The sequence below is a fragment of the Microcebus murinus genome, chromosome 23, assembly GCF_040939455.1.
Source record: "Microcebus murinus isolate Inina chromosome 23, M.murinus_Inina_mat1.0, whole genome shotgun sequence".
NCBI classification, from domain to species: domain Eukaryota; kingdom Metazoa; phylum Chordata; class Mammalia; order Primates; family Cheirogaleidae; genus Microcebus; species Microcebus murinus.
This window is the reverse complement of record NC_134126.1, coordinates 6,158,022-6,230,110: the sequence shown is the minus strand read 5'-3', so window position 1 is coordinate 6,230,110 and position 72,089 is coordinate 6,158,022. Positions and strand designations below refer to the sequence as shown.

The window sequence follows — 72,089 nt, the reverse complement described above, 5'->3', positions numbered from 1 at the left end:
CTGAGTTCAGTTCCTCACTTTCAGATTTAACCAGGAGCCTTTCCTGTATTCCACAACAGGTTTGAAATGCTGTGGTTCTTCTTTCTGTGCATCCTCATCCACTGGCTTCAACCTCACTTCATTTATTTCAGCAGAATGATGACATTTGTCTAATATTATTTCTAGGTTACCACTTCCAGGCTTTTGACCTTTATCTTCCAATCTAAAATGTCCTTTTCATAGGTCATCTCTTAATATAATACGAAATCTCTCTTCAACAGAATATTCTCTTCCCCATTGTTTCTCCATGTGGGCAGTGGAACTTGAAAGTTTCCTGTCAATTTACCAACTCACCTTATTCATTATCTTCTTCATTTTAATAAGAAAGCATTATATGACAAAAGAGATTATATGGTGTTAAGGAAAAAATATTCCGATAAATATTCTTGTTAAAAATATTCTTGTTAAAATACTAAGGAGACTTCACTACTACAATAGTGTCAAGACTCTTGAAATAGGGAACAGAGATTGGACTCAACTCCAAAAACAACAGGAACAAGTCAAGATTTATAGCTAAGAAGCAGACTGAGGGGGCAGTAGATGGAAAATTATTAAGAGAGGTCGTTAAAAGTGAAATGATCTGGGCTGAGTTGACTTACCAGGGTTCACGCTGAAAGCAGGCTAAGAGTGATCAGACATGGAGGGTGGGAGGATTCCCAGTAAACTGACTTAGAATTCTTGCTAACCCTGGAATGGGCTGGCTGCAGAGAGGCCCCAGGACAAGGCCCACCACAAAGAGGGCTTAGAACAGGCCCCACCGGAGTCTCGTCAAGGGGAGGCTTTGTCAGTTGTCTGTACTTAGTCTTTTGAAAATAGGAAATAAGAGTTACTTCAATTCATTATTTTTAAAATCCATAGGATAATCAAAAGGGCTATATTATCAATCTTTCTGTGGAAACTAAGCTTCAAATAATGCAAAATAAAATAAGAACCAGTAAATATGTGATATCCAGGTTTCTGGTGAAAACTTCCAGACTCAACCTTGAATGTTGTATTCATCTTTCAGCTTCTGTTTCACACTCTTAAAAACACATTCTTCCTTGCCAATATGTGTGTAAAAATTTTTTTTAATGATTTAAAGCACTATGTTTACTCCCTCAATGTCCTTGAACTTGAATTTTTTCCTTTTTAAGTGTTCTTTTCTTTAATGCTCTGTCCAGATTCTCTGACACATACATATATATCTGAGCTACTCAGATCTGTCTGAAACTCACTGATGATCCATTTTCAACTTCAACTAATACCATATACACAGTGATAAGGAGGTAGAAAACTGACAGGCCCTGTTCAATAAGGAATCATAAGACCTGAACCAAGGTCTCTGATAAAACAGCAGGCATTAGAGAAGGCGGACGAAACCAGCTAGAACCAGCATGGGACAAAGTGACCTCAGGTTACTCTCATCACTCATTATACCTGCCTGTAATGCATTAGCATAATAAAAGAAACTCCCACCAGTGCCAGGATAGTTTACAAATGCCATAGCAACCCTGGGAAATCACCCTATATGGTTTAAAAAGAGGGGGAAGCCTCAGTTCTGGGAATTCCCAACTCCTCTCCCAGAAAGCTTATGAATAATCCTCACTCTGCTTAACATAAAATTAAATAGAAGGTATAAAATAAAACCCCAGAAACTCACAAGGTGCCAACTCTCTCTCCCTGATAGCCACTGCCCTGTCTGTGGGGCAACCTCCCTTTTTTTCCTGTCTCACCTTAATAAACTTGCTTTGGATTTATTCTAGTGGCTCACTCTTGAATTCTTTCCTGCATAAAGCCAAGACCCCACTTGGCCTTCAGGCCGGATCCCAGTTTGGGCTGCTACTTTCCTGTACCAATATGTATCTGTCTGAAGAGGAGGTTTGGTCTCAAATGCAGACGAGTAAAAGAGTATGTTGTCAGCCCATGTTCATCCATCTTATTTTTTTTATGTTCTTTTCTTATTTTTCTCTCTAAACCTGTGAACGGTTTCTGAGCATAATGTATTTGTCTGTTTTCCAGCAGTTTCCTCCTAGAAAAGCCTATTTCTACATAATTAGAAAAGAAAAGCTTGCCTCTCTGACCAAAGTCACATATTATCTGTAAAAATCAGAAAAAGTATTCTAAACTTCCTTCATAATTTTATTTAATCCCTTCAAGTCCAACAAATAGTCTGTGATTTTCTGATTTTTCCTTCATGCTTAGTGAATCGACCTCGGATATTCTTGTCAACCTGTGTAATAGAACTTCTGTAAAAGTTTTCTAAATCAAAGTTGAATAATGTCAGAGGCCGCAGGTTGGATGGCCTCCTCTCTATCATAAATGCCACCGTTGACCTACCTTGTATCACCATGCTGGTCCTTTCATCTTCCTCCAATGCATCACTAAATAATAGGCAAATTTATTTTTCAAAACCCTTTAAGTCTTTGTTCATAAACAAGATCGGCAGATGAAGAAATATTTTTACTCTTTAAGAGCTTGAGTGTATTGCTCCATTCTTCTCTGTCTGCTAATCTAAGTTTCTTCATTCCTCATGCCTGACATCCACCTACATATGTTTTCCTTCAGCTGCTGTGATCCAGCCTTCCTTACACAGCCAAGCGTCATGAGTCGTTGTCTTCCACGAGTGCAGTGACTGCATGCTGGACCAGTCATCCCAATGAAAGCAACAACAACAACAACAACAACAACAACAAACACTAAATAAATAATTTTTTTTTAAAAATGTACAATTTGAAAGTGAGAAGATTACAGGGGCCAAAAACTATGTGGAATCAGGAACACCGAGAGTTAAGCAAAGTATTAAAATTAGTTTTCACTGTAAAAAGTTTCAGTGTGCAGGGACCCACCTGCCCACTGCGTAGTCTCTCTAGTGTGGCGTCCGCCCGTTGCTTTGTCGGGCTGGGTATTTGGTTGCGTTCCTAACACTGACAATCACAAGCCGCTCACTGTCCGTGGTGCTAAAGCTTCGTGTCGGCAGCTCCCTTGTCCCAGCTCCAGTCTCTCCCACCCATTAACTGTCTAGGCACTTCTGAGGATCACACGAAGACCCAGACATCCTCAGCTGCTCTCTTTATGCTCTCGAATAGGGTCCAGGGTTCCATGAAGTGGCCCTTGGGTCCAACCACCTTCCTCAGGATTGCTGCTCTGTTAGTCCTGTGCCAGTTTGAACTTGGTGCCGCACCAAACATGAGAATTTTCTAAGAAGCTTAGAAAGAAAGAAGGAGAGGAAGAAAGAAAGGGAGGAGAAGGGAGTGAAAATTGCTCACAGATAATTAATTTTAGATTCCCCCAAGTCTATTTGTATCCTTCTGGCTACCCTGTCCCTCAGGGTTTTGTTCTAAGGTACGAATGATAGAACCGTGCTGCAAAACTTCTCCTCTTGCTCTCCCTTGCCTTGGTGTTCTCCACTTTGCGCTTCTCCTCATTCTCTCTTTTAAACCCACCTCAGGCCAACATTGAGTTTCCTTTTTCCTGTGTGCTGTTCTCAATTTTGCCTGTTCTCCAATTCAATGCAGCCAATACTATAAGTCATCATACACTCATTTATCAAAGTTACATTGAGACCTGCCATCAGCCAGGACTATTCTAAACCTTAAGGACTGAGTGATAAAAAAAAAAAAAGACAGACAAGATTCCTGCTCTAATACAGCTTCCTTTCCAGAAAGTGGAGAAAAATAATATCCAATTTTAAAATTTTAAAGAAAATAACAGATTATTAAGGGTTATGCACAGGTTTAAACAAGGATAAATAAATATGGAATAATGTGAGTAGCTATATTGTATTTATGAATCAGGGAAGATTTTCTTTTCTTTTTCTTTCTTTTCATTTCTTTTTGTTTGTTTGTTTGTTTTGTTTAGAAAGTGTCTCGTTCTGTCACCCTGCCTAGAGTAGTGTGGTGTCATTATAGCTCCTGGCAGCCTCCAAATCCTAGGCTTAAGCGATCCTCCTGCTTTAGCCTCCTGAGTACCTGTGACTATTGGGATGCACCACCATGACTGGCTAATTTTTTTTTTGAAAGATGGAACCTATGGTTTTCAACCCCCCACTGCTAAATTTGACTGGCTGCAAAGGAAAAAAAAGACAGGATCTTGCTATTGCTCAGGCTGATCTCCAACTACTGGACTCAAGCAATCTTCCAGCCTTGACCTCATGAAGTGCTGGGATTACAGGCGTGAGCCACTGTGCCTGGTCATAGTTTCTAATGTTATTATTAATGTTAATAGTAATATTAATCTGAGCTAGTTAGTTAATAGTTTCTTAAAAGTTAGTTGCAATGTGGAGTTTGAAATCATTCATTACTTTTCATAACCTGTTATTATTTGATCACAAGAAGGAGCTAACCATGTGAGGATTATGGACAATATTTCAGGCAGTGAATACAATCTGCATGATGGCTTTCAAATGAAATAACTCAAAGTTGGAGAAACTAAAAGACCAGGTTTTTGAACTGCAATCAGTAAGGGAAAAAGTTTATAGTAAGTTTTGTAACAGTCCAAGTATATAATACGTTGTAAATTAGGAAAAGCGTTTAGATATTATTCTAAGTATGAGAAAGAACTGGATGTATGGACATTTCAAAATGTCAGTCTGGCTACTGCTTAGAGGAGTGGTTCTTAAGCATTTTTGTCTCAGTAACATTTCAGATTTTTAAAACATTTGGAGGACCTCAGAGAACTTGCTTATGTACTTTATATCTATTGATATTTATAGTATCAGAAGTCAAAACTAAAATATATGCTAATGTTATTTATTAATTCACTTAAAAGTAATTCCAGTGCATGCTAACAAAAATAATAGATTTTTATGGAGAGTAACTGTATTTTTCAAAATCAAAACCTGAGAATAATTGGTATTGTTTTCACATTATTAAAAAAATCTCTTTAATATCTGTTTTAATAGAAGAGAGCTATATTCTTATATCAGCTCCTACACTAAATCTTTATCAATATAGTTTTGGGCTGAAATATATATTAAAAAATGGCCTTCCTCACATATATAGTTGGAAGAGGCAGGAGTATTTTAATAGCCCATATGGATAACTGTGGATATTCCTCTCCACACCAACACTTTACATGTTATAGTTTCTTAAAAGTTAGTTGCAATGTGGAGTTCAAAATCATTCATTAATTTTCATAATCTGTTATTATAAAATATCTTGTATTTTGAATAGACATTTTACCCATGACAAAATCTGAGTTTTCAGGAGAAAAATCAGAAGTTTTGCAAATTTTAATCTATTCCTGTGAGGCCAACAAGTGTTTCAGTATAAGGAACTAACGTGGGAACTGGGAGGCATGATTTTATAACACATGTATTATTCATTGGAAAAATATCAGTTGTATGAGGTACGAATGTCTTCCTTATGTTGACACATTTTATTAAATATTTTTTTTAAAAATCACATTTGTTAGTATCATCACTGACCTCATCAGATGAGTGTTTCAATATTGGAACTTGTCGGCCTCACAGGAGTAAATTAAGGTCTTCAAAACTTCAAATTTTTCTCCTGAAAGTTCAAATTTTATCATTGCATAAAAATACTGTAAGTCTTGCTCTTTGAAGTGACAGTCTTGCTTCATTTATTATATAGAGAAATACCCACATCCAAATAGCTTTAATTTTTCTCCCTGCCATTCTTCCGTGTGAAAGCAGCGTGGTGTGAGAAAGTGGCAGCTAATTCATCTCATAGTGTGAACAACCGCACAAACGTGTTGCTCCCACACGGCCACCCTCCTTTGCATGCAGCAAGGGTCTACACAGTGCACAAGTCAAGGAGCACATCACAGTCATCGTGAACTAGTTCTGAACGTAAGGGCTCCCTGTGTCTGCAAGTCACAGCAGCCCCAGCCCCGTGAGGTCCACAGACTTGACTTAGGAACCACTGGCCTAACTAATAATTGAGGATGGGGCTGAGAACGGAAGATTCTCATAGTTTTAGAGGAAAGAAATATAGGGTTTTCCTTCAACATGGAACTGCAAAGAAATGAACAGTTCAGGATATGTTTTGGAAATAAAGTCAACAGAACTTGTTGGATGTGTTAAGAGGAATGAGGGAAAGAGAGAGAGGAACCGAAGATAAACCCAAATGCTGCTGTCAGCAGACAGCTTCCAGAGGCGCTTTCCACCCCGAAGAGCAGCCAGGGGCAGATTCAGTGAGCGAAGTGAAAAGTTTAACTATGAGAATGCCACAGAATTCCTTTCCATAATCTTGAGAATTGGGGTTTTATTCTCAAGATCTAAAAATTTTAGTGTCTAATTTAAAATCTGAAACTGAACAAAGCCTTCTTAGTTCTAGGCAATTTCTTCTATGCCCTTTATCTTTCCTGTTAGTTTGGTTGTAATGGTGAAATAACCAAATAAAGTAAACCTCCTCTAACTTCCTACCTTCCCCCTAAGCCCCCAAAAACCTTAATGAAAAAGTGTGACGTGAGGGAACAGTCCTTAAACAACCTCACTTCTGGTATCAACTGCAAGTTCAGAGATTCCCCAAATCATGCTCACTTCTGATACCATTTTCCAGTTTGGGAGTTCTCAAAATGACCCTCAGGTATGATAATCCACTAGAAGGCTCACATAAGTTCCTGAAATTACTCACTGTAACACTCACAGTTCTGGTTTACCGCAGTGAAAGGATGCAGATTAAAATTAACCAAAGGAAGAAAGAATGGGAGAGAGTCCGGGACACTCTAAGCATGGAGTTTCCAGTCATCGTGTCCCAGTGAAGTCACAGACATTACACACTTTTCCAGGAATGATATGTGACAGTATGCGTAGAGTATTGCCAACCAAGGAAGTTCACCTGAGCCTTGGTGTGCAGAGTCTTCACTGGCACTTGGTCACGTAGACATGGTCAAAGTTCACGTTGCTGACTGCAGTCTCTAGGCCTTGTGGAAGTTGAGCTGATCCTGCCTGACCCACTTCTCTCACCATATATCACATTTTTAGACTATTTGGTGTGACCCAAGATCCCAAGGTAAACAACACTTAGCAGATGGAACATTACAAAGGCTTAGGGCTCACCTCCTAGGATTCAAAGGCAAAGGTCAGATCTCTCATTGAATAAGGTTAAATTCTTTGCTACATTCACAAAGTCCTCTTTGTTCTAGGTAGCTCCTTCTATTTCCTTTACCTTTTCTCTTAGCTTAGCCTTAATGGTTAAATGGCCAAATAACTAAAACACTAACGCCTCCTTCCCCCAAAAAAATAACTTAGTGAGAAAGAAAAACACATGGGGTGACATTTCAAAGTATTCTTTACTAATTATATAGAGTTTTCTATTGTATTTGGCTAACATGTTGAGAATTTGCTGTGTTCTGGGTACTGTAATTTTAATTCTCACAACAATCTTATAAGTTAAGTGACTTTGTGTCCTAATTTTATAAGTGAGAAAACTGAGCCTCAGAGCAGTTAAGCAATTTGGCAAGAGTCATACCCAGAGAACACATGGCCGAGCCAAGGCACAGCTCTCAGCCCTGCGACTCCAGAGAGCCTTCTGGCTGCTCAGCGGCACATCGCACTGAATGGGAGGTGCTGTATTTACCTTATAAGCATTACTATTAAAATCATTCTCAGTCTCTTCTCTTAGACTAAATTTATTCTTCTCATTCATTTGGGTAAAATTTACTCAAAGATTTTTATTTCATCTAATTCTGACACTTGACTTTCTTAGCAGAGCCTAACTCTATTTTATGGCACTGTCTTTGACAATTTGCATATCTGTGAGAGCTTCCTTCCTGCAAAAATAAAAGGTTGTACATCATTACTCCTCCCTAAAGTATAAAAGCTACAGTAGTCTTAATTCTTACACTCCTTGGTTAGCATATTCTAAATCATATTATACTAAATGTGTGAAGACCTCCACCATATATCTTTGGTTATTTCCTATGTCAGCAATAGTTTCTCTCCCTAAATGAAAAGCATCTTTTTAGGTGGTTTTGCCATTTTTCCCTTGTCACAATATTTAATCCACCATATTTCCCTATCCAAATATGTCTGTAACTTTCACCGAAATCATGAAAATAATCACGGAATTCTTTGAAGTGATTCTATCACCCTCCCCCTTCCCTATAGTTCATGCTCAATGAGAATCAACATTTAGTATCAATCTTCAGAGACAAAACACTATGAAATAGTTTTAATAGTCATGTTTTCCTTCTCCTTTTTATTCATATACAGGGTGTCCCAAAAGTCACCATACATAGGGAAAATGGGAAATTGTACAATCTGTTTAACTAGTTTAACTGGTTATTCCTTTTCCCCTTAACAAATGCTCCTGATACACCTAAGTGAAAATGGTTTACAATTTATAACATTCCCATAAGTTATTATTCCTATTTAAAAAGCTTTAAAAGAAGGAAAAGAGGTTAAATTGCCTTTTTAAGGTCACAAGCCCAAGAATGACTGACAAGCTTAGCAAATAAGGTCCCTTGTTCAGAGAACCACACTGTTTCTAAGTTGCAATATAATATATGTTACAGTTTTAAAATGTACTTCACTTGTTAAAAAATGAGACTGCTAGAATAAGACCTTTATAAAGAATTAACTGAGTGAGATGCTATTCTTTCCAAAAATGCTTTATTTCAACTCTACTTGTCTTTCCTTTTATGTAAACTTTCTAAAAATTATTTTTGTCCTGAAACTTCTTGATGATACAAACACAGGTTTACTCTGATGACAAATAAAATGATACTATGTTGGTTCTTCATCACAATCACATAATCATAAAAGTGTTGACATAATTAAGGTTTTTAGTAGAAGTAAACTTGCAATGAATATTCATGTGATTTTTGATAAATTGCTGAAACATTTCCTATGAATAGTAGACTTAATTCATAGGTAAATTCATTCAAAACATGTAAATTTAACTTTCAGTACTTCTGCTTACATCACAGTTAAAATAGGATATTTAAGCTAATCTTTCTCAACAATATAAATAGAATCACTTACATCAACAAGCAGTTTCTATGTTAATTCTGGGAATATCAACTTCCCCTTCATTTAAAAGTAACAATATTTAAGAGCTATGTCATTGTAGAACTTTTAACAGCATGATAACAACAATTTCCTGTGAAAACAAATTTAAAAATAAATATCAGAATACCACTCTGAACATCAACTTTTGAAAAATTTTTAAATACCAGATTAGATTCCCTGATATCTTTCCAAGTAAGATGTGTTTGGGGGCAGTAATTGAGACTTCCTTTTTGCGTCCATCAGAATATGTGAAGTTATATTGTGGTAACAAGCAACTCACAAATCTCCGTGACTGAAGTCTGAAGTGGAACAGTTTTTAGCTTGCACTACATGTCCAGGGAGAAACGTGGCATGGGTCTCAGCTTGTCACGGTCAACCCAGGTCCCGTACAATACAGTCACCCCATCACAATTGTTCTTAGTATCTGGGAATATTCTCTCACCACTGCTTGCCTATCCTTTCTCTCTACTAAATGCATTCTATTACACTTTTAATTTTTGGGGCTTTTTTCTTCATTGTATCAATCTCTTTCTCTACCTCTAACCCCATAGTTCCACCATACCCGACTTAGAATTTGTTGAGTTATTTAGCATCTCACCTTTTGGAAGTTTCCAGTTGTTACTGATAACAGAAGTACACTTTCTTTCTATCCATATCTGGAAAGGTACAGTGAGCTCTGAAGTGTGTTACACTGTCAATTAAATGCTCAGCCCTAGAAGGGCAGGTCACTTCTGCCCACAGCTCCTTGGCCATAAATGGTCACAGGACTGCACCTAACAACAGTGACCTAGACAATACAGTCCTGCTGTAAGCCTGGAACACAGAGACAGACATACTCAGTGAACAACATCAATAGCTAGGAAGCTAGAACCATCTATTTGGTTCATTTTCCCTTCCAAGGCAAAAGACACCTACCTCCTCTCAAAGGGAGATGTCACAAAAGTCCATAAAGTTTCAGGCACAAATCTCAAATTCTGTGCCCTCTAATTAATGAGCAGTAGTCACTTCATTGGATCTAGATATGACTGCCCAAACGTTATCTAGAAATATATCATAAAACTCTATGTCCTTTCCCCAAATCTGTAATAATTGGACAAAAACAGGACAATCAAGCAATCCCATTCACAAATAGATAAAAAAGGAAAATACATAAATGTTGTTGGTCCACAGCAATTCTGAAATCTTAAGAACAAAAACTGCTACAAGACTCTATACCTATTGTCAATGTATCTCAATTAGGCTTTGGTCCCACTCATGGGAAGTTATGGTCTTTGGTCTTTTTGATCTTTGGCTCTTCCTTCAAACTTATCTTCTTTCTTCTTTCCCCCTCCTCCCCCTCCTCCCCCTCCTCCCCCTTCCCCTCCTCCTCCTCCTCCTCTTCCTCCCCCTCCTCCTCCCCCTCCTTCTCCTCCTCCCTCCTCCCCCTCCTCCCCCTCCTCCCTCTCCTCCCCCTCCTCCCCCTTCCCCTCCTCCTCCTCCTCCTCTTCCTCCCCCTCCCCACCTCCTTCTCCTCCTCCCCCCTCCCCCTCCTCCTCCTCCTCTTCTTCTTCTTCTTCTTCTTCTCCTCCTTCCCCCTCCCCCTCCTCCTCCTCCTCCTCTTCTTCTTCTTCTCCCCCTCCTCCTCCCCCTCCCCCTCCTCCTCCTCCTCTTCCTCCTCCTCCTCCTCCTCCTCCTCCTCTTCTTCTTCTTCTTCTTCTTCTTCTTCTTCTTCTTCTTCTTCTTCTTCTTCTTTTTTTATTTTACTGCATCAGAAATTGGTATTAAGGAATCCAACTTCCTTAGTGGCTAATCCGTTTTCTCAGCCTGCTTCATAGGAAGTTAGAGACCCAAGAGTTAAGTTTCAAATACTAGGTTTTAGCTTAATATCATAGTTTCTTTGGTAGGACAACACTATCAAAAAGTTAGCTTCAAATCTATTTGATTATAGCCAGTTCCATGTGCCATGAGCTATACCCAGAGTTAATTTTGAAATATGCCTCTCTTTTCATTTAACTATAGGTACTTTGAGCCACTCAGCCTTAGTGGGAAGTCATATCCTTAGTCTGTTTTGTTGTTGTTGTTGAGCTATTTTGTCCATTCAAATGGCTATACCTCCTCTCTTAATCTATGAAGAGGTTTCAATAATGGATGTCACAGCACAAACCTTGATTACATTCTTGCTGCATGGCTATTTTAATTAATCTTTTTTATTCAAAGAATTTCTCAATATTATTTTTTATAGGTCAGAGTTGAGAAGAAATGACTTTTGTTCAATTCTAAAATTTCTCACATTGTTGGACTCTCTCTAGATTTTTCATTTCTGCATATGAAATGGCCAATTATTTTCTGAATCCATTTCTTTCTTGTGCTACCTTCCCAAATGCAGCCAACAACAACCAAAACACATTACTAACGTGAGGGTGTTAGCTGGCCTGCATTCCTTACCGAGCTCATGGCCTCTTCTAAACTCACACAGCTGTTGGCAGAGTCTCATTCTCGTGCGTACAGGACTGAAGTTTTCTTTTGCTTGTTGACGTCTAGCCAGAGGTGCCTTCAGGTCCTAAGTGCCACTCACAATTGTTAATCACACGTCGCTCTCACGGACAACACTGCAGCTCACTGCATAAGGCCAGCAGGCTGATTTCTCTTGTAAGGGATCACTTGGTTAGATCGAGGTCATCTGGAATAATTTTGAGTAATCCAAAATTACAGGGGCTTTAATTACATCTACAAAATCATCCCACTGACATTGCCACATAACTTAACCTAATCTCAGGAATAATATCCCATTATCCACAGGATTGTCTGTCCCAAGGGGGAGAGGATAATACATGGGAGATGCACTAGAGGCAGGAATCCTGGGGGGCATCTTAGATGTCTACCACACTTTTATAAGAAGAAACATAAGAATTCTCAAGTTTCTTGTCCTGCCACTTAATGCCTAACCCCAAATTGACTTCTCAGAGCCCATTCTCTAGAACTAGTCTCATAGCTTCACCAAACCATAGGAAATCATAAACTGCAATCCTCCCATATTTCTGAGAATATTCAGTCATGTAATCAATGATTTTCAAGTAGCTTACAACTAGAAAGAATGTATAGAAATAGTTAACTATCTACTAACTTCAAGGAACCGCATCTTTTAAATATCTGTAACTTGGTTTCCACACCAGTGATGTGAGAAGCCAACATTTTAAGGTTTTTATTTCTATATTATATTGATCTAGCTATAGAACAGAGGTCTTGAATACAGAGGAGAGGGAAACTCAAGCTCTCTGAGGTGGGCTTACCTTTGATCACACTGGGCATTAGTAGCAGAGCTAGCATTTAATCTAGTTTGTGCCAGCTTTGTCCACTGCACGGAGCTATTTCTGGATATGCGGACTGTGCAGGAACACTGTCAGTGTGAAGTGTCAGAATATTGGAAATTTGAAGTAGAGATTTTTTTAAAGCTTGATAATTAATAGTCATCTAGCCCTTTGTTCATTGATTCATTTATTTATAAACAGGTATTGATCGCCTATGTTTTAGGTGTTAGCTTTGAAGTAGACATAAAACCATATCAGGACACAAACCAGTACTTTAACTTTTTTCATAGAATTTAATGATAAATGTAGAGAAGGCACTTCTGAAGTTTCATACTTAGTAGTAGACACAATGAGACAAGGACTTATCATTACCTCCCTAACATTTGTTATCCTCTTCCTTCTTAATCAGAGATGGATTTTGTTCTCTAAAGCAGGAACATGACTGTATTCTGCATGTGAGATGCAAGTAGAATTCTTGGGGTCTCTGGATTAGCAACCAAGCCCAATTCTGCTACATCTCTCCACCAATGTCCCTGTCATTATTCTTGGAAACATCAGTACTCACTAAGATGATTTTCCTCACATCCTGGTTTCTCAATGTCTTTGCCTCATCAACTCCAAAATCTGCATTTTATATTTGACCTTATCTAGTCATCCCTATCTTAATTCATAGCATGAGTTTGTTTCTCAAGCTTTCTCTTCACTGATTGTTAAAATGTCATCTTATTTCCTCCCAACTGATGACCCAATGTGCTCACTGGGTCTTTGCACTTGTTATTCTCTCTGTTTTTCTCCAGATATGCGTGTGGTTGGTTTCTTCTCAGCTCAAATATCACCTCCTAAGAAAAGCATTCCCTACCTCACTTTGCCCTAGGCAAAGTGACCCATTTCCCTGATGAAATTTATTAACAAAATTTTTATCATCTAAAATTAATTAGTTATGTTTATTTCCCTTTTGTCATCTATAAAGTAAGGGAGTTTTTTTCTGTCTTATTTTTTCCACTAATATATGCCAAAGGTAGAGAACAGTGCCTTATAAGTAGAAACTAAATAAATATTTATCAAACAAATGCATTATTATATAGTTTATTAATGTATATATAGAAAAACTGCCTGATAAAAAGTTGTTAAATGAATTAATAATAAAATTATTTAGACAGAAGAGGTGAAGAAGCAGGAGGCATTGGTTTTTGACACATTATATCAACATCCCATGAATATTTTATGATAAAACTCTTAATAATTTTATATTTTTTAAAAAATAAAATCATTACATGAAAGTATTTATTTAATGGAGAAAAAGCTTTATCAACATGGATATTTTGCTACTGTCACATAAAACTTCCCATTTGAATTTTCATACAATTTGATTGAATTTTAAAGATTATAATTTATATGGCATAGTCAAAAGTTATTTTGCACAGAACTGAGAAATACCTCTGTGTGATAGAAAATTGACAGGCAGCCACCTGACACAACAACACAACACTGAGGATGGATTTTTATCAAATGCGGATATGTTAGAATAGAATGGCATGAAACATAGGCCGTGCGTCAGACATGCAAGTCACTGTGTGGGTTGCTGAGGGCCCTATAGAGGATGAGGCAGACATCGTCTTGAGCAGCCGACACAGACCCACGAAGAGACTTTGTGACTCCTGATTGGGAAGGATGGGCTGCACGTGTTATTCTGAAGTTGTGGACAAAATATGCAAACAGTGGGTTCTAGTACAAGCTCCAAATCTAAAAGTACAGAAGTAGATTCTCCTAATTGCAGGTGCCAACATGTATTTAACATGTATCTACATTGGCAGCCTACGTAGTGCTCCGTGGGTGAGCAGCAGCAGGAGGTATGTGGCGGTGGCTGAGGATGGTACGGAGGATCAGAGGTCGCTAACACTAAATCTGAGAACATCAGAGTGTATTTAGAGTTGCATAAAAAGTACTAACATCACATGCAGCAATGTGACCTCTCCTAAGTAGCGGGTTCCTTTCATCAAGTCAGCGTACACTAGCTTGGGACCTCCCCATAGAGCCAGTGAAGGAGGACAGGCGTCCAGGCAGGACTGAGTCACAGTGGAGTGAAATGTGCCCCAGAGCCAAGAGGGAGAAATGGCATCATAAAAAAAATTTAAAAAATAAACTGAAGTTGAAAAACAATGCAATGGCTTTCTTAAAAATTAAGGGAGGTTTGAAAAGTCAAGGCTAGGGCTGAAAGATAAAACATAAGAGTACCTTGGTCAGAGACATTGCAGAAAAAAGGACTGGAAAAGGTAGGTGACCAAGGTCCTGAATCTCTCGCAACAGAAGGTGAGTTGTATAAATTAGACTACTGCTGCATAGTACAGTCCAGTAATCTGGACTGAAAAGCAAGCATTAAAAATTATATCAATTATATTGATATAGAAAGATGTCCTTGATGTATTGTTAATGGAAAAGTTGATACAAATATATACAGTATACTATCCGTCTCTTAAATATTGGAGAAAAAATAAAGGAGCATATCCCAATATTAAAACTTGATAATTCAGAGTGGCAAAAATATGGGCAATTTAGTTTTTCTTCATGCTTGACTTTTCTATTTTGCTTTAGGCTAAATATCCTAATTATGTAATAAGATGTAATCACAGACCCCAAGTCACTAGTTTAGAATACATCTTTCAAATGATTCTTATATATCCTGGAAAATATGCACTGAGACATACCTGATGAGAAGAACAACTCAAGATCAGGAGTCATAATCTTCATTGTGTATGTCAGGTGTACTCTGAGAGAAAATAACATCCAGGGGTCAGCCTGCAATATAAGAAAATGACATGTTCATTTTGTGGAGACTCCTAGAGAGATTCGGTAGTATAATGACAACAAAAAAAAAAGGCATTTTCCTGGAGGTATTCAGTTCCAGTCATCTTTTTAAGTATTAAAACTCAAAATAAGTTTGATAGATCATATATTTGTTTTGGTTCTTCATACTACCAAATCTAAAAGAAAAAAGTTTACTTACTATAAGGTATATTTCAGAGATGCCCTTGAAATCATATATACATATATATATAATACATTATAAAATATGTATATACACATGCAATAGACAGAATTAATATAGACATCTTTTTTATAGGATACCTGGAATAGTGAGTATTAGCAAGAAAGAGTGTGGCAACGAATCAAGAGCTGACACTGTGTGGCCAGGGCTGGGTCCTGGACATGGGGCTCATGTAGCTGCACAAAGCCCAGTGCACAAGTTACCAGCATTTGGTTTAATGCTCTGTTACCACCATCCTAAAATTCTTAATAATTTTTGAACAAGTAGTCTTGTATTTTCATTTTGCACTGGGATCCACAAATTATATAGCTGATTCTGCTTTTAATATGTTATCACTGTGATCTACATTGTTCTAGGATGAGATGAAAAAGGTCACATAATCAAACCCAAGAGATCAAGCAATTAAATGTCAAATATACAGGCTTTATAAATAGAGCCAAATACTTATCTGAGTATTTATTGACTAAGGTAGATATTACTTTGAAGATATTGAGAAATTTAGTTTTTAAAAAGTTACACATTTGGTAAAGTTAATATTATTCCTTAATATTTGTATGTAGCTGGGTATCAAACCTGTGCTTATATTTATTAACTTCCAAGGTGTTCTGAAGAATGCTTTGATAATTCCCTGATATAAAAGAAGTTAAAAGAAGCCTTTTGTGAAAGATTTAAGTTAGCAAAATCTGGAAGTAAAGTAGGATTTCTAAAACTGGATGAGTTATTTGAGTTTATTTTGTCTATGTCAGGATTTGTGACCATCAAAAACTGGCTATTAGAGGCAGCCTTTGGGTCTTATGAGAGTAGTAAGAAGAAATTGAACAATTTTACACTTATTCATCACATATAAGGTTTACCCAGGTATTGTTTCTGCTTCTTCAGCATTTTTTTACAAAGCCTTTGTAAAGGCAGGACTTGGGCTGGCAATGGTAGTCTTTAAGGAGAACTTTTTTTTCTCATGTAAGAAGGTAAGAGAGAAAAGATTTTGTTTTGCTAATATAATGAAGACACAGCCTAGCTTGTAAATATGATACCCTCTCACAAATCCATAAAGAACTAGAAGTTTATTGCAATTTTAAAATACCTCAGGAAATGTTCATGAATATCTTTTAATTCCAAGTCATTTAACTTGCATTTAAACATGCTAGCTTAGCAAAATCATATTGGTAATTTCATTGGTACAAATGAAATAGAACTGAATGGTGTGGGATTTGGGGAAAAGAAAGAAAATTAAAATTATTGCCTTTAGGAAAATATACTTTATAACATAAGAAACTATATAAGTTTATCTTCCAAAACATTGTTTTTGAAGAATTTGAATTCAAGCAATTAGTGGAGAGACCAGTGCCACAATCCTTACTTCTTTACTTATTAGCTGACTTAGGGCGGGTTCCATAACCTCTCTCAGCATCACGTTCCTCATCTGCAACTGGACCTTTTCTTTCCTTGTCACTTGAAGATTAAATGGAATATTGTATTGCATATATTAAATATGATATATGCAAAACGATTGGCTTGTTGTAGATGCACAACAGATGCTACTTCTCCTCCTTGACCTTTATTCTTATTTAATAAAATAATATACACGTATTATCACATGTGTAAATATTTGCCTATTAGTTTGTTATCTGTCTATTCAACTAGCATGATAGAGAACCTATGCATACTTCTCTCCCTCCTCTCTGCTCTCCTTAAGATACTTTAAATCTAACTTCTCCAAACTTCCCATAAGATCTGACTTGTTCTCTTTTTCTCAGCCTCTGGCCTAGGTCAGCTAAGGAGGGAAAAGCTTTTAGAAATTTCAAGTGGGAAGAGGAAAAAAAAATCTCATCCCAGTCCAACCTTGAATTGAAAGAACTGCAAGGCAAACGTATCTCACCACCACTAGGATTGCCTAGCCCTTAGCATTAAATTTGGAATGTTAATATGTTCAAAAGAGTTCCTGTTTTCCTCTTTCAACCATCCTAAAAGTTCCCCTGCTCTGCCAGTTTCACAGGCTATTGCTAGAAGGTACTGTGGTAGTGTCTCGCTCTGAGAAAAGGACAATCCTATAGTCAGGAATCTTAGAAAAGTAAATATATTGATAAAGGTGCATTTATAAATATAGAGTTTATTTCATGTAACCAATAATTTGGTTGGCGAGATACATCTTGAACATTTAATGGATAAATCGACTTTTCTGAGGAGTTTGGATGGTTTTACTGCAGAAAGATAAATAAATCAAAGCATGCTCTATAAATATAGATCTGAGTGAAAATAGACACATGCTCCACACTCGTTAAATCTTCAGAGGGTCCCAACATCCCACTAAAAGTAGAAATTACCTGCATTACAATATTAGATCAAAAGCAGTAAAGTCTCTTACAACGATTGAGCCCGAGTGAATCACAGAAAACGGCAGTGCAAAAGCATCATCGGTTGCACAGCGGCTTTCCTCTTTGAAGCTAAGCATGTAAATAAACACTGAAAGGTATACTGTAGAACAATAGTGTGCCATATGGAGTTTTAATTTACTCAACAATGACAAAGAAAATACAGACAATAATATTACTTTAAAAAATTACTTGAACAACTTAAGGTATTTCTATATGCTTTTATTTGTCACAAGGACAGCACAGTTCTGATCAAAAATAATATACCTGGGAAATGCTACAGCTTAGTGAGACTGTTTTTAATGTCATGCAACACACTGTCATTGCAATCTGCACTTGATTTTGTGTACTGTTTGTATAGCAGAGGACTTTATGTTATTTTGTATGTGCTTTATTTAGAAAAACTGTTCTTGAATTTTGCTTATGTAGTTAATTATCCTGAGATTCCTAAAAGAAGATTCGTTATAAGGAAGCTCTTCTTTTCCACAGAAGATACATTGAGGACCATGTGAAGCTACCTGAGTCCCAGCATTTTGGCAGCTCACCATTTTACATCTTAGCAACACGCAGTGCCACCGATAAGCTGGTAGACTCAGGCAACAGCCTCCTCTTGCACAATATGGGAATTTAGGAAGGGTATGTCTTTCCTGATCAGAATCTAATATTAAGATGGCTCTCAATAATCAATGAAAATAATGTCTATTTAGAATTTTAAAAATAGAATTTTAAAAATACTATGAGAAATAGTATTTTTAGAAATACTATGAGAAACAGTATTTTAAAGATACTATGAGAAATTTTTTCTCGTTACTATGAGAAAAAATGAAGTATCTTCCAAAGTAATAATACTGCATATCTCTCTATAGATACACACATTTATGCAAACTCTAATACACATGTACACAATATGCATTTGCATATTTAAGTGAAATAAAATTTTCTAGAAAGTCAACAGCAACTATTTTAGATTTTATATATAATATAAGCAAATATATAACTGATATAATTAAATATATTTTAATGAATGTATTCATCCTTATTCTGGCTTATTTATGTATGAATTTCCCATTTAAATTATCTGCACCTTAAGAAATGATTCAATGTGGTTAATGTGCATATTTTAAAATGCCAATGGGAAAGGCAGAGAGAAAGTGATCACTTCCTCTATCAAAGAACTTGCCTTAACAATTAGAAAACAATAAACAGAACTTTTACGAAACACTCAGGAAATGGGCAGCACTATTAAAGGTATGGTCAACAGAAGTTCAAAATACTGAATTTAAGTAACTTTGTCACACTTGTTATGAATCACTATTTCTTTCTTTAAAAATCATTTTTTAAAGCATTTGCTCTTTCATTTAATCTACAAAATTGTTGACATAAAATCAGTATTAAATCCTATAACTGATGATGGATTGCCTAGAAATAAGTAATTTATGTTTTGCCTCTCACTTATTTCTCTGGAATGTCTACACTGTGGACTAATAGGAATATACCTAGAATGAATATTTTGAACTGTCTTATCCTAATGTATGTATCCAAAATATGACGTGATTATAAGAAAAGTTTAAAAATGTAGATTGCTTGCATTCATCAGATGTTATACATAACACATAGCCCTAAATGCACTCATTCATTAATATAGCCTGTGCATCTTTGCATTTCTATTCAGCATGTGACATCGCGATCGAGACTGATGGTATCCTGTAGTAATATGTAAATTTTACTCCATGCCTTAAAAAATACTGTTGTTTACTTAGTCCTTAAACCCATTTATTATGTTTAAAAGTAAGGCTATCTCAATATAAATGATAATATAGATTCTAATTATTTTTTCTTTGGCGAAATCTAATCTCCATGTGTGGACCAAGACCCATTATTAAATCATGCTCAATCAAATAATTAAATGTATGTTATTTTCTGGTTAAGGATGAAGTTTACAATCTAAGAAAATGATCCAAATTGTGAATTGAAACATTTTACATTCTGTTGAAACCATTTCAAAGGTCTTTCTTCACATTATACGATAAATTGCAAGTATTACATGGTCTGTGAGATGGTCGGTGATCTCTCTTCTCTCTAATTTTCCACCCTTACCCCGACGCTCCAGCCAGCGCCTGCCTCATTTCCGGCCCAGGACACCGGCTCGACGTCTTTGGAGGACTGAGAGCTCACGGAAACGTGGCCACCGCTGGTCCCGACCAGGCTCGATCCCGTCTACCGGCCGACCTCCGAGCTGCCCTGCAGCTGTAGGACGGCGTGGGCTTGCCGGCAGCGTTCTACTCGAACCGCGACTCTCTCCTGCTCTGCAGGGGAGACAGTCCCAACCCCGCGAACGCTCGCTGGCTGGGACAGGAGCAGCGGAAGTTCGGGAAGGATCCTTTCAAGGCACAACATTCAATCAATCAATGGTGTTTGTGTCAGGGAGTGGGGGTTGGGGACGGGAGCTGGCTCTCCATCTTCCTGCGGGACAAATCGGAAGTATGGTCTGCAATAGGGCTGAGCCTCAGTTGCCCAGCATGGAACCCACATGTTAACACATACCTTATTTGCTTTCCTCCCTGGCTCTTTCTTTTCCAGTGCTTACTCGTTTGTGCTTTCTGGCTCCCCCTCTCAAGTAAATACCTGTCCCCAAGTCTCTGTTCCTGAGTTCACTTAACTTAGAAGGGCGGGTCAGCACTGGGCTGTGCTGGGCACCATGACCAGTGCACACCATTCGATTGGCCTTAACAAGCAAGGAGGCGGGCACAGGGAGGGCCACACCAGAGGGGGGTGCAGGGCCCTGGGATTAAGCCCTCGGATACAGGATTGCTTGAAGCTCCTTGCACGTGTCATATTATTTCATGCTTCTGTGTCTTCTCTCATACTATCTTCTAATCAAAATGCTCTTCCCAGCTGCTTCACTCGGCTAAACTCTTATTTTCAAAAAAGCAGCTCAGATATTCTGTTCCAGAAAGCCTTCCCTCACACTCTGAACAGTCAAGCTTCCAAGCACCCGGCATGGATTTCATGTTGTAAGACTTACCACATGACACTGAGGTGATCTGTGTAAGATCGTTCCCCCAGACTGCCTCATACGTTCCTTGAGAAAAAGGGGACACATGTATCACCTTGGGAACTCCAGGATAGCACGAGCCTGGTTTGTACTAGGCACTTGCAATCAGAATAAAGTTAATACATTTTTTTCAAAAGGCATTAATAAGTTGTCAGGCAGTGTTTTAAGTGCTTTACCTATAGTAACTCACTCAACCCTTATGATAATCTTTTGAGGTAAGTACTATTATTATCACCACATAAAAAATGAGGAACTGAAGTAGAGTGAAGCTAAGTGACCTGCAATTCACACAGCTATCAACTTAGAGGCCCAAGACAGACTGAGGCTACAATCTATGATCTTAATAGCTACATGTCATTGCCTCTCTTGAATTAAATATTAAACAGTAATATCAGCCAACATATAATGTGATTCTTATCGTTTTAGTATCTAGTCTGGCTAAATTCTGTTCAATACCTACATTGTTGTGAAAGGAAGAAGCTAAAATCCTCTCGCACCTCAGATGATATAATTTATAAAAGCATTCGTAATAAACTATTTTTATCACAGCATTCCTAAACATCGTGTGACTTGTAAATTACTTATGTAGAGTTCCTAGTATACCAGAAATTTAGTTAAAACGTTTAACAGTCCATGAAAAATAAGATGCCCTGCGTAGGTATTACTGGTTTTTAGAGATGAATACTCTTTTAAGAAAAAATTCAATGATTATTTATAAAAGGTGCATAATAAATGATCAATTCTCATTATATTGTTTAGCTGTGTAAATAAAACCAGAACGAGAGACTCCTAGTACGCGGGCTGTTAATAGCAGTATCCTTGGCCAATTTCAGAGAACAGGCCTCCAGGGGCGCCGCCAGCCGCGGTTCGCACTCCGAGCGTCCTGCTTCCTGTCGACAGTGGCTGTAATAGGCACATAAACCAAAATTTATGCACTATTTAATCTGTAAATGTTCTGTGTCTTTTTAGCCCTTAGCAATGGAAATAGGCCGGTACATTTCTCTTATATAATTCCTCTTCTCCACCAGATTTGAGGAAATTTTATGGAAACATAAACTGTTAATGTTATATCTGCATTGTTAGGCTCACAATCATTTAAGTCCATATAAAAAGTTATCTCAAAATAAAAACATATCACAGTCATTTGATCAAAAAAAGCCTACAGTACATATCCAAGATATATTTAAGTAAAAACAACTTTAAATGCATCATCTTAATAAACTTGGGGAACTATTTAAAAATCTAGGAACTTCAAGCCAAATCTTAACACAGTGATTAAGCCTTTAAAAGTATTTTCTAAATAAAATGAATGGGACAAGCTGAAAAGATTTATTTTGTTTGCCAAACCACATAATGTAATGCTGACCTTTATTTTTTACTATCCTAAATTTTTAGCAATCTTATGTAAGCCATTATTTTAGTTACATTATTTACTCTCCACATTATTCTGTTGTCTCAATAAGCAAATGGAATATTTTATTTTGATGATTATTTAACTTCCTTTGCTGTTTTTCTAATAAATATTCAAGTAAATAGTAGTTTTACCAAAAAATGAAAAGCATAAGAAAAAGAAAAATGAAATGAATGGCTATGACAATCCGCAGAGTACAACAGGGGTGTGAAACTTTTCATGTCGGAAGTCTGCATTAATTTAGCTGTAGTTAAATAAAGCCACATTCAAGAAACTTCAATTAGATATACTTTTTTAAAATGTACATTATTTTATAAAAAACTACTATGCACTTAATAATTTCAAAAAATGAAAACTATTTGTTAATTTTAAAGTTAACTAACCTTTTAATGACTTTGTTGTGTCCTCTTACTGTTGGAAAGCATTTGAATATTTGGTTTTAACATGGAAGTCCACAGTTTCAGTTGATCCTCTAGATAGATGTCAGTCATTTGTGACCTTAAGGGCAACTTGATTTGGGTTAGGTAGGAGAATGTAGATGCACAACAAGAAGGGGTTGAAAAACAAGAAAACATTTTTCTGGCATGTTGCAGAAAGCGACTGACATTTTTCCATATTTCAATCAGATCTTCTTAGCATCAAACAATGACTTTAAAATGTCATCTATTGAAAGCTCAATCAATTCCATCTGTAGGTGCTTTGATGATATCAGCTAGGTGAGGCTGAAATGCTAATTTGAGTGTGACGTCATGGATTCTCAAAGTCAGTGAAATTTTCATTATATTTCGCAATTAATAAGTCTACAACAACTGCATATTCTTCAAGTGATTTGCATATATCACTCTGCTCATCAATGACCTTTGCTAACTGGGGAAAATGTTCATCCAAAATTTCCTTTTGAAGAAGTGTTTTGAAGAAAGATAGCCTTTTCCAAAATGCTTGGATTTTTGCCACATATCACATATAGATTTAGTTTTGCCTTGCAAAGAAATATTCAAGTCATTTTGATTTGACATGGTATTACACAGAGATGCTGCATTCCTATAGGAATCTTCTTTCAATAATTCACATTTCTGATTCTGCTCTTCACAAAATTTAACTATCTGTTCTCGCAGAGATAATAGTTTGGTCAACACCTGTCCCTGCAATAGCCAACACACTGTAGAATGACACAGCAAACCCACACTGCATACCTCACTATTCAACGTTAACATTTTATGAAACTGATGATGCCGTGTTATATTTGCATGAATAATTAACAGAACTTATAACTTGTCAAAAAGTGTCACTTAGAATAGTAGCTTTAGCACAGAGATTTTGCATGATATAATGAAAAGAAATGAGAGCATCTGGATCTGTTAATACGTTTTTAAATCTGTGCAATAAACCTTCATGTTTTCCTGTCATGGAACGTGCACCCATCTATACGTACACTCACTAAATTTACCAAATTCAGTCCAGCTTCAAGACATTTATCTTGAAAGATATTGAAGATATCTACTCCCTGTGTGCTGTTCACAAGAGTGCCCAAAGCGAGTAACTCTTTGTAGCAAAGAATATCTTCTGTTATGATCCGATGTAGTATAAAACCTGTGCAAAGTCAGCAATATCAGTTGATTCATCCAGAGTGATGGAATAATATATATTTTCCTTTTTAAGTATTGCATGAAATTGCATTCTTTAAATTGAAAGCTAATTCACGCTGCCCATCAGTTCTAGTCCTCCTTGAAAAAGGCAGTTGTTTGTACTTTGAAATGCTATCGGCGTCCAACCATCCTACAACTTTGACAATGCATTCTTTCACAATTTCTATATCACTGAATGGCTTCCTTCCCCCTCTCCCAAGTAAATAAGTTGCTTCAGTGGCATTATTTCCAGGTCTTATTGCTGCTTAAACGAATTGTCCTTGTTTTTGCTTTTCATCTTTTAATTTCTGTAATACAACCTTTCTCGCCTCTCTGATTTAAAATATTTGTGGTCCATATGAGAGTTATAATGCTGAGGAGCATTCAACTTCTTTAATGTTGATATTGCAGTATCGCAAACAAATCACCATCTTATCTTTAGAAGAAACAAAATAGTATTGCAATTCCTGATCCTCATTAAAATATCTATTTTCTTGGTCATCTTTTACATGATTAGCTGTTAAGCAGACAGAATTAAAAGATATTGTTGAGTTGTGCAACTATTCACGAATTTCACGTCAAACAGAAACACTGTGCACTGTTGTCAAAAGATGGTAACAGACTGGGTTACTTGACCCCAGAAACTCTCGTCAACCAGCCTCATACGGTCGTGGCACCCGCCAGGAGAGAAAAGTCAGGACTAAATCCTGATGTAGCAGCCGTCAATTTAGCCCTTATGGTGTACTAATTTCTAATTGTGCCAGTCAATCTGGGGTATTATTTTGTTGAAACTTATTTTATTCTTTGGTATTTTAAATGTTAACTTTAAAAATAAAATAAATATATAAAAGATTAACAAAAATGTAATAAAAATAAAAGAATTTGTTCTGTAAAATTTGTATTCAGTCAAAAGGCCATGCTTACAGTCTAGGTCACACGTGGACTTATGGCCTCAGGTTCCCATCCTTGGAGTACAATATTTATGGATGGATAATTGTGAGTTTATGTATCTCATCAAATACATTCTTTTTAAAAGTTATTTTCCAGTTACATCTCCATAAACCATACCAATCTCTTTAGCATAGAGAGCTCAATGAAATAGTATACTTTGGTTTTCAAGTGGGGATTTTAATATTGTTATAAATGCCTACAAAATATCCTTCATATGTATGGAAGTTGGGATTGTCATAAGCAGAAATCCTATTTCTTGAAGGATTGTTGTTACTTCTGTTGTTCAGAAGTAACATTTGCATATGCATTTGTTTTAATGGTTTTTAAGAATTTGTTCTGAAGGCTGTGGGCTAAATTAAGTAGCATTTAATAGGTATACCTTATTTAATTCTATAAATTAAATTAATTTTAAACTATACCTTTGTTTTATACTAGGCAATTACAGAGATGGAAATGAAAAATCAATTTACTTGCACATTTCTTCTTTACAATTTTCAACACTTTTTCACGTAGATTTTAGATTCTATATTTAAGTGTCAAATATGAGGAAATAGCACTTTTGAACAAAAATATTGGTGGTGAGGGTTGGAGAAATACATTTGAAAGGTTTTCAAATTTTAAGAATAGTTTATAATCTAGTTTACCATGGATTTCTGGAGTACAGAATTATTAGAAAGGCCCTATAACCCTGAATATTTTTATGTAAAAAGCCATATATGTAAAACAAATACATAGTATTGTATCATGCACTTATATATTCCATTGTATGAAACATATGTGTATGCCATGATGAATAATGTGCATTCTTATTTAAAAGCATTAGTAAAATCACTGTAGTTTTGGTCATGGTGTATTTCTCAATGAACAGATGCTTAAAGTATCACAAGCATGATGTAAAATTATATTGATACTATAAAAACATATTTGTATTCAAACTACTTGGGAAATAGTCCTCTGGAAGAATAACTACTGACAGGCAAATTAGTCATATTTTCCATTTCAGAGTACTTATCACTCATTTGTGACTCAGAGAATAACTCTAATATATCTTTATATTAAAAGAAATACTTTGTACCAGTAATGAGGAGGCAAAGGGCATGAATTGATTACGAAGACAAATATATATATATATATATGTATATATATATATATATATATATATGTATAATCCTACATTTTTTATTAGTGGTTTGAATTCTAAAATTTAGGCATCAGAGAAACCAACCATAGAAAAAATGTCTGAAAAACAAAATATATGTTAATTCAAAATCACTCTTACCTTCGACACATTGTCATTAAACCAAACTCTCAACTCTCAGCATGATTTCATGTTACCCCCACCATGTTCTCTGCATTTTTCTTGTTATGGGTATATGGATGGTAGGAAGGAGAGTGACCTTTCAAACACATTCAGGCCCCAATCTCCAGAATTTGTGGACATGTTATGTTACATGGAAATGGGTAATTAAGGTAACAGATGGAATTAAAATTGCTAGTCAACTGAACTTAAAATAGGGAGTTTAGCACGGGTTCTTCAGGTGGGATCAATGTGATTACTAGGGTCTTTAAATATATAAGAGAGGCAGAAAAGTCTGTGTTGAAGTGATATCAGGAGAGAAAAACTCAAACAGCTATTTCAGGCTTCAGGAAGGGGCCATGAGCCAAGGGGTTCGGGCAGCCTCTAGAAACTGGAAAAGGCAAAATATAGATTCTCTCCTAGAGCCCCCAGAAAGGAATGCAACGCTGCTGACATTTTTATTTTAGCCTAGTGAAGCACATCTCATACTTCTGATCCTCAGAATTAGAATGAATTTGTGTGGCTTTAGGTCACTAAGTTTGTGGTAATTTGTTACAGCAGTAATAGGAAACTAATACAATGTGCTAAGGTGTATGCATTTGATAAATATGCACATCTACATGAACATACAAAGAATTCAAGTGAAATAACAATAAATTAAGCTAGCTTCTCCCCACATAATTACTGGAAATAATGATTATTTATGGAGCTAAACATGATATGAGTAGAGAGACCCTGCTTCTCCTCAGGACAAAATTTAGCCATATTTAAGGACCCCTGTAGAAGCAAGGCAGAAACCGGCAAACACGCGCCAGGCTGCAGGTAGTGAGCAAACGTGTTTACCCACAGGCTCGGTTGAGGCGTCTGAGGAGCAGCTGGCCTTTCATGGGGTCCTCATAGTGCTGATTCTGCACAGAGGGGAGCACAACAATTCATGAAAACACACGACCCACAGGCAAGTGTGGCTAATCTAGGGTGATTTTAGGACTTTTTGGGGGGAGGGGTGAAGTTAGAAAGGAAATTATGAATTATGCCAGAAAGTCAGTAGAAGCTCTTGACATAAATTTGTTATTAAAAAGATCCATCTACTTAAATGCAAAAACGGCGAGTCATTTGATTTACATCTACATTTGTCTCTCTTAATGGATTCATGATTAGTCCTTAAGGGGAAAAAATAAAAGAAACCCTTGTTTTATAAAAAGAGGTGGCCTAGAGGAGGGTTAGCAGGTATCTCAGACAGAGCCAGTCCAGGGGTCTCGGAAAGTTCCATCCCAAGCCTGACACCCATTTCGTTTGGAACCCAATTTTGACTGCTCTGAGTGAAGTAGGCTTTGCAGGACTGACTTCTGCAAGCAAACTTAAAAGAAACTGATGATAAACCGAAAATCCAATTCACGGGTTTAAATTAAGGTGCACTTACTCCCTGTGTCTTTGTCGGGAGCACATTCCTCTCAGTGTCAAGGACACTGAGCTGCTCAATGGGCAGAGAATAAGAGCAAAAGAAATAGGGGGTCTCTGTCTTAGTCCATTTGGGCTACTATAACAAGATACCACAGACTGGGTAATTCACAAATAACTAAAGTTTATTTCTCACAGTTCTGGAGGCTGGGAATTGCAAGATCTAGTCACTGGCAAGAGGTGCCATGAAGGTGTTTTCAATGGAGCAAGGGAAGGAAGGGCACAAAAAGGGCCTTAGCTAGTTTCCTCAGCCCTTTCTTAAGGTACTAATACACCTACGAGGGCAGAGCCCTTATAATTTAATCGCTTAATTGCTTCCCCAAAAGACTCCACCTTTTAGTATCACCACAGTGGGAATTAAGTTTCAACACATGAATTTTGGGGGACATTCCTAGACCACAGCAGCCTCAAAGGATATTTTATCCAGGTCATAAAAACGCTTGAACTACCCATGCTCAAAATCTAAATCTAACTTTCCAGTGAGATGAACCCTAATGTCACTTGAAATACTATATCTCTCAACTTTTTAGACTAAATTTTATTATTTAAATCATTTTTATGAACTTTATGTGAAATATCTAAATATAAAATTATGAAAAAAGATTTAAAATATAAAAATACAATTTATTTGTTATATATATTATTTTTAGTTTTATTTCTGTCCTAAGGAAAAACTCAGTCACCTGGAATTTGAAGGTCTCCTTTCTTCATTATTAATCCACTTATAAGCAATAGTTTTTAAGCTGAGGGATTTCTAAAAATAATCTCCCTCTCTCTCACACACGTATTTTGATTAGTAGTTTCCTTCTTAATTTTAGCATCAGCTCTATAAACTAAACATATTTCATTTTAGCTGTGCATAGTCTAGCATCTTTTAAAAAAGCAAATAAAATAATTTTTACTATTGCTTAAGGAACAGGGTATGAAAGTTGACAGGTCCAAAGAACGGAGCAAATGCTATGATCAAAGAAAGTTTTCACTAAAACTTTGCTCAAAGTTCATCTGTCAGACACTCCCTAAGAATAATCGGATCCTCACCACAGAAGAAAACTTGGAGTCATAGGCAATCACTGATAAACGTCAGCAAGTTCCATCAGGACCACACAGGAAATGTAAAAACATCAACAAAACGGCAGCCATCTATCTAGAACCTTTAACAAAAGAGTGGTGTGAGTGACCATGTGTGTCTGAAGTTGGAAGGAATCCCATCATAAAGCACACCAGGACTCTGTGAAATGTTTGCAAAATTAAAAATAATTACAACATTATGGAAAAATTTCCAACAGAGATGCCTACGGCTAGCTACATTATATACTTAGTCACTACTGGCCTCTTCTGAGTTTCCCGCTCATCTATAATAAACACGAACCATGCGTATAGGAAGAAAAATCAACATTTATAAATGGATATTTTGGATGAAATAATAAATACACCAGAATCAGGAACTTAAGTTTCTGGGTGTTCTGTCGTTGCTGTATAAACTGTCATAATATGAAATCATGAGTGTTTTAGTTACCCACGTCCTCACTCAAGAAAGCTTTGCTGACGGCCTATTCTTAGAACAGAACATGCCAAGATGACGCAATATGGTCTCGGCCCACGGAGAGCTTTGATTCCGTAGAGAAGAAAGTCACATCCAACGTTTCACGCGCCGAGACCGTGTGACAGCGCTAAAGTCCTCTTGGCGTCCTCGCCCGTGTCCTCCCCCGGCGTTGGGCTTTGCGAAGGCCTCGCCATCGAGCGGCCGCGGCCTCCGAGCTGCGCCCCGCGCGCAGGGCGCTCCGCTCGTCCCTCTGAGGCGCCGCTGCGTCCCGGGCGCGGCGTCGCGGGCCGGTCCTCGGCTCCAGCGTGCCGTCTCCGGCCCCACTCCTCTCCGGCGGCGGCACCTCCCGTCTGCTTCCATGGAGTCTCGACCCGACGCTTGTGCTTTTCTACCCCTAGGGGACACAGAAAGGCGGAAAAGCAGTTCCCTCCGTCCAGCTGGAATAAGGTCCAGCGTCGGCGCCGGCAACCCCCCAACAGGCCGTTCGCGCGGGAAGCTCTGCGCAAGCGCAGGACGGCTGTTTCCCGCCGAGACAGCGAGCGGGGCCTCCTCGGGCCTTCACCGTGAAACTCGGACGGGGCTCCCTGAAGAGAGGCCACAAAAATATGGGGGCCCCCTAAGACTGCAGCCGCCAAGAGCTTCTCATCCTCATGCTAGTCTCCACCCGACCTGCGGCGGCCCACGAGAAGGCCACTGAAACGCACCTTCGGCCCAGCGCCCGCGCCTTGCGCCGGGAGCGCCGCGCGTGCGCAGTCAGTCCGGTTGGCGCCGGCCCCACCTCGTTCCCCACGGGTCTGAAACGTCAAGGTTCTTGACGTTTTTCTTGTTGTAAAGATAGAAATTATCATTTCTAAGCTCTTCACTAGTTCTGGAGGTAACTGGAAATCACAATTCATTTTTTATGTACAATATTTATATGTGTGTATATATATTACTGCTGTGATATAATTTCCAACATTTCCATTCACAGGTGATTTATAAGAAAAATCTCCTGGATCTTTAATTTCCCCTCTGTGAAAGTGTAACAGAATAATAGAAATACGTAAAACACAGATAGGGCAAAACTTTAAAACACTCCTGAAATACACATAAGGACACTTTAATATTAACTAAAAACTAGATATAATATAAATAAACTCTCAGTGAAGATGCACTCAGGTGCCTCTGCCACCTCCTCCTGAATCCAGTGCCAATTGATTTTAACAGTGACACAAGGAAAAAAAGAATAAACAAGAATAGCCATGGAGCAAAAAGGAGAAAGACTAAGTTTACAGAGCATTTAACATATTACAAATTCTCCACATCTTAAAATATATGATTCCTGCATTTTTTGATAGACCAATAGGAAAAATACAAAGTTTAGAAATAGACTTAACTATGTAGAGACATTTGATATCAAAAAAAGTTGCAACTCAAATTGTTGAGGAAAAGATGGAATTTTAAAATTAATTATATCAAGACAAATGGATAACCATTAAAAGAAAAGATAAATTTAGATCTTTTCCTTGTATTTAAAATATGATAAATTCTGCTGGAGTTCAGAATACAGTACCCCAAAATGAAGGCCTCAGAAGCAAAAGTTTTTCTCTGACCTTTTCCTATCTTCCTGCCTCTAAGTCCCATTCTCCCTTGAAGCTAGCCATAGAAACTGAAATCCCTCTTCCCCAAGGTGGGTCTTAGAAACCAGAGCCCATTTTCCTGAAAGCCAACCATAAAAGCTCAAATTATTCTTTGTAAAAACTGGCCATAAAGAAATTATCGGACCTTTTGTCTGACTGTAGGCCAGTGCGGGGCCTGCCCCACACCACAAGGAAGGAGTGGTGCCCAGAGAGCCCAAGAAGAAGCTGGACAGACAGTCTGGTCTCCCCACTCAGTCTATAGCATCAGATCACACCCTTTTTGTCCAACCACATTTCTACATGGCTGTCCCTACTTTGTTGTACCTAAGCATAAAAAGGGAAAATTTCCCCTGTACCTCTGGGTCTTCATTCCAGAGGCTCCCATGTATACATGTCAAATACATGTATGTGCCTTTCTCAATCCATCTGCCCTATGTCCATGATATTCAGTGAAACTTTAGGGGGCTAAGGGCCATGGTCCCTACAATTCCAAATGGATTCCAAATCTAATTAAATAGATTTAAATATTAAAAATGAAACTATACAATTGTTAACAGGAACTGGGATATGTTTCATTAAAACCTAACAGAGAATAGAAATCTTCCTAAATATGACTTAAAATCCAACAGTAATAAGCTCAAATACTTGATAAATTTGATTATGTTAAGATAAAAACATAAGTTTATTAAAACATAAAGTAGAAAATTGTAAGCAAAAGCCAGAGAGAAACTATGGGACAAATGAAACAGAACATATAGAAAGTGCTAACATTCCTAACATTTAAGAAGCCCCTATCAAAAAGAGAATCAAAAAGAGAAAAAACAAAACGTGAGAGAAAAAATGGGCAAAAGCTATAAAAAAGAAGAATTCACAGGGGAAAAATGCAATGGGATTTAAATATTTGAAACTATACTCACTATCACTTGTAAGAGATTGGCAAATTAAATAAGCAATTTGGGCCATTCTTAGAAATACTGGTGAAATCTAAATAAAGCCTATAGTTAATAGTTTACCAATGTCAATTTCCTTGTATCAATAACTTCACTATGATTGTTTGAAATATTAACTTTAGGGGTAGCCAGGTTAAAGGTGTATATAAACTCACTATATGATGTTTGCAATTTTTCTATACATCTATAATCATCTCAAAATAAAACATTAATTAAAAAATCAAGCTAAAAACACTAAAACAAAACAAAACAGAATAAAGAGGAATGACTTTATACTTATTACATGGCAGAAGTCCTAAAGCTTGACAATACTCTTCGTTGATGAGGCTGTAAGGTAACAGGTGCTCTCCTTCATTGTTGGGGAGAACGCAAATACCCTCAGCAGGGGAATACCCTCAGCAGGGGAAATTGTCAACACAGCACTTACCATTAAATTTGGTGAACCCATGTCTATCCCCATAATACACTGGCACAAAAATGAAATGAGATAAGCACAGGGCTATTAACTACAGACCTATTATATTGTTAAGACATTGGAAACAACCCAAGTAATTATTAACTATAAAATACTCACCTAATATAGTAGAAAAAAATGAAATGAGGGAGATATGTATTTACTTGTTAAGTAAAAGTAGCAAGGCGAAATATCTATAGAACATTTTGTGCATAGAATATTTTGAATGATAAGTAGGGAATACAGACGGTATGCTGAATTTTGTATTTTAAGATGGGAAACTTTATTTACACATGTATTTATATTTATAAAAAGAAACAGTAGAAAAACAAACCAAAGAGTTATTTTAAAAAGTATATATTTATCAGTGTGAAGAGAAAGAATAAGAGAGGATGACAGGGATAGAAACAATACTCCCCTGATCTTGCTTTATAATTTTGAATAACATTAAATCACATAAGAATATAGGGCAAAAATAAAGAACTTCACACTTTGAATATACATCCTTAGTGGAATATGTTGTCAGGACAAAAACAACAACAATGAAAACTTAAATGTTATTTGGTAGCCTTATTTTAGTGGTAATATTGTTACTGCTAATTCTGAGTCATTTTATGTGCATTGAAGGATATATCAAATAATAAATGTTTTAGGAAATAATTTTCGTTGTAAGAAAAATGTCATAAAATTAAGGTATGAATGTATTTTTATTTATTTTCAAAATATATTTTATTCTAGAAGCAATGACACAACCCTGCAGCATAGAATATGCACAGTGTCATAATTTTGGATTCTAAATACCTTTTCAAATAAAATGAATCAGGGCTTCTTAGAAATATGATTGATTTTAGGATTGGGGCAAGAAGTGTGCAGATGTGCATGAACATCTGGTTGTGCGGGAAAGAAAGCAAATAACAAAAAAACCAATGGATTGGTTCTTAATGACACGGGAGCCACTTTGAAGTTGCTCCCACAATAAGACTATTGGGAACCAAAAAGAAAAATAGTGAAAACTGATATCTAACATATTGAATATATGAAAACCCATGAATTCATAATGCTATTCAAAAGGAAAGGGCAAAGAAAAACAAATAGAAACAAGATATCATGAGTGCTAGGAAAACAACTCATTACCAGAAAAATTAGTAATTATAGGAAACAAATTAACTATTTGTCCAGTCCTTTTTATGAATTTCATTTCAGAATAACCAAAAAGTCCTGGTTAATGAGGAAAAGTTACTTTATTTTTGAGATGGGTCTTGCTGTGTTCCCCAAGCTGGCTTCAAACTCCTTCCTGTGTTTGAGGGCTCTTCCCATCTCAATCTCTGGAGTAACTGGGATTACAGGTGCATGCCAGTGTGCCCAGCTTGGAAAAGTTACTCTTTAAAAAAATCCCATGTAGGCCAGGTGTGGTGGCTCACGCCTGTAATCCTAGCACTCTGGGAGGCCGAGGCGGGAGGATTGCTCGAGGTCAGGAGTTCGAAACCAGCCTGAGCAAGAGCGAGATCCCGGTCTCTACTAAAAATGGAAAGAAATTAATTGGCCAACTAATATATATAGAAAAAAATTAGCCGGGCATGGTGGTGCATGCCTGTGGTCCCAGCTACTTAGGAGGCTGAGGCAGAAGGATTGCTTGAGCTCAGGAGTTTGAGGTTGCTGTGAGCTAGGCTGATGCCATGCACTCACTCTAGCCTGGGCAACAAAGCGAGACTCTGTCTCAAAAAAAAAAAAAAAAAAAAATCCCATGTAAATCAACTGGAAAAATTATAGAATTGGAAAATATCATTTTGCAATTGCCATTTGCACAATAGATTTGGTATATTATTTGATCATCAATATATTCTATACACATTAGGTGAAGGAGAACTGAATATTTCAATACTACCAAAGTGTCACAAGCTGGTCTTTGGAGAAAGAAGACAATGTTACAATGCAGGAGTCATGCTGTTACCACCAGAACCCAACAAACTATGATCTCAGGCTCTCTGGTCATTATGTTCTTGCCATGATGCACTTATGAAGTAAAAACCATCATCTGTAAAGTATTCTTACCAAAACAGTGGGAAACAGAATGCAATTAAGGCTTTAGTCCTAATTTTCAATTTACAAGGAATATAGGTGATAGACACAAATCCATAGGTGACCTGTTATTTTCACCAGTTAATACCATGAAAAAAAAAATGGAGGAGGAAGACACAAGATATGTTTTATACTAAAAGTGGTTTGTGGAACGTAATTAAAAATTATTATAATATGTAGACATATATTTGGATATTTGGATGCTATTTCAAACTCTATAAAAACATTTTTGAACAATCAAAGAAATTTAATATGGACTGAGTGTAAGAATATTATGGTATTTTGGCATGATAATGGCATTGTAGTTATCTAAGAAAATATCTTTCTCAAATACATACTGAAATTTTAAAAGGGAAAAATGAATGCATGGGTTTATATTTGCAATATTTCATCAAATAAAAAATAGGACTTAGAATGTATAAATAAAGAAAATACAACAAAACATTGCTAATTTTAAAACTGGGTGTTAAGTGTAGTAGGACTTATACTATTCTATCTACTTGCAAAATGCAGTGAAAATTGTATCATGTTTTTCCTAAAGATATTTTTTAATTAGTAAAATGGTTCACAGTAATTTAAATTTTCTTTGCAGGATTTTTTTATATCAAAAAATTTTTGCTTTCTGTAGTTTGATAGTTGAAAAATAAAGTGCATTTTACGTCTTAAAAAGCTGTTAACAAGAAGCAAATTTGAATGAGGTATCAATGACCAAAGTTGTAAATACTGAAAATCAAAATAAATAATTTGGTACTGGATTATAATTCAAAATATAATTATACATGTTTATATACTAATAAAATGAAGTATTAAATAAATACACAGAAAAAAGATAAATCTTCCTTACAAAAGAATTAGAAATAATTTGTGCAGATATTTCCTTCTTCAAAGGTTGAGCTTAATTCTGTTCTCTTCCCCCTGGAGGGTGGGCTGAATTTAGTGACTTGCCTCCTAAGAATAGAGTCTGAAAAAGTCAGAAAAGTAACTTTTCAGTGGAGAAATGTGTCCAACACTACCTCACCCAGGTGATCCAAGTTAGCATCACCAAAGATAAGTCCTGTTGACAGCTTACACCCGCATAAGATGTGATGGGTACTTCGCTTCATGGTATTCTTCCCCCAAATGCATAGCTGCGATATAGTCATGATAAAAACCTCACACAAACCCACACTGAGAGATATTCTCCAAAGCACCTGACCAGTACTCCTCAAAATTGCCAACGCCATGAAACACAGGCAAGTACTAAGACTCTGTCACAGGTACAGGAATCTAAAGAGATGTGACTACTAAAGGCAATGTGGAATCCTGGATTGGATTCTGGAACAGAAAAGATGACATTAGTGGAAAAACTGGTGAAATCCAGTTAAAGTCTGGTTTAGTTAATAGTAATGCACCAAAGTTTGTGTTGTAGTTTTGACACATGTACCATGGTTACATAATATGATAATAATGACGTAAACTGGTTAAAGAGTATATGGGGACTCTCTGTGCTATCTTGGCAACATCTCTGTAAATGCACACAGCTCTTCCAGAATAAGAAGCTGCTACAGACTGAATGTTTGGGCCCCACCAAATTCATATGTTGAAACCTAACCTGCAGTGTGATGGTATTTAGAGATGGGTCCTTTGATAAGTGACTAAGTCATGAGGGCAGAGCCCCAGCGAATAGGATTGTGCCTTGTAAAATAGACCCCAGGGAGCTCCCCCAACCCTGCTGCCATGTGAGGACACAGAGAGAAGACAGACATCTAGGAAGAGGCCCTTATCAGCCCCCGAATCTGTCAGTGCGTTGATCATGAGCTTTACAGCTTCAGAAATGGGAGAAGCAAACTGTTGTTTACAAGCCCTTTGGTTTGTGGTACTTTGTCATAGCAGCCAAAAAAGACTAAGACAAAACCTTATTTTAAATAAAATACATTTCTGATAGGATTATAAAATGTATAATACATTATTTGTGTTATAGAAAAACTAGCAATCAGATATCAGAAAAGAAATCATTTATAGAATTGCACATGAGGAGAAACACCATCAAACTGTGCAACTGGGCACAGAGAGTGGGAGATTTGTCAGGGAATTAGAAACCAGAAAAGAGGTTGGCTTCTAGAATCCAGGTGCAAGTTAAAGCCTGAGTGATAGAGCGAAAGGAAACTTGTAGAGGTCTAGCAAAGTCACAAGCAAATAGAAGGATGTGGGACATAAGACACTAGCAAAACGTGTTCTCAGCCAAAAGATTTTAGCCATTTGCAGATGAGCTTAGGGAAGCTTTGGAATTATGAAAATATTGTAGTTTCCACTCTGCCAGTACAGCAAGCAAGTCATTTAATTTTTCTCATTCTTGACTCTCTCAACTGTGCGTTGAAGTTCATCCACAGCTTTAATTATATGAATTGACAAAAGTAAGTTTTCAATCCCTTTGGATGTGTGAACGAAGTTTCAAATTTGAAAACTACATAAAGAATTAAAATATATTGCAATATGAAAAGGAAATAACAATAGTTTAGGGTATTATATCCACTTTTAATTCTCATTTTGGCAAGTCAATGGATATGGTAGGAAATAATTTATTATACAATTACAATGTATATAGACATGGTCAATTACAATGACCATAGATAGTTATTCCTTTAATTCCTGGGATATTCATCATACCTGATGAAATATTATCTGTAAATATCATTTAGAAGCAGAAGAACATGTTGAACTGTGTGTGCTATGAATGTACAATTAGTAAGATCCAGACTGCAGGGGAAACTACAACCCAGTTTTTCTCCAGTTAAATTATAAGGAAAAGAAGGAAATTGATGAGGGACCTAATAAAAGAAACTTAAAAGTCATATCAAGTTAAAAAGGCAGAAATATAAATATAATATCAAAAGATATATATCTGGGTTATAAAACTATAAAAATGAAATCATTATGAAATTCAGGCTAATAATTACTGATGGGGAGATAGAGGAGCTGTCATTACACTGGGACACATGGGTGGGGTTCCTGGGTGGCTAGCTAAGCATTTTTTATCTGGATAGTGGTTGCAAGGGTGTTAGCCTTATAATAATTTTTTATGTTATACATTTGTTTATGTGATTTTCAACATTCTTATTATACTTTGTAATAAAATCTTCCCATGTTGCTGTACAGTGCTGTGTGGTCCATTTACACAAAGGAATAAGAAAAATTTTGTTACAGAGAGGGACTGGAATGAAGTAGGAAAGGACACAGGTGATATCAAATAAAATGATTGCAATAGAATCTGACAACAGTTGTGATAAAATTACACTGCATACAATAGAACCCAGTGGATAAAGTGGCCAGTTTTGCTTAGCTAGGTTATGAATGCCTGTAAAGAAGAAATAATACAATCCTTAAGCTTAATATTTAAAGATTAATCAGTGTTTCCAAATGGACAATAGGGTGGAACAATCTAGAAAAAAGGGGCCAATTATTTGGTTAAAGTATATTTTAAGGTAAAATTGTGTCTTTCCTGGAAATATAAAATAAATTTTTATCTAAAATATTATTAACTTAGTAATTAATGAGGGAGTCAGTAAGATGTTATAGGTGATTCAAAAGAGAATCTGAACACACACACACACACACAGGGATCGTCAAAAATGTTGAAATGAATTCACAGAGAAAAAATTTATCATATCTATAGAGCAATAAGCAAAGGCATCCCTATCGGACTGATGTGCATTTATATCAACAAGAAGCATATCCTCTACCATAGAGCTCAACAATTTATAGAATTGTAAAATACCTCAAAGACAATGAAAAGAAAAAATAATTCTGAAGAGTACACTGGACAGGACACTCAGTAATCTTTTCTCCATTTCAAAATCTTTGAATATTTTTCCAGGCAGCATAAAGGCCAGGCATGGCAAAGCAGTTTGACTCATTGTTAAGAAAGGCAAGACTTCCATTCAGCTGGAGTTCAAAGGCTAGCAGAGACCAGGCAAGAAATGAGTCTGAAAAGATGGACAGCAGCCACATCAGGAAGCTGAGGGACGCCTTTTATTTTGTTTGTCATTAGAGAATGAACAGAGACAGGCAAGTCTATATGACCGTGGTGGTCATTTCCTCTTCTTTTTGTGTAGCTTGGGAAGGATTTTGCATAACAGTTGTGAATTAGCTCAGTAGAAGAGCGGAGTCAGCTCTGGAGGGTCTCCCTTCCTAATAAGACAGTTCCCCACCAGGACCCCGCCACGTTGCACAGATGCTCTCTCTGCTCCCTTATCTTCTGAGTGCTGGGGTGGGGCCTCTCTCGGAGCCCTTTCATGGTGGGCCAAGTGCACCTATGCCCAGGACAAACACACTTTTGTGTAGAATGATATAAGAGTGGAAGATCACATGTGCTTTGCTGCTTCTCTGCCTGTGAGTTCCCTCAATTAACCATAGTCAATGTTTTCACTGCGTGATGTTAGGAATTTGTGTGTCTTTTTACCTTGGCATTATAGAGTCAATGAGTTTGTTTGATTTTATTACTAGTAGCAATATTTTTATTTTAAAATTAACATAATCAGATTTGTATTTCAGAAAAATATCCCTGCTTGATCAGATTACTTAGGGGTACTATACATTTTTGAAGATCAAATGTGATCTAGTATTTGCATTGTGTAACTATTTTGAAAAATAACCAAATTACTGTGATTGAGAGTAGTTTCGGGATAATTGTGGAAAGGGAGACTTGGTTAGTTTTTTGGTATGTAAGTTCTTTTCAAGTTCCATTATATCCTGCTGTTTATACAATTTACTCTCAAAATAGGTAGTAAAATACTATGCTGATTTTGGCTACTTGATAAGTAACAAAACATGGGACATGGGTGTTTCCTCGATAAAATCAATCACTCACACTTTCAGGCAGAACTCATTAGGCAATTAGTCCTCTATTTGTGAAGACACATTGGTTTATATTTTTCATTAAATCCACAGGTACATTTCTATTTTCATCCTATTTCAATCCCTTTATTTCCCTGACATTTTGACTGTTGAAGAACTTGGCCATGGTTCCCCTACAGTCTGGATTCTGGTGACTGCACATTTATGGTGCAGTTCAACAAGTTCTTCTCTCCTCTGTCCACTGTCATTTCTGCTAATTGGTAGCTGGGTCCAGAGTGCGGATCAGACTCAATTTTGGTTTCTTTAGAAAACTATATGTAGGGTATGACAAGGTACATAATGTCTCCTGTCTTTCTGTGATCTCAGCAACCACTGAAGCAGAATGCCTAAATCTACTCATTTCCTGGGGGTTAAAAATGGTGATATTCTAATGCTATCATTTTATTTTTATTTGTTTGTTAGAATATTTTATGAAAAAACATTTTCTCTTATCTAGCATTTTGTTATTTATGATAGAGTTAATAGGAAGTGCAGGATAAATTCTTCATTTTTTTCCCTTTATTAACAATATTTCCAAAACAATGAATTAGTTTTAATTGAAACCGCCCTTACATATTAATAAAGGGGTGCAAGGTGAGAAGTGTGGTGAAGGCCTAGCTAAAAGTAAGGCACAGGCCCAGCTAAAATAATGATAATAATTACCCATCATCCCCTTGTTGGCTTCTCTATAATTGCAACTCTAGAGTCACATAGCTGGTGGTCATAAAGATTCTTAGCTTTCTCCATAGATAACATCACCCTTTCTGAACCTGAAGGTAGTTTTTCACGTATCTTCCAGGTCCTGCATTCCAGAGGATTGGCTGACCCACCCAGGCTGGTGGCCCATACCAGGGAACTGATCTTCTGCCCTGGACCCAGCCAATTAGCAAACCTAATTATCTAATCCTTGACCCACCAAACTAGCCTTAAAAACCCTGTCCCCCAAATTCTCAGGGAGGTGGATTTGAGAAATTTCTCCTGTCTCCCCATTTAGTGCTGCATGGAATAAACTCTTTCTCTGCTGTAACCCTGCTAACTCAGTGTGTTGGCTTCATCTCGGGAGGCAGCAAGTGAACCTGGTTGGGGGCAATGCTTTAACAATCTGAAAGTGGACAGATATTTTTTAATATAATTATGCACTCATAAATATAAATAAATTTCATCTGTTCAATGCACTGTAATTATTAAAATTACTGAAGTTCAAATGGTCTCATTTTGGTTAGTGGAAGACTACAAATTGGCTCTTGAATAGTTTTAAATTTACTTCATTAGTGTTTGACAGCTTACTTGCTAACTGCTATGATAATATTTGCTAAGCTCAGTTTGTATATTTCCTGTGTGAGACCTGGAATCAGTTTGTTGTAGTTAGAAGTGACATTTCAAGACCACAATTTAGGTCTCATTGCTACTGCATTAGTCATTGTTGCTTGATCTTTATATTGACAGATGTAGGACATATTTACAGGTAGGAAAATATATACCTCTGCTCTGTCTGCCAAAAAGACTAGACAGAATGATCAACCAGCAGGAACTTCCTAAGCTTATATTGATACGTGGAATCATACTTCAAGACTAAAGAGCTTTTAATTAAACTATTTTTATTGCATATGCATGTCCATTATTCCACATTAAAAGTTCTACTTCTAAAGGACAAAAGGAAAGATTAATTAGAATAGCCACTAATTATTCATGTTTTTATTATTTTTAGAGTACTAATACTACAACCACTGTGATTATTAAAATTAAATAAACTAAACCTTAAGAAGATTTCTTGATTCCTACCTTATTCTAAAATAACAAGAAAACTAATTTCACATAATAACAGGAATATATCGAGGTAAAAATTCCATACAAAGCTATAATAATAAGAGAATAATGAACATAATTATATAAATGCACACATACACAAAATATAAGGCTGAAACCCAGACTCATTTTAGTAGACCTTAAAAAAGAAGACAAGGATTTCAACAATTAACTTACTATAGTCAAATTGTAAACCAATGGTATTAGACTAGAAAATAAATTAGAGTTCTAGCAATTGGAGAAAGACTGTTAAAACTAAAGGTATTTACAAAAAAATCAAATTATATATTTGGAAATCTAGGTAAATTAATGGAAAAATTATGAGTGATTTTTGAACAATAATACTAACAGTAATATAAAATTCAGAAAGGTAACAGGTTATAATATTAATATACAAAAATTATATACATATATAAGTTAAAAGATGGCCATGATCATGATGGATTAGCTGATACAATACATCTCTTTCTGCTACAAACATGTTGAAAACAGGAAAAATATATAATTGTTTTTAGACACTGAAAATAGGTAGTATAGAACTGTAATCTTTAACAGAAGAGAGACAGATAAGGTGAGCCACACAGCTTCCAGAGCTTTCTTTAAAGACTGCAGTGCAGGGAAGGACACCCATTTAGAAACTGAGATTACAAGGGTACCCCTTAAATAGGACACAAAGTACTCTTTTGAGTTGAGGAAATAGTGATCTGAGTTCAGTGACAGTGAGAGGGCTGAAATCTGCAAGAAAAAGTACTAGAAAAAGTATTTAAAAAATTATGCAAGAATATCTTTGAATCAAGCAGCTGTGATGCAGGATAAAGCTATATGAGTACTGATAAAGGATATCTACCATGGGATGTAATTTAATTTGCAGAGCTCACACAGCGTTGAGGGACTTTCAAGTTCATATTATCCAGACAAGAAAAGCCTTATTGAGTATTTTGGGAGTTAATTACAGCTTTAAGAATCATCATGCCCAAATAATTAGGGCTGCTTTAGACTCACTGTAACAAAATTTAAATACAAGTCTTTAAAGACAAAGCTGATACACAAATGATTGCTTGTCAAGACCAATTTCATCATCATTAAATGAAGTCTTAAAAAAGTCCTTGTATTTAACATCAAAAAATTCAAAATACCCAGCATCCAGTAAAAAATGCCTAGACATCTGAAGAAGCAGGAAAATGTGTCAGTCCATAAGAGCTAATGCAGAATTACAGAGATGAATTTTCAGAAAAGAACTTCCAAACAGGTATTATAAATATGTTCAAACACTTAATTAGAAAACCAATGAGCACATAATGGGGAAAGAAATGCAAACTATAAAAAAGTGAAATTTCTGGAGCTGAAATGAAAAATTTACTAGATGAGCTTAATAGCAGACTAGGCATTGCCGAAGAAAAGAACAGTGACCTTAAGAAATAGAGAAAAGAGGCTGCAAACATGCAACAGTTCCTAAGCGACCAGTGGGACAGTGTTAAGGGGTCAAACACACATGTATTTGGAATCTCTGAGGATAGAAGAAAGACACACAAAAAACGGAGAATTTATGCCTAAGAGTTTCCAAATTTGACACAAACTATAGACTCACATGTCCAAAATCTCAACAAACCTTAAGTAGAGAAACATAATTTATATCTTAATCAAAATTTTAAAAAACAGATATTAAGAAATCTGAAAAGTAGCCAAGGGCATGGGGTGGGGTGGGGTGGGGGAAGAAATGAGATCACAGGAACTATTATAAAAATTGGCAGACTTCTCACCCATAACTCTGGAATTCTCACCTGTGACAATATCCTCCAACAGAAGATGGGGGAAAGACATCTTCTTTTTTCATATATCATATATTTGAAAATTAAAAGAGTAATATATTTTAAGTATCCTCATCACAAAACAGTAATAAATATGTGAGATAATACATATGTGAAATAGCTTGATTTAGCCATTCCACAGCACACACACACACACAAAGGAGTTCCTCAAAATTGGAAGCTGAGAAAATTTGTTGTCGGCAGAACTTCACTACAGAAAATGCAGAAAGGTCTTTACACAAAAGGAAAATAATACCAAATGGAAACTCAGGCCTACACAAAGGAGTGGAGAGAGCTGGAAAGGTAAAATTTGGGTAAATATAAAAGACTATTCTTTGCCATTGAAACAAATATTTAAAATATAATTATGCCCCCCAAAAAAGATTTTCAGCTGAAGTCACCATTTAAAATCCACCTTTTCCTTACACTCAGGCTTCAGCTCCCATCTGTCCACATACACAGAGAGTAGATCTACACTTCTCTTTCACAAATTTGTTTCAAAACTTTGCACAGTAGTTTCCATGTGCAAATATTTTCACAATTTCTCTCTCCATAGTTCTATCAACTTGTGGACAGCACACTTTACATACACACAATTTCAACAGATCTTGTGAAAAATAATTCAGTAAGTTTGTGTCTCTCACTCCTCTGGTTTGCATGGTTCAATTATAGTCTTAAGGGCTGGGTAATGCCCTTGCTATTATGGTTTTCCCTCGCCCACAGTTGCCTTTATAGAATTAAACTTCACATAAACGTAGTGGATACTAATAAATGCTAGGAAACATCAGGGCAGAAGTGTAATCTGCTTCATCAGCGTCCACTTCCAGTTTGAGCTTGCCATAAAATGCCATCATAGATACTATTTTTAGCAGCCAATTTTCAGCCAAGGTGAGGAATTCAAAATATGTTCAAAGTGAAAGTCATAGAATCAAGCAGTATATGTATAAATATATACTAGACATTCTTTAATTTCACATCAGTAAATATTTTGAGCTCCCAGCTGGTATCTCTGAATAACCATTGTCTTGGTAAATGAACTGTTCAAAAAAACTGAAAGTAAAGTAAATTTTCCTGTGGATTTGTATAACCTGGCTTTGCATATATACCATTTTAGATTAATTAAAACATTCACTGCTGAAGACCAAAGCTCTTGCAAAGACTAAAGCACACACTACTGGTGATCAAAGGCTCTGATAATTCCAGGTCTTTCACTAACCTCTCTCTGGGACTTTGCAAGAATAAATCACTTAATATCTGTGATCTTTGGTTTATTTTCTATAAAATGTGAGTTATAGACTAGATGAGTATTTCTTAGACTTTTAGATTTCATAAAATAGTGAAAGGAGTGTGGGCTAAACCAATTTGAAGTTGTCAACATTTCTTTTTGAATAAGTACATAAACATTCAAACTACCATCTCCAGTTAAAACATCTCATTAAAAGAACATTTTAAGAATGAAAGAATCAGGAGGGCACATTCAAAATAGTACAGTCCTGTATGTTAACAAAAAAGAAAATGCAGATTTAAGAAAAAAATCTTTCCATATCATAGTTTTTCATTTTATCACAAACTGATAAAAATTTCAAAAATGTCTATAATTATTCCATGGCCATGTGCTTAAAAATTATTAAAATTATTGAAATAAATGCTTTCTACTATCCTTTTCAACCAAAAATGCTTTCTACTATCCTTTTCAACCATAAAACTCTGATCTATAGTCTTATTTTTGTACAATATGTTAAACAAATGTAATTAATGTTACAAAGTATTATGTCAATTAAATATGATTTTCCTAAATCAATGTAATGAAAATAAGAAAAAAATACTTTTCTTAAGAACGAGGAAAATGTCTCCTATCTTTTGATGTAATACTTTGCCACAACACACTTTAATATGCACTACACACATTAAGGAAACTTTTTTAAAAGTTCCTGTGGGAAATGACAGTGTCCTTTGGGTCTATTAAAGCACCTTCTGGTTGCACAAACTTGAAAGAGAAGTTGAACTGTGGTAATACTCGTCTTTATCTTGGAGAACATGAGTCATTTTGCAAATTTGTGGTATCATTTCCCTAAACAACTCAGGACCGAATTGTGCTTCAGTTCTTCAGTTCTACATTTTTGCAGAGGCAGAAACACAGGTTTTTGACTTGTGTTTTTGTAAGCACTGCTCAAAGAGTTTAAATAACTTTTTATTCTACCATGCATAACTATGGAATAGTATTAACAAGTACACTAGAAAGGATGTAATAAATTAGATATCTCTTAATTTTAGCAAGAGAAGATGGAAACATCGTTAGTTTTTTTTTTCTCAACTAAATATGTGTGAATCAAAAGAAAAAACTTTTTTCAAGTTAATACATGGTTCAGGAAAAGAAGAGGCAAGCAAAGAAGACAAAATCAGGTAAAATTATAAAATTGTCAGTCTAAAACTTTTAAAACCTTGATTGAGTTTGACTCTTTGATAGCACTTACTTTTTAAATATCTGGCTGAAAATCTATTGAAAAAATGCCTTTTTATTTATTAGAAGTGGATAAATAAAATCTAAAGTGTTTTCATTAAAAGAAAATGTAACAATTTTAGCCACAAAGAGCTAGTACAATCTTTATTAAAATATAATCTCAAATATATGAGTTTCACTGAGGAAAAAGGGAAACATATTTCATATATGCTATCCTAATTCTTCCACACATACATTATTTAAATAGGATTCATGTGTGTGTGTGTAAGGGGAGAGGGGTTACCAATTCTAAATGTGTTTGGTAGTCAGCAGGAGAGAGTGTAACTGTCATATCAATTGTCCTGAAGCTAATGCTGTTTTATTACAGAGCCAAGGAAAAAAGAAATAGGCTAAGTCTTCTCGTGCAGAAACCAGAGTTTCATGAAGAGACCCACTCCAGTAGATCTGGGCATTTGGCCAAAGAAACAAGGTGAATAACTTTTCATTATTTTGGAGTAGATTTTGCTGATTTTATCATTAAAGATTTAAGAAAAAGGAAATTAGGAATTTCTATTTTATTGGAAATTACACAGCAATATAAGGAAAGTTAAAGATCTCATTTCAAGAAGCTAGAAATATCTCATAAAATTAAACCACTTTAATAGTTAGAATTAAATAATCATATGAACATTTAAAAGTGCTCTTTTAAAATTTTATACCTGTCAATTTTAAATGATATATTTTACTCCTCATAACCTGATAAAATACTCATTAATTTAAAAATTTTCACAATGCAATGTTGTCATAGAGAAGAGCTATTCATCTCTTTTCTCAGTAGTTTGAAAAAATGCCCTAAGTATAACAGCAACTGAAGCACAAATAAAAGATGTTTTATGATTTTTTTAGCATTTCTTTAATTCAAAAAGAAAATGGAATAGCCTTTTATAAGAGCTTAATAAAAATCCTTCCAAATTTGAATATGACCAATAAAAGATTCAAGAAAATATATTCAACTGTCCACATTATCAATATCTCTAAAATATTTCTTGTATTAAAAATGTCTTGTATTTTGTATCCCTTTGAAACTTCATTAGTCAAACTTCCTGTATCGGTTTAAAAAAAAGAATTGCAGCATATTGTGGTTAGAGAGCTTCAAGGAAATTGCAGTAAAAAGTTTTTTGCTTTTTCTGAAAGATACTGTCAGTTTAGGTTCTTCATATTTGCTGTATTAAAAGAGATAGTTGACCTGGTTTCTTTACATTTTGGGCTCTTTGACCTAAGAAATGATTAATTTTTACTAAAATATAAAAGAATTCACACGCTCATAAGAAAATAATGCTATTTTAACATATCATTCAATAGGCAAAATCCAAAACAAAATTAAACAATGATTTGAAATATCTAATGTAAATACTACTTTCATTATATTATAATCAAAGGAGAAACCCTGTGAAATAGAATTAACAAAAGCAGTAATATCACATATTTTAAAGCAGATTCATAAACAGGCTTTCTGTGTACTCCATTATAAAACGTTTTGTTTCTTGAACAGAGTCTCCCCTGAAGAAGCAGCGAAATGGGGTGAATCATTTGACAAACTGCTTTCCCATAGAGGTCAGTGGTATTTTCACCAAATACTCTATTCCTTACAGAAAGTATCATGCAATTATACAAAACAAACTGTCATAAAATATTTTGTCTGATTGGTAATATATAGTAATTTGATTTTTTCGATTGACAGAAGTAACTAAACAATAGAATACTCAACTACAACTAATGGAAAACATTTTTAAATATTCTCATTTTCTTAAGAATTACTTATTGTGGGCCTGGCGCGTTGGGTAGCTCACGCCTGTAATCCTAGCACTATGGGAGGCCGAGGCAGGCAGATTGCTCGAGGTCAGGAGTTCGAAACCAGCCTGAGCAAGAGCGAGACTTCGTCTCTACTAAACATAGAAAGAAAATTAATTGGCCAATTAAAATAATAGAGAAAATTGGCTGGGCATGGTGGCACATGCCTGTAGTCCCAGCTACTCAGGAGGCTGAGGCAGGAGGATCACTTGAGCCCACGAGTCTGAGGTTGCTGTGAGCGAGGCTGACGCCACGGCACTCCAGCCCAGGTAACAGAGTGAGACTCTGTCTCATTAAAAAAAAAAAAAAAAGGAATTACTTATTGTGGATGAAATATTAATTATTTCCTTATAATCTAGTTAACAGTGTCAAATTTTAAATTTCTCTGTTTTCTTTAATGAGACCCTCAGTTTTATTAAATCCATGATTAGCAAACTAACCATATTATTTTCATTATTCAGGGATTAAAAATGTAAAGTAGTTTTTTGCTTAGACATTTAGGAAACCCTCACGAAAATAATATTTTAAAAAATTTATAAAGTCTTCACTTTGCACTTCTTATCACTCATCTATTTTTAAAGCAGAATTTTGTAGAGGAGTTGAGGATTGGCGCGTCTCTGAGGCGGAGCCTTGTATCCGAGACGAGGCGGCGGGAGCCTGAGCGCCCTCTCAGGACGCGGCCGCAGCCCCGGCCGCCACTGTGCGCCCGCTCCACGCTCCACGGCCGGGCGGCGCTGCCTGCAGCCTCTTCCCACCGGCTCCTCCGCAGCCCCGAGCGGAGGGCGAGCCAGTCCCCACCGGCTCCGCAGCCCCGAGCGGGGGCGAGCCAGTCCCCACCGCGCACAGCCGGCCAGCAGGGGTGAGCCCGCAGCTTCCTCTGCGTTGGCAGCCGCTCCGCATGGCCGGCACCGCGGCCTGGCTCCACCTCCTGTCCCATCCGGCTTTAGCTTCTCCTCGCAGGAGCCGCGGCCCTGCTGCGAACTGCGCATGCGAGCGCCTAGTGCGGCCCTGTGGGAATCTGGTCCTGCGGGTCTGAGGCGCTGAGGCGGCGCGCTGGCGCTTGGGCGCGGCGAACGCAGACGAAGCTTGCTGTCGGCTCCCTGCTGCGCGCACGCCCACCCGCCCCACCGCCTGCCTAAGTGTCACCGAGGACAGCTTTTCAGTTTCTCGGGGGCGGGGTCACACGTAGAGTCTGCAGCCCGATCCCCAACAGGCCAGGGGCAGACTAGTACCAGTCCACGGCCTGGGGCTGGGACAGCAAGTTTATATGGCACCGCCAGTGGGGTTCACATTCTAAGGTGAACACTGGAAGAAGGGATTCCTGTTGCCAAGAGAGCTAGGAATGGAGTACGCATAATTAGCCTCAAATACTCCAATTGATATAATAGCAGATTTTCTTGTCTGGCCTCATCTTCTGTTTTCTCTCTCTTCCCTAATTGTTCAGCTTTCTACAAGGTCTTGGTGACCTGTTCTTAATCTCCTGAATTAGCTGACCTAAGAATTCTATTTCCTCATATTATCCCTGAAGACTTTTCCTCTTCCAATGAAAATAGATGTCTGTCTTCCTCATTTCCAGTATCCAATAATTTCTTAACTATTGTTAAAATTCTTTCCAAGTATATGTCAAAGTTGTCTCATACTATTTTGCTACCATTATCTTGGTTCAGCTCCAGACCTATTCTTAATAGATTAATTACAACAACCTGTGTAAAAATTTTCTCCATAATTCACGTTCCCCCAATTTTTTTATCTCCTCTTATATCCAACATTTTGGTACATCACTGCCCTTCAGTCTCCTCACCAGTCAAGCAAGGAAACAAAGGGGTGGAATTCATTTTTTTACAATTTGACTATTATAATAGAAAGAACCAGATGTATTTTCATCTGCAGATTCCCAAACCCTGCATGTCCCCTTAAAAATATTAAATACTCAGATAATATAACTGAATCTGTTGCTAGGAAAAAGTTCATCCACAAGAGATTTGAGTTTTAGTTTTCTCCTGCAACATAAATGGCTGCACAATCTTAGTGAGGCTCCCTAATCACTCTTTCAGCTTCTTAGACTGTAAATGGAGATAATGTTTTTAGCTCCAATAGAAATAGATTTCTGTCGGTATTAAATGAGATGATGAATAAGAAACCAATAAATCTTAGACAGTGTACAAATGTCAATGATTACTGCTATTATGAAAAATAATAATTACCAACAAATGTAATACTATTTTCTCTTTCTAGTCTACTCCCAACTAGGTAGTCATCAGTTGGAGGGTTAAAATTTCAATTGATAGTAATATATAAACTGGATTTATTTCTTTAACTTAATGAATTGGTATATAATAATTTCATCATACTCTCATTATCCATTCAAAGTAAAGAAAGATTTAGCAGGGTAATTAGTTCTATAAGAAATCCTCACCTGGCGTTCTATATTCATTCTTTTACCAGTAGTCAAGACCAAGTGGACCAATTGAATCTGCTACTCTCTTTTTTCTCTACTGATAGAAATATTAAAGAGCTATAAACTATCAGCAATTTAAATCAAAAGGAGATAACATGAATAAAAGAAAATCAGCACTGACCCATTTGGCCAGTTATTATCATCTTGCATGACTAAAGTGCTAAATAGACTATATTGAATTCACAGAAAGTTATCTTACTAGTATTCGTTTACCAATTCAAAAACATCCAAGTATTTAATATTTTAATTGCAAGGCCTATTGTAATATTAAATTATAAATCTTAAAGTAATCACCTAAAAAATCTCTTGGTTGCAATGTTAAATTCGGCTCATTTCTATTGACTTGCCTCTAGGAAAATATATATATATATATATTTTTTTTTAAGAGAAATATCCTCTTCATGCATGTGCTTGTGCACCCACACACATACATGCACACACACACACACACACGCACTCTTTCTCTCTCTCCAAGAAAGACCTTGCTATGTCAAATTTTATAAAATTTCCCTGTTGTTAAATGTGTAATTTTCTCAAATACTGTATGCCATGTCTATAAAAAGGAAATGGAAAGAGTATTACACTTAGTCAAATGAGAAATGAAGTGATAAATCAAACAAAATACAATGGAAATTTGAGTATTCAGTTTGACAAAAACAGCTGATACTAAAACCACCGTAGAATGATTATTATCAGTGTTAGCAGTGGAACTACAGAATAGATGGCTCCTACCCTAGGTCTTAGAAGATTAATCAAAATTCACTAGTTAGACAGGGAAAGAAAAACGACCATCCAAGCAGAGAGCCTATATAGGCATGGGGCATTAAACAGTGCAATTTACTTATGGAATTAAAAACAAAGTAATTCTTTACTGAGAAATATAATTTGAGAAAGGAAGGGTGGCTTAGCTGACAGGCAGTAGACTGATGAGACCGAAACTAAAAGATCACTGGTTTTTGCTGTATCTCTCAGAAACCGAAGGATCCAGGGAGGTGTTTTGACACTTCTATTTTATTCACATTTTATTCATGTAGTGTAACTCCTTTGCAAAAAAAGTAAAAATCCAAGTAAATCTGAATGCAGTATGGACTTCAGTTAATAATGATGTATCAATAGTGCTTCATTAATTAAAACAAATGTACCATACCAATATAAGATGTTAATAACAGGGTGAAACTGAGTTGGAACACATGAGAACTCTATATTACATTTGAATCCTTTATGTAAATATAAATCTATTCTGAAATAAAATATTTTTTAAAAATTAACTCAAACTCATGCAAATTTTAAAATAATGACGTCCATCAATAATTTAACTTATATTCTTCATTTGTTTCTATGCAGCTATAAGGCTAATTTTTTCTGCTATTCTTATTTACTGGCAAATTTTTCTGAATTTGCAAAATGATTAACAAAAGCCTATCATTTAAAACTACACACATATGTAAATCAGTAATTTCTGAATGCTATTTAATAAGAACAAAAATACTAATAAATCAAAAACCAATATCAGACTATATCTGTCTGTCATAATCATCAATTTTTAAGTGAGTCTTCATCAGTCTTCTCATTGACTTTATAAAAGTAAATTTTATCAATTTGAACTTATATAATCAATTGATGCTAATATAATATATATAGTATGCAAACATATAAGTTTCTTTGTATACATATATATGTATATGTTTCTGTGTAAGTCATCTTTGAAAGTAAAATATTACTGCTGAATAATACATAACTTTGAAAATAATTGGCTAAATAGTTTTTAACCACTTTGGTATGAGGGTAGACTGTAGACGACAGCCACAGATGAACGTGCACAATGACTTTAGCCAACAGACGTGATATGACTTTTCTAATTTTTCATTTATCAAAATTAAATTGTGAACATTTAAAAATAACGCAATGAAAACATATATGTCTATGTTACCTATTCTGATTGACATGACAAGTAAAGCTGCCTGTGAAGTAGAACAAGCTTTCAGTGCTTTCAAGCTTTCCTCATCACACAAGAGCAAAACGGACTCATCGCCAATGCACAGCGCAGACCCCCGTGTGGACGGTGAGTGCGGCTGCGGGCCAGGTGTCGTCGCAGCCGTGAGCACTGTACCGAAGTGGTTAAAATGCTATAGAAGTTGCGATATATTATATAGGTTTTAGAAAATCCTTAAAAGAGTTTAAATAGAAATATGCAAGAATTCAATAAGCAAAGTAAAGGTAATTCTGGAGCAGAGAAAGGGCATGACAAGGGTTAGAGAAATAAGAAATTTTGACATAATCTGGAAAAACAAGCAGTTTACTTTCACTGAGGCAAAGTAAGGAACAAACATCTTGGAAAATCAAGTTAAGGGGAATATTTTGGAAGAATTCGTGTGTTAGAAAGCTACCTGTGATGGATAGAAAGGTAAAATTATCTGCATGTAATATGAACTATCTACAAGTTTGTTGTAAATATATAAAAGCTGACCTCAAGGTAAAGACCATTTTGGAAGGAAAATGGATGAACTTGGTGACTTATTGATTGAATGCGTATGTATTCTGTGGAATGAGAAGATGAAGGAATAAAGACAAAGAAAAAGAATGAGCCAATGATCCCTAGATTTTATTTCCATAACAATAGGATAACGACACCTCTTATAGACAAGAAAGAGAGGTGGATAAATAAGACTTAGGAGAACTGGTAGGAAGATGACAGGTTCCAGTTTGAACATGCTTAGTTGGTGGTAAACCTTATCAGAAATTTTGCAGGGTTTTATAGGTGGACAACTAGCATATGGAAGAGTGACTGGTTTATAGATATTTTCCAATCATCTCAGACAGTTGATAATTGAAGATTTCAATGAGAATGTTATTTCTTATGAAGGGAGTCCTTATCAATAAGAACATCTTCCCATTACTGTATAATTGTTTTTCCTGTGCACTTTTTTCCCAGTCATTGCAAATTATTACAGTAATTTCCACATTTTATTAACAAGTATTTACTTGGACTTTTTTTTAATACCCTGAATTATGGTTCTACTAGTATTTTCTGAGAACAATTCATGACATGTAAGATATAATAGAAAATGTAAGTCATTGCATTCTCTTGATTTAAAAATATGACCTGATGATACTGTGGAAAATACTTATTACTGACCTTCAGAGGGCTGCAGGAAGTGCATACTTCACACATGGGGAAGGAAATGAGTACTTCTCCTTATACTTTTCACCTTGTGGCTTTTCAAGTTACCCTTCCCAATTTTCAGTTACCAATTCTCTGCAAGATAAGGGATTTCCCAGTGTTCCACAATGTTAAATTTCTGACTCAAGCTGACCCATACACTCAATTTCTAAATCTAGCTAAAGAATAAAAACAAATAAAATTCAGTCCAAATTATAATGGATCTCATAAATAAGTCATTATTGTAAAAGAAACCACAATATTCTATGGCAGGCCAGAATTCCGAAGCCAAATATTAAAGAATAAACAATGCAACCCAGTACTTAGGATATTATACAGTACTTGGGTAACTTCAGAGTTTCTTGACTTTGTTTCATTTGGTTTCTTGGCATCAGAAAAATACTCTAACAGATGCCAGACTTTCAATTTAGAAACATGCAATTACAAGCATTTCATATTTGTGTGACACATTGAGCCAGCTTCTTCCAGTGTGAATTCTAATCCCAGGTTCTATCAAGCACTTTTGGCAGCTGCATTCAGCACTGCGCCTTCTAAAGGACTGTTTAGTAAGTTACTGCCTCTGCGTGAGAAATGGTTCCACTGCAACCTGACTTAACGCAGCCGCCCAAAGAGAGTAAGAGAAACAGGAAGTAACGAATATGTCGGGATAATCTTGCACAACATAGCATGTTACTTTTTTAAAAAGTAATTTACTTAAAATTTTAAATAAATGAACTCTTTTTTCCATTATCATTCATTCATTTCTTGAATTAGTATTTATTTTTCACTATGATATTTACATTATGGCAACAAAACCCACTCGCTTTGGTTAATGCATCATGAGCTCTCCCAGCACTTTTGAGTTAGTGCGCTGACTCCATTTCCAATGCCGCCTCAAGCTCAGGACTAACCATGGTAACAAAGGGCTTTTGCATAACATTCCAGAGCATAGCAGCTGGCTCAGAGGTGACGCTCGTGCTTTGTGAATTCGTAAAGGACTATATTTGAAATAATGTTTATATTATTTTTTGGAAGACTCCTATTTGAATTTCATGCAGGGTGATTTTCCTCTTCTGCTTCAAATAGAAATAAGTCACTCTTGCAATTGTCCTTCCTCAGTCCTTGGTTCATACATGTCTATCTTGCCCATTAATTTCCATATTTTGCAACAGTAGGGACTTTGTTCCCTTTATGGCAGGTTAGTTGTAAAAGTACTATAATTTTAAACAAGATGAACCAGGGTTCAAATCTTTTACCAGCTGAAAGATTTAGGGCAATTTAACTCTCCGAACATAAACTTCATGTATAAACATGAGTATAACAAGACTTACTCCATAGAGCTGTTGTGAAAATTAAATGGAATTGTGCCAATAGAAGGCATATATCAATGTGTTAGAACCTTAACAAACAACACTTCTAACTATTGTAAATAATAGTCTTTCAAGTATATAACACAGCCCTCATGTTCACACTGTTTCAGAAATAATTAAAAGATATGTAAAAGTTATTTCTAATAAGTAACAATTTTAGTTGTCTATCATATGGACAATTCCTTTTAGCTGTCAGTACAAAATATTTTATTATAATTGATATCTATTAATAATAAAAGTAATGGCTGATCCTTCTAAAATCATGACAATTATTTAGTAAGTCATTTTATGAATAATCTGGTATTTTAAAACTAATAAATTCATACTTATGCGTGACATATAGCTAGAATGCAGTAAATTGAAATTTGAAAAGTCCATCCCTTAGCTGGGGTCAGTGCAATTTTATTTATAAACCAAATAAAACAGATAATTACTTCTTTCTAAATTAGATCTGAGCTGAAACAGACTGTTCTCTCATTGTAATATAGCAGGTATTTTATTTTGCCAACTTTACTTTCTGCATTAAAATAGTAACAGGATCAAGTAAGGACAAGCTAAAATTCCTCTTAATATGAAAGGGGGAAAGGCAGGACCCGTACCACTAACAGATGGAACGATAACACTCAGTGACACGCTTTTTAAATATCATCATAGGGCATATGTCCACATGACTGCTTTTTTTATTAAAGTTACCTAAAAATGTTCTCACAATCATTTTGTTGTCTTGCTTCCATTGTTTGCTAACCACTTTGGTACGAGCGTCAACTATAGTCGACAGCCACAGATGAATGCCACAGCTGTGATGTGACTTTTCTAATTTTTCATTTATCAAAATTAAATTGTGAACATTTAAAAATAACGTAATGAAAACATATATATATATGTTACCTAATCTGATTTACATAACAAGTAAAGCTGCCTATAAAGTAAAATAAGCTTTCAGTGCTTTCAAGCTTTCCTCATCACACAAGAGCAAAACGCTGGCCGTCACTGGGCAGCGCAGACCCCCGTGCTGACGGTGAGTGCGCTGTGGGTGAGGCATTGCGGCGGTGAGCTCGGTCCTGAAGTGGTTAAATACCTACTCAAGAAATTCTCTTCAAAAATCTACTTTATAGAAACTACCAACAAAGCATACCAAGATACTGACCCTGCAATACGAAACAAGAAATTCTCAAATTCTATTAGAAAATAAAAAAGCCTATCAGTTGTAAGCATAGTTATTAGAGATGAATTGAGAGAACACAATTTTTTTAGAATTTAATCCAGTATGGATATTAATTTTGGGGAAAAAAGACAAGCCTTTTAGAAATTTGGAAGAGGAAGGAAATATAGGTGCTAAGCAGTTGGTTTCTATTACACTAAATATTCATCAAGAGGAAAGTTCTCAAGAAGAAATTTTTTTAATAGATCTGGCCAGAGGCTGGGACTAACTACTTAAACTTTTACTGAAGCCACGTGGTGTATAGATGATTGTTTTTGTTTTTATTCGACTTTTAAAAACCTAAACATTGCCCCACATTTCAAAATTCTACTTCAGTTACAATTTAGGGGTTTAAAGGCACGTTTAGTCTTAGTCTCCTTATTTCCTTCCAGGATCATTATAGAAGAAGATAGAGAAATAAAAAAAAAGACTAGTAAAATCAGGGACTAGGCAATAAAACCATTTTTTAAGTTACATAAATGGAAAAGGAAGAAATGTTCAAGCTGCCATCAATTAGCAGCCAAATGATACTTACTCAGCAGATTTCATAAAGTTATCAGCCTAAGGTTTCAGTTTCACCTGAACTCTGAGAGGCTATTGTGATTTAGTTTTCAAAAATTAAAGGAATGCAGTCTTGTACAATAGTATTGACGCAATCTGCTTTTTTACAAGTCCAAGTACTGAGATGCAGATGGTAAATGGAATTCTGGGAAGGAAAATCAAACAGGAACACACTGAAGACCAATAACCCCAGTGGGTGCTTATACGCTAAGAAGCCATGGTACAACCAGCACACTAACTCCCTGTCATTCACTTCAGCAGTTATTTTGGTAAATTGAACATTAACTTTACTCTGAAAACCTATATATTTTTAGGTAATTTGGGGAAAATCTACTATGTATCAAAATCCTTCAAAGAACCATTGTCCATTTATATTTCCTTTTTACATTCTGAGAAAAGCACACTGGTCAGTGTGAGAAATAAACCTTGAAAATAATACACTGAGTCAGAGAAATAAGAACAATTACATCTCACTCACATGGATCACTCTTGTTTCTTCTCAGTGGTCAGAATTTGCTGACTCATTCGGAAACCACTTAGCACTAAGGCCTTCATAATACAGTTGTGTTTGACTAGGAATTATCTTTCTAGCATCTGCTGACTGTAGACAAGTTCTCAAAGTTGCTTGTCAGTCTTGCAATGCCTTCTGAAATTCTTGGTGAGCCTAACCTTCCATCAGCGTCCTGGTTTCTTCACCAGCGTCTCACTACTGACCCCTGGTGGTCAGGCTCAATACACTGAGGAAAAGGACTGGCAGAACGTGTCTCAGGGCCCAGTGACAACTCCAGTGGAAGAAGCTGTGGTGTAGTAGAGGCAGATGTCACCTGTTCATTGTGGCAGTCGTCGGCGTCATTCAACATTATAATGCTTAGGGATGTCGGTAGGTTGTCATGTCTTTTCGTGACTAATGATTTCTTAAACATTAAGTTCCTAGAAGTCTATATTAAAGAGATTGCTAACAACATAAAAAAGCTGTTTATGATAATGAGAACAAGTTCCACACAGAGGAGAAATAAATGGTGATATATAAAGCATAATTTGGGGACTATTTTGGTTTCCTGCTGCTGCTGTAACAACTTATCAACACTTTAACGATTAAAACGATACGATTTTATTATCTTACAGTTCTGTAAGTCAGAAATCTAGTATGTGTCTCATTAGAACAAATCACACCTTTAGCAGGTCCTTGTCCTTTTGGGGAGGGTCTAAGAGAAAGAATCCCTTTTCTGCTCATTTGGGTCGTTGGCAGAATTAAATTCTTCACAGTTTTATAGCAAGGTCTTTTTTCCTTGCTGGCTACAGACTGAGGGCCATTCCCACTGCCGTTGTCTGGAAATGGTTGGTTTGTCGCCACCAGGTCTCACCTTGATAACCGAGCCCCAGCGTGGCGGTGCGGGGTGCGGCCAGGTGGGAGGTGTTCAGGTCCCAGGGGTGCATCCCTCACTAATGGCTCGGTGACCCTCTTGGCAGTGAGTTCTCACTCTCGCTAGACTGGGTTGGTTCTCAGAGGAATGCATTAGTTCCCAGGGAGTGGGCTGTTGCAAAGCAGGACACCCCCGTGTTTGGTCCCTTTTTACACATGCAACTTCCCTTTCACCTTTTCCACCATGCTTTGATGCAGCACAAAAGCCCTCACCAAAAGCCGAGCAGATGCCTGTGCGATGCTTTTTGTGCAACCCGAAGAAGTGTGCGCCAAATAGAACCTCTTTGCTGTATAAATTACCAAGCTTCAGGTATTCCTTGATAGCAGCACAGAATGGACAAAGACAGCCACCTTCTAGAATCCACCACATTCCTTGGCTCACGACTATCTTCTTCCATCTTCAAAGCCAACAACAGAGACTCAAGCCCTTATGTCGCCTCTCTCTAACCCACTCGTTGGCCTTGCTCATGTACATTTTTTTAAAAGATGGGGTCAGCCGGCCTTGAACTCCTGGGCTACAGTGAACTTCCTGCCTCAGTCACCCAAGTAGCGGGGACTAGAGGAGCACACAACCACACCCAGCTTTCTGTTTTTAAGGACTCATATGATTGGATTGGATTTACCTTCATAATCTCCCATCTCAAAGTCTTTAACAATAGTCACAACAGTGAAGTTCCTTTCTCTATGTGCGGTAGTATATTCACAGATTCTGCAGATTAGGGAATGGACATTTGTGGAGGGGTATTTTTCTGCCTACCACAAGAAACATTGCCTTCCTGAGAGACATATCTTTTTTTTTTTTTGAAAAGTGAAATCTGGGGCAATCAAACTAATCTGAAACTCAGTTTCCTCCTCTATGAAAATTAATATAGGACATACTCCAGCTATTTGCTATGAAAATTAAATGAGGTCATGTATATCAACAACAATTAGCCTTCAACACCTCTAAACATGCGTTAATGCAAAACCTCTTAGTTATTGCCATAATTCTGCCAATAGAGATTCATTCATCCAGCTTCATTCTATATGGAACTTTTTATGTTAGAAATAGTTATTGACCATGAGCAATAGTTATAGAGAGCAGTGAATATAAGAAATGGAAATATAAATGAAAATGAGTTGAGCAGACAAAGAAGTTATTACTTCTTTATTTCATAATTTTTCCATCTATATGCCGGAGTGTTTGCTTCCTCTTTATAAATTGCTGGATTTAATATTTTAATGTGTTGTTCAGATTCCTTGCATCTATGATTATGTGAGATATTGGTGTATGATCGTCTTTCTCTTTTCTTTATTTCTTCTTTTTTTTTCTTTTTTGTTGATGAGGGCATATAATATTTGTCAAGTTTTGGTATTAGAGCTGTTCTATTCTTACAAAATGAGTTGGAAAGTATTAATCTTTTCTCTGTTTTCTAGAAAAAATCACATAAGAATTACAGAATAAGAGTACTTTTTTCTCTTAAATGTTTGATGGAATTCACCAAATATGTCCCCAAAGATTTTTTTGGAGGGGGAGATATTTGATTATAAAAATGTATTTATTAATTGATTTAGGGCTATCATATTTTCTACTTCTTCAGTGTCAGTTTGGATAGGTTTTATGATTTTTAAATCAATTTGTCCATTTTATATAAATTATATTTACTAGCATAAAGTCATTCATAATATTCACCTTTTATAATACGTGTCAGATCCCTGGTAATATCCCTGGTTTGCTTCCTAATATGAAACAGTCTTGCTAGGGGTTGTATACTTCGGCTTTGTTAATCTTCTCTATAGTTTATTTTCTATTATGTAGACTTTTGCTCTTGTTTTTATTTTTCCTCCTTCTTTCTGTAGATTCAATTTGTTTTTGTTTTTCAAGCTTCTTAAAGTGGAAACTTAGATCTTAATTTTGATAACCTTTTTCTTATACTAATACACCATTTCATGCAATAAATTTCCCTCTACTGTTTAAGCTGCTGCTTACAAATTTTGATGTGCTGTACTTTTACTATGATTCAACTATAAGTATTTTCTAATTTCCCTTGTGATTTTATATTTGACATATGTATTATTTATATATATATCTTGTTTTATTTCCAAATATTTCAAGCTTTTCTAGCTATATTGCAAGTGTTGATTTTTAATTTAAACCCCTTGTAGGAAAAGGACATATCTGTAAGATTATTAAGCATTTGAAATTTATTTTGACTCATTTTCTGTCCTACCATATAGTCTATCTTGAATAATATTCCTTGTGCACTTGAAAGATGTGTTGGGTATAGTGTTTTGTAATTGTAAACTAGATCAATTGTGGTAACAGTATTGTTTACACCTTATATATTATTGATATTCTGTCTATATTTCTATCAATGAGTGATAAGAATTTAAATTTACAACTCTAATTATGATTTTTTCTACTTCTTTCAGTTTGTTAATTTTGCTTCATGTATTTCAAAACTCTGACTTAATTTTATATATATTTAAGATTGTTATGTACTAGTAATGACTGACCATTTTAGAATTATGAAGTGAAAATACTCCTTATTTTGAAGTCACTTTGTCAAGTCACCTAAGGGTTTTTTAATCAGATTTCTTATTTTTAGCCTTTTCATTGTGTATCATTGTCATTCTTTTTCTGATACTTTGTGTTTGATGTGTCTTTTATGACCAATATATAGTCTGATGTTAATTTTTAATCCAATCTGATAACATATCTGATTTTTAATTGGTGTGTTTAATCCATTTAAATGTTGAATCAGCATTGATATAGGTTATTGCATTTAACATCTTACTGTTTATTTTCTATTTGTTCCATCATTTTGTTGTTGTTGTTGTTCCTTCCCTGCCTTCTTTAGATTAAATAATTTCTATCCAACTGTCTGCCAGTATACTCATCTCTTCTTCTGCAGTCTTTAATCTGTTGTCATGCTCCTCCAATGAATCTTTTATTTTAAATATTTTACATTTAAAATATTTTTAATGTTTCAATGTGTTTTTTTCATAATTTCAATTTCTCTGTTGAGTTTTGTCTTTTTTAACCTCTTGTGTTTCAAGATATTTATAACAGCTCCTTTAATATTTTTGTTTGCTATTTCTAACATTTTGGGTAATTTGTGATCTGTTTTTATTAATATTTTGTTATCAACAAACAATATTGATGATAAGTTACAGAAGAAATTTATTTGCCCGCCTAATAATCTTTTATTCTATATGGGCATGGAAGAAGATATAGGAGTCTAGATTATGTTGTCTTTCTTTAAAGAGTGTTGAATTATTTTTCTGGCAGTTTTATTTCTGAATCTATTAATATATTATTAGGTTGGAGCTTAGCCTCATGAGTTTTACCAATGTGAGCCTTCTACTGAGATTTCAGTTAAATCATTGGTGGTTCTTTCTGGCCGATTGGATCCTTTAAGCCTGCTCTAATCTTTCAGAGTTTTTATTGTACTAGGACAACACCCTTACCCTAAGGCATAGTATTTATACCAAAAACAAGGCCTTCTTGGGTATCTCTTCTGTGGCTGAGCCAGAAGTCTGAAGTTATCTGGACCTACAAAAACTCTCATCTTTCATTTACAACTCAGTCCCACAGCAGCTGTACTGTTGTGGACTTTACAGAATTTTCCCTACCCATGTGCAGCCTAGCCCTCAGTAAAGGATCTGAAGGAAAACGGCATGCAGACTTCTGGGATCCCTTGTGAAGCTGATTCACTGTGCACTGGTTACCAATTTTGCCCATGTCATCTTGGGCTGCGATTTCCACCACTTGCACAAGTCCAATGAGACAGAACACACACAACTGGTTAAGCAAAACAGCTTTATTACTCATGCATAGGCAGCAAGAGATGGCAGGAGTCTACTTTCACATTGAGCTGGTCCTACAAGGCGTAGGGAGGCTGCTCAGAGTGGATGGAATCTTGTCGGTGATGTTCCAGTGGCACTTCAGCTAAGAGACCCCAGAAATCTCCTGTCCTGGGTTTTGTGCCCCAGGCAGGAATTGCTGCTTCTAGAGGGATGGGAACAGAGCCTCCCCTTGTCTCAGGATGTTTCATTTCCAGCACATTCTGCAGTTGCTCTTGATAACTACAAGCAGACAGGGGAGGAGGGTTGGTAAACTGGCTTGGTCCAAGGATGCCTGACCTGCCCTGCACCCCTTCACGTGTTTCCCTTTCTATCACTACCCTGACTCACAAATTCCAAACACATCACGATTCTCAAACTCTCATCTCTGTCTCTTCAATTCAGCAAGACTTTGTACTTTGCTTAGGCTCCATCTTCATCCATTCCAGTCTTAAACGTGGCCCTGGGCAGAAAGCCAGGGTAAACCTAGTACTTACGTCACGTGTTTCTCTTCTTACCTGTTCCCAGTCCCTGCAGCCAGGTGTACTCTGCTTGAAAACTACTGCCTCAATATTTTGTCCAGGTTTACAGTTATTTATTGTTGGAGGACAAGTCTGATTCCTGTTACTCTGTCACAACCCTCCTCTTCTTTATAATTTAATAGTAATATTTTCTTTTATTTAAAGTAGGGCACTAGAGATTAAACATCAAATCAAATACTGTTACTTTTTAAATTGCCAGTCCCCCATACCTAAAACAGTGCTGGGACACAGGGTGCAATAAAAATTTTTTCAATGAATTAATGACTAGTTCAGTGAAAAGTTCAGGAAACAAACAAGCAAATGTAATAAGATAAGTGACCAAAGTTAGGCATGCACTATCGAGTTAAGAATATGCTTGCATAACTCACTGCAATGTCTGAAAGAGCCGCGTACCTCCGGGAGCGCTGTCAGCGTGTCTGAAGTCGTATAAAGTGACATCTACCACAAACTCCAGTCTTACAAGTTCTCAGAATTTATGTTGTCATCTCATTGGGATGCCAAGAAAGACCCAAATCTCAGTAGAAGGCTCACATTGGCAAAACTCATGAGGCTAAGCTCCAACCTAATAATATATTAATAGATTCAGAAATAAAACTGTCACTGGCAGCCATTTCTCTAACTTTTCACATGCCCAAAGAGGCCAAATCATAATAAAAATTTTGATTGCAAAGGATGAAATTAGAATATTAATTAAATGTTTAATGGCATCTGGCTAAGATAAGGATCAACTTACTAAATGAACTGGTATAATTTTTATTACATATGCTTGTCCATATTTACAATAGGACAAGATTTTTTGAGTTTTTGTGTTCCTTTTTGCTTTTTAATGTTTGCTGGCTCTGATTGTCAGTTTCTTTTGTAAATACAGGTCTGATGTTTCCCTTGAAATACAAAGCATTTTCTGAAACTATTTCATGTTTTTAAGTGAAATTATATACTTTTATATCAATTCAATTATGTATTGATTATTTCTTTTAAGAAATAATTTTGAATGATTTCTTCTTGCTGGGTACTGGGGATTTGGAGGCAAATTGGATAATGGTCTTGATCTTCTGAGCCTCACAGCACAGCATGGGAAACAAAAGTTAACAGGCACTCAATGTGATATTTTAAATGTTACTCAGTGTACACTAGGAAGCCGCATCTGAAGGACACCTATTTTATTCTTGAGGGATTGGCAAAGTCTTTGCAGACAAGATGACCTCTACTGTAAACCTCAATGGGCATGGACGGTAAGGATTAGAGTAATGAAATTACTTTGACGAGAGTAGCATAGGAAGGGAAAAGTGTATCAAACAGGAGCTAAAGCTAAGTAAGAGATGCAGGATCATGGCATATGCATGGAACTATGTGTATTTCTCTGTGACTAGAGCCTAGGGTCTAAAAAAGATAGTGAGAAGAGATGAAAGGCATTATTGCAAAATTTAACCAGTGAATAATCATAATGAAATTTGTGCGATAGAAAGATACATTACTGACTAGAGGGTGTATAATAAACTAGGAGGTTGGAGGCAGAAAAATCAAGAGAAACCTAGAGTCAGAGTCACTGGTTAGGAGGTTCTTATAATAATCTACATGACATAATTCTGGTCTGAATAAAAGTAATTACAGATTATGAAAAAATAAAAAGACAGATGTAGAATATATGAAAGAGGTAAAACTGAGAACATTTGAGTATCAACTGTGTGTGAGGTGAGAGGGAATCGGTCATCCCTGAAGATGAGTTCTGGTGTAAGTCCCTGAGTTCGTGGTGGCGTTGAATAGGAAACATATGCAGGGAGGATCCTGGGTGAAGATGATAAACGCAGCTGTGACATGACTATTTGGGTGGGAAATTCAATGGAGATGATTCTCATGTGTTGGTTGATGTGAGCTAGTAGCTCAGGAAAGAGGCTGGAGATGAGTTCTGAGAATCATCAGCATATTGATTGTATTTGGGTGTTGCAGTGATTTTCCAGAACATGGAATTTAAGGGAAGGATGAAAAAGGATAAGCTGAGAAGAAATTGGAAATGCAATAGTCAGAAGGTTTAAAAGAAAACTCGGGAGTTTAGGTGCCATCAAAGAGAATTACAGGCAAATCTCTACCATGCCTACTGTTGTAAACAGATACAGTAACACATGGACTGGAAAAAAATTTCACTGAATATAACATTAAGTCAATTTGGAAAAATAATTTAAGTAAAATGTTGAATGAAACCATATTTAGGAAAGTAAATGAGGTAGAGGGGATTAAGAGATCAAGTGTAGGAAACTTAAAGACTTTATATTTGTAAGAAGAAAAGATCTGAGTCAGTAACTAAAGGAATATTTGAAGTTAAGAGAAGATTTTTCTTTTAATGGTTACTTGTAGTGAAATTAAAATCTTTTAATGATATCAATATTTAACTCAGAAAACTTTATTGTTTTCTAAAATCGTTTGTAATGTCTCAATTTGCCTCGAGGTGCCAACAATATGTATGAAATACAGTTGGGAGTAAGGAAAAAGGAGTTCGGGAAAAATGTTGGAATAAAGATAGTAGAATAGGGACAAGAAGGGGAAAATATAAGAGGACCGAAAAGAGAATGCAAAGAATAGAATTCTAGTGAACATGATATTCAGTGGGTAACAGAGGAAGTTAAACCAACACAGACAACTGGACAGAGAAATAGACTAGGAGCTAAGGTACCCCGAAATCCTATGAAGAAGAGTATTTGAAAAAGAAGGGGCAGTATTAGCAGATGCTGCCCCGCTACAAGTCCAGATGGGACTCATAAGATTTCCTTTGTAATAACTTACCTGTGACAGGAGAAAGAGAAATAGTCCATAACTAGAGAGTGAGACAGAATCTAAAGAAAGATTACTAAAAATTATTTAAATCGAACTAAAGAGTGATTTCCTCTGAGAAAGTTTATTTGAAAAATCCATTAGAAACATATTTCCCTTCCCTCAATGCTTTAGCAGCACGACCACCACGCAACCAAGTGATTTCACTTCTTGAGACTTAACCCACAGAAATGAAGACTTGCATTTACATTAAAAAGTCCTATACATAATGTTCATAGCAGCTTTATTTATAATGACCAAAAAATAATAGAAAGCTAGAAATAGCACGTATGTCCTTCAATGGGTGCCTGGTTAAACAAGTGGATAAACAAGATATATCCATATCATTATCATGGCCTATTAATACAATACAGCAATGAGAAGACACAAACTATTGATAAATTCATCAACCTGGATGAATTTCCAGAGAATTATGCTATGTGAAAAGTTATTCCAAATAATATATACTATGTGATTTCATTTATATAATATTCTTGAATTGAGAAAAATTATAGCAATGAAGGACAGATTAGTGGTTCTTAGGGTTAAGATATGGTTATAAAAGGGCAACATGAGTTATAGTTGTGATATTCTATATCTTGATTTATCAACTAATGTCTTTTCCTAGTTGTGATATTTCACTATAGTTTTCCAAGTTGTTAGATTGGTGGAAACTGGAATAAAAGGATACATGGGGATCTCTGTTATTTCCTATAAGTACATGTGACTCTATAATTTTATCAAAGTAAAAGAGTTTAATTTTTAAAATGCTTATAAGCCAAAAAAAAGAGTATAATGTCAAAAGTAGTTGATAGAGCCTTAGTATTGAAGTCAGATTGTCTTAGTTTTGATCCAAAGTCTGCCACTTTTTTAGCTATGTAAACTTAATCTGGCTGAGCCTTCAATAGCTGAAAATCATTAAGATTACCTTCATTACCATGACAACCACCACCACTGAAATCCTTATGGAGTCCTTACTATTTGCCAGGCACTGTTCTAAACACTTTGCATATTTTAACACATTTAATGCTCTCAACAGCCCTATCAGGTAGGTATCATTATTATTTTAATTTTAAGGCACAGAAAGGAAAAGTAATTTACTCAGGGCCACATAATAACTAGATGAACAAGAATTCGAGCCTAGGTAGATTGCCACAAGATGTGATGCTTGCCCCTAACATTTAATGGCACTCGAGACATAAATGAAAAAAAAGGCTACATACTATATGTCAAAATATTCAGGAGTTATAGATCAAGCTAACAACTGTTTAAATATATATATATATTTAATCCTTCTACTTTGACAAATATACTTTGTAAACCACTTGGAAGATTACACACAAATTTAAAATCCTCAGTATGTTCCATACTGTACATGCGGCCTTCCTTCTTTCTCTTTCCCCCTGTGGTTTGGTTCTACACTGAGAAGCCTCCTTGCTCATTTGAGTAAACACCCCAGGCTGAAAATTAAAGCCCTGTCCACACTCGTGCCGAGGGGTATGGGGAGCAGTGAGTCAGTGCACTTTTGGTGAATGGACTTGGGAGAGAGTTCTATGTGAACTCGGGAAACACACACAGCTTTGGGGCAGAGAATCCCAGGACCCTGAGCAGCAGAAGCAGAGTCTGGAAGCAGGGGGATGGGTTCTGAGGGAGTGGCTTCTCGGCTGTGTAGAATAACCCCTCACACTCTGGAAGGGATGGATAAAAGAGACATAAAGTGAGCTCCGCAGTAGGGGTCCTCTTACTCTTAGGTCTAAGTGTGACACTGGCCTTATTCCAACAGGAAGAATACTTACCTTTCATAGCTGTGAAAACCACATGAAGTCCATCATGCCTATTGTGCAAGATACGTGCTGTGTGCTGCGTTAGATGGAAGACCGTAGTTTTTCTGTTACTATTTGCAGTGACATTTTAATATCAAATCGTATATTTTCTCAGCATTAATATTTTACAGTTATTATTTATTTTTGTGGTAGATGGACTGGAGGCTTTTACCAGATTTCTTAAAACTGAATTCAGTGAGGAAAACATTGAATTTTGGAAAGCCTGTGAAGATTTCAAAAAAAGCAAGGAACCTCAACAAATTATCCTTAAAGCAAAAGCAATATATGAGAAATTTATACAGAATGATGCCCCGCAAGAGGTAAAGTAAAGATGATTGTAAAAATGTGTAATTGCTTGAAAAAAGTTTTAAGATAATAATAATTTTATTTTTAAATATGAGAATGTTATTTTTCCAAACTTATTTTATAAATTGTGTTTATAATTGACATGCAATAATTGTACCTGCTTATGAGATTTTGTCTGCTGCTATGGGCTACGTTGTAAAATGATCAAATCAGGGCAGTCAGCATATGCATCACCTCAAAAATTTATTACTGCTTTGCCCGTGATAACATTCAATATCTACTTTTCTAGCTATCTTAAAATATACAATACATTAGTATTAGCTATATTCACTCAACCATGTTAGGTAGCACCAAAACTTATTCTTCCTACTTATTACTTTGTACCTATTGACTGACCTTCCCCCATCCCTCTGCCTCCTCCCAGCCTCCCCAGCTTCTGCTAACCACTATTCTACTCTCTGCTTCTTTGAGATCAACCCTTTTGGATTTCGTATACGAGGGAGGCCACACAGTATTTGTAGCTCTATTCCTGGCTTATTTCACTTAATGTCCTCCAGGTTTATCCATGTTGCTACAGATGATAGGATTGGTGTTTTTAATAGCTGAATAGTGTTACATTATGTAATTATACCACATTTTTAAATTCATTAATCCTTTGGTGGACATTGAGGTTCACTCCATCTCTTGGCTATTTTGAATAGTGCTGCTATAAAAATGGGAGCGTAGATATCTCTTTGACATACTGATGTATACCCAGCAGTAGAATTGTTGGATCATATGGTAGCCCTATTTTTATTTTTTTTAAGGAAACTTCATACTGTTTTCCATAATGGCTGTACTAATTTACAATCCCACCAACAGCGTATAACATTTCCCCTTTTTCTATATCCTTGCCAGGATTTGTTATTTTTTGTCTTCTTGATAATAGCCATTCTGACTGGGGTGAGGTGATATCTCATTGTGGTATCGATTTGCATTTTCCTGATAGTTAATGACATTGATGATTTTGTCAATATGGCATTTTGCCATTTGCATTTCTTCTTTTGAGAAATGTCTATTGAGGTCTAAGTTTTTGAGAGAATCTACCTTCATCAAATAAATACCCCCATACATTCAACCAGAAAGTTTAGGATTTTGCTGATGCAAAAATGATTATTTATATAGATTTTTTACATGTATATAAACACAAAACATTGTCAGATGTTATCATGAAATGAAAGGTTTAATTAAAGTCACTCCTTGCAGTTATTTTCATTCCAGACTAAGAGTGAATACAATTAATTGCAAAGTTTAAATTCATTCACTTATCCGTATTAATCACCTTAGCACAAGCAACCTCATGTAGAAACTAAAGATTTCTATACATCATGAAAAGCAAAAGATATCAAGAAGTTTTCATCATGTACCATTTTTATTTTAGCTCATCTACGTATACACAGTTTTATTTGCCCAAAAGGGTTATTCCTTTACTTTAATACAGGTTAAAAGAAAATCTCATAATGGAGAGATGAGGTAAACCTACCAGGCAATGGTTCAAGTAAAAACAAAAAATACATAGTGGTTTTCTTTGACTCCAAAATCAATATGAGGTAATTGTGTGATGCAATTGCTGAAATGGTTATAAGACTAGCAACTACTTGACTGTCCTCATATGTTAATTAAATAGAACTTCTATGTTCCTATTACATGGTCCAAAAATAGTGCTTCTTCACTGAGGTTGTAGAATTGCTAGTCTGTCACTGTTAAGAGTTTTATTTGACTATAAATTAGTACTGTCCATAGGGTAGAAGTGTCTATGTGGATATCTTTCCACAAAAAATGATGGTTATTTTTCTTGTTTCAATGTTTCAGTCTTGTTTTTTTGCCTCAATGTATCATTCTGTCTTCCCCAAGCCCAACCTTATACATAGATTAAAAACAAAAGACAGCTAGTTGTATGTCTTATCCATAAGGGGTAAGAAAGGGCCCCCATGTGAAAACCTACCCCAGTCAGAATCTCATATTTCAGCAGTGCTAAAATACAAGGCATTAAAGAATTTTATCTGTAGAAGACATTCATACTTTAGCACATGTTTGCTTATAGGAAAGCATCATAACATAATGAAATGAGCACTGGGATAAATAGAAGCCCCATATTGAAATCCCAAATATGCCCCCCAAGCTCCTCGTTTCTCATAACTCAAATAATTTAACCTTTGTGAAGTTAGTTCCCATTTTGAAAATGAGTGAGTTAACCTATGACACTTAACATTGTAATATTCCATTATTCTAAATTAGCAGAGAGTAAGAAGGACCAGGAGCATAGGAAGAGAATAAAGAGGCAGATAAAATGGTAGTCCAGAATAGATCATTGGATCCCTAGGCTCCCAAGAGGACCCAAACATCTAGTACACCATGCCCTCCAACATTGTGTCAGTACTGTACTGACAATAATTACGTCTTTTCTGTTTATCCAGGTTAACCTTGATTTTCACACCAAAGAAATCATTACTAAGAGTATCACCCAACCCACCCTCCACAGTTTTGATGCTGCACAAAGCAGAGTATATCAGCTCATGGAACAAGACAGTTATACACGTTTCCTGAAATCTGACATCTATTTAGATTTGATAGAAGGAAGACCTCAGCGACCCACAAATCTTAGGAGACGATCACGCTCATTTACTTGCAATGAATTCCAAGATGTAAAATCAGATGTTGCCATTTGGTTGTAAAGAAAATTGATTTTGCTCATTTTGATGACAATCTTATACATCTGCTTCTAACATATAACATGTATATGTTAAGGAATGGTTACATCTTTTTTTAAAAAATAAATTACATCATCTGAAAGGATTTTAAAAATGTAAATCAGAACTTTTTGCTAACAAAATACACACTGTATCTGCCAATATATTCTGTACAAACCTTTCATTTGACATCATTCCATTCATAATCAGAAAAACTTTTTTCTTAATTAAAAGGCAGTAGGGAAGTAATAGAAATGTTTTATAAGACTGTGGAATCAAATAAAGGTTAAACTTTTGCAAGAGTGTCAATGGTTTGATCAAATATCTAGTTTGGATTTTTTTCTAGATGTAAACAGCATTAATATTCAGATGTCCATATGTCCAGATAGCATTTTCCATAATGATGCATATTCTCTTTCTCTCAGTAATAGTATAGAAATGATCTAGTTCTTACAGTGGGAGAGAATGAACATGTGTTCTTGGGTTACTAACCCTGGCTCAAGAATAGTGATATGTCATTTCTAGTTACAAGTCAGCAGCAGAAGCTTTTTTGAAGACACATTCATGTCTACAGAGCTCTCAGGTTCAACATAACCTAGGTTGATGAGTGAAAATGAGATCCACATTTGGACTCATTCCTGCATGGGTTTTACCCAGTTACATGGGGCGCTTCTGGCCACTGGCCACAGAAACATGACCAAATTATACATAGTTCCAGGTTGGGACTGAGTGGATTATCTTCTCTGGCTAAGATATCCTGCTACTAAAATATTAGGCAATCAGTAATTTGAATGATCATCAGAGGAGGCTTTACTCAGGAGTAATTAGGTCTCATGTTTGGATTTTCAGAGCTGAAGCAGAAATTAGAAATGAGACGAGGTGAAGAAGCAGGGTACTTAAGGCCCTGGAGATTTGGGCATCTGCCACACTGGTTCCTATTCAGAAAGTGTTCTCCCATTGATTATATTCTTGTTACAATCTCATTTAATACTACTTTATTCAAATAAGATTATACTAAAAAGTACATATGTCTCTATTTAGGGGAAATAGTTAATTTTAAATGTGGGTTATGTGGTCTGTAAATATCTGTATTTAAAGATGCCATAAATTTGGCTTTGGGAACTGTTATAATTTTAGTTGAAATTTAAAATATAATAACTTTAGATCTTCCATAGTAATAAATACTTTAAATTTTCTCATTCATACAGCTAAGTTTATTTAACCAGTAAAAGCTCTCAATGACTATTGATTATCCTTCCTGTTATCAAATAAGAAATAAATACATTTTCTTATTTTAGTATGATATTGGGATAGAAAGTATTAATTGAGGTATTGTATCACTGATCTTAATGCTAAATAAGTTCTTTATACTTCTTTGAATGTGAAAACAAAATATCATGCATTTCAAGATCAACTAAGAAAGTGATTTTAAATTCTTCTTTGATTTCTATTTTCTTTTTCTGTGAAAGTCTCTTTTTGTAAAATTTGATTATATCATACACAGAGTTAAGATTTGATACAAGTCTTCTGATTTCATCAGAAAAATCATGTGCTTATTTTGATAGCATTGTTCTGGCATCACAAATATGTATTATGTAGCTTTCCATTTGTAATACTTTTCAAAAGCATCTAATCTCTTGATTTAATTATGAAACATTCAGTGAGACAATTCAAATTTATACCAGGACTTCATGATGAAGTTAATGCCTAACTTCAAACAGCTTGTGCTTTGTGGAGAAAAATAATGTGGAAAAATGCAGATAACAAAAGTAACTGGAAAAGTGAAAAAAGTAAAATTGTACAGGCAGCACTGTATATTAGTTGCAAGAATGACAAAATTCATTAACTGAGACTCGATTTAAGAGCCTCAATGCCTAGGCTCTCAACTGGATGTCTGATCCTCAGAAATACACAGCTCTTAGGGACCCATCCCCTCTGTGTTATTTTTAAACATAGAGATTCAACTTGCAATGTCTAATTTCTGCTGCCCTTGCAGTCCCCACATTCACTGATTCTAAGTAAATCACCCCATATTCTTCAAAGCACCCATTGGTGCCCATGCAAGAAAAAGAGGCAAATAAGTATAATTAATGAAGGGAAAGAAACTTCAGACTAAAAATTAATATGGGATGTTGGTCTAAGAATAGGGAATAATTTTATAGGAAACTTAGAAATACGTAAAAGGAAAGAAGCCACAGTACATATAGCTCGAATTTTTTTTGACCAGTCAAATGTATGGTAACAGTATCTTTAAAGTATTGGAAAATAAATAGATTGGGTTGAAGTAGATAATTTGGGGCACCTTGAAGCCCGTAAGCAACAGTCAATACCTAGCTGTTTTACACATAATAAAAGCTCAATAAGTGATTGTGGAGTCAAATGAAATCAAAAGGAAGCCTTGTGAGGAAGATTATGTAGTATTTCAGCAAAGAGTAAAGGCTTTAAAAATGCGGCATATTTTTATTGAATCCTGGCTTTGCTACTGAACAAGTGTACTGTGTTGGGAAGGTTACCTAAATATTCTGAATCTCAATTTTTCATTTATAATATTGGAATAAAACATTCCCAGTGTTTTTATAATGATTAAATTTTAAAATATTTGTAAAGTGCCAAGTATAGATTAATTGACTTTAGTATATGGATGGGATTATGGAAATTATTTCCTGTATTTAAGTATCACTTTTAAATATAATATAAATTTTTCTAATAACGTCTTGGTTACAAATCAAACAAATGTCCTTTGAGATTTTCTTGAATAAAATAGGGGACAGCTATTGCTCATACTAAATCTTTAATAATTGTGCACTGCATAGAAAAGTAAATGATATTTTAGCTGAATAATAAATGTAGAAACATTACAAGCTTAAGCATTCTTCTAAAGACAAAGCTAAAAACGTTACCATTTTAGTTGTGTGCAGTGCAGCCCTGTTTTAGGAGAAAAAAAGACAAACCATATTGAAGATATATGTTCCC

General features: G+C 35.9%; 1 protein-coding gene across 1 annotated transcript; it reads left to right on the top strand.

The window, feature by feature from the left end:
* Positions 1-44,641: 44,641 nt before the first annotated feature.
* RGS18 (regulator of G protein signaling 18) lies at positions 44,642-71,282 on the top strand. The gene is made up of 5 exons (XM_012772391.3): positions 44,642-45,025; positions 45,451-45,552; positions 46,615-46,676; positions 66,235-66,401; positions 68,844-71,282. The coding sequence occupies exons 1-5, from the start codon at positions 44,943-44,945 to the stop codon at positions 69,099-69,101; spliced, it is 672 nt and encodes a 223-aa protein (XP_012627845.1). The 5' UTR covers positions 44,642-44,942; the 3' UTR covers positions 69,102-71,282.
* The last annotated feature ends 807 nt before the right edge of the window (positions 71,283-72,089 follow it).

What these genes read in the sequence shown, in the direction of transcription:
- RGS18 (XM_012772391.3), top strand. Translation starts at nt 44,943, where the DNA reads ATGTGTGAATCAAAAGAAAAAACTTTTTTCAAGTTAATACATGGTTCA. An exon ending in CATTTGGCCAAAGAAACAAG is followed by an intron (nt 45,553 to 46,614) that starts GTGAATAACTTT and finishes TTTCTTGAACAG; the next exon opens with AGTCTCCCCTGAAGAAGCAG. An exon ending in CAAACTGCTTTCCCATAGAG is followed by an intron (nt 46,677 to 66,234) that starts GTCAGTGGTATT and finishes TTTTTGTGGTAG; the next exon opens with ATGGACTGGAGGCTTTTACC.